Source organism: Leiobunum rupestre, chromosome 9 (genome assembly GCF_980474605.1).
Source record: "Leiobunum rupestre chromosome 9, qqLeiRupe1.1.hap1, whole genome shotgun sequence".
NCBI classification, from domain to species: Eukaryota; Metazoa; Arthropoda; class Arachnida; order Opiliones; family Sclerosomatidae; genus Leiobunum; species Leiobunum rupestre.
In genome coordinates, this window is record NC_143392.1 from 39721129 (window position 1) to 39792264 (window position 71136).

The 71136-nt window shown below is 36.2% G+C and overlaps 5 protein-coding genes and 1 long non-coding RNA gene across 10 annotated transcripts; 1 reads left to right on the forward strand and 5 right to left on the reverse strand.

The window, feature by feature from the left end:
• Positions 1-18799: 18799 nt before the first annotated feature.
• Positions 18800-29424, reverse strand: LOC149927435 (uncharacterized). The gene is made up of 15 exons (XM_090157854.1): positions 29235-29424; positions 28640-28822; positions 28480-28573; positions 28228-28380; positions 27207-27541; positions 26431-26667; positions 25221-25582; positions 22700-22847; positions 22195-22371; positions 21886-22135; positions 20507-20715; positions 20318-20443; positions 20151-20255; positions 19433-19564; positions 18800-19368 (listed from the first exon to the last, which is right to left on the reverse strand). Exons 1-15 carry the CDS (start codon positions 29371-29373, stop codon positions 19022-19024), a joined length of 2997 nt encoding a protein of 998 aa, XP_090013980.1. The 5' UTR covers positions 29374-29424; the 3' UTR covers positions 18800-19021.
• Positions 29425-29540: 116 nt separating this feature from the next.
• LOC149927436 (uncharacterized) lies at positions 29541-32756 on the reverse strand. 2 transcript variants are annotated; one of them, XM_090159558.1, is made up of 4 exons: positions 32552-32756; positions 31981-32136; positions 31848-31918; positions 29541-30612 (listed from the first exon to the last, which is right to left on the reverse strand). In XM_090159558.1, the coding sequence occupies exons 1-4, from the start codon at positions 32598-32600 to the stop codon at positions 30574-30576; spliced, it is 315 nt and encodes a 104-aa protein (XP_090015684.1). In that variant the 5' UTR covers positions 32601-32756; the 3' UTR covers positions 29541-30573. The 2 variants fall into 2 exon arrangements, with proteins under 2 accessions (XP_090015684.1, XP_090015685.1); XM_090159559.1 differs by lacking the exon at positions 31848-31918 and having other exon boundaries at positions 29541-30505.
• Positions 32757-34952: 2196 nt separating this feature from the next.
• LOC149927437 (uncharacterized) lies at positions 34953-36133 on the reverse strand. The gene is made up of 3 exons (XR_016474151.1): positions 35934-36133; positions 35268-35432; positions 34953-35038 (listed from the first exon to the last, which is right to left on the reverse strand). It is a non-coding gene; the product is annotated as an uncharacterized LOC149927437 (long non-coding RNA).
• A 289-nt stretch (positions 36134-36422) lies between these two features.
• LOC149927438 (steroid 17-alpha-hydroxylase/17,20 lyase-like) lies at positions 36423-42106 on the reverse strand. 2 transcript variants are annotated; one of them, XM_090159556.1, is made up of 8 exons: positions 41835-42106; positions 41589-41771; positions 41434-41527; positions 39885-40034; positions 39420-39628; positions 37565-37690; positions 37382-37486; positions 36423-37311 (listed from the first exon to the last, which is right to left on the reverse strand). In XM_090159556.1, exons 1-8 carry the CDS (start codon positions 41968-41970, stop codon positions 36824-36826), a joined length of 1491 nt encoding a protein of 496 aa, XP_090015682.1. In that variant the 5' UTR covers positions 41971-42106; the 3' UTR covers positions 36423-36823. The 2 variants fall into 2 exon arrangements, with proteins under 2 accessions (XP_090015682.1, XP_090015683.1); XM_090159557.1 differs by lacking the exon at positions 41835-42106 and having other exon boundaries at positions 41454-41527; positions 41589-41715.
• A 2428-nt stretch (positions 42107-44534) lies between these two features.
• Positions 44535-45962, reverse strand: LOC149927439 (cytochrome P450 2C23-like). The gene is made up of 7 exons (XM_090157855.1): positions 45842-45962; positions 45599-45772; positions 45432-45525; positions 45217-45343; positions 44909-45146; positions 44725-44841; positions 44535-44659 (listed from the first exon to the last, which is right to left on the reverse strand). Exons 1-7 carry the CDS (start codon positions 45960-45962, stop codon positions 44535-44537), a joined length of 996 nt encoding a protein of 331 aa, XP_090013981.1.
• A 7887-nt stretch (positions 45963-53849) lies between these two features.
• LOC149927440 (uncharacterized) lies at positions 53850-55940 on the forward strand. Of its 3 annotated transcripts, none has more exons than XM_090158750.1 (7): positions 53850-54421; positions 54564-54618; positions 54687-54844; positions 54926-54975; positions 55040-55080; positions 55137-55215; positions 55406-55940. In XM_090158750.1, the coding sequence occupies exons 3-7, from the start codon at positions 54765-54767 to the stop codon at positions 55486-55488; spliced, it is 333 nt and encodes a 110-aa protein (XP_090014876.1). In that variant the 5' UTR covers positions 53850-54421; positions 54564-54618; positions 54687-54764; the 3' UTR covers positions 55489-55940. The 3 variants fall into 3 exon arrangements, with proteins under 3 accessions (XP_090014876.1, XP_090014875.1, XP_090014874.1); XM_090158749.1 differs by having other exon boundaries at positions 54564-54626; positions 55137-55324; positions 55406-55486; XM_090158748.1 differs by having other exon boundaries at positions 55137-55324; positions 55406-55486.
• Positions 55941-71136: the final 15196 nt, after the last annotated feature.

The window sequence follows — 71136 nt, forward strand, 5'->3', positions numbered from 1 at the left end:
CTCAATTCCATTTTGCGCTCTGTTAAAAATAAACTTGAACGCTCAATTCCGCTTAAAATAACAAAATCCCCTCAATCCGCTCAATATATATGAGAGGAGCTCGTAAATCCGTGAAAGGTGATGGAGAATGGCAGGAATCGAAGTCCAGATGAGTTTGGTGGGAACAAGTCCATATCTTAAGCCGCTATCGAACAAACTTGAACATTATTGAAAGTCGTTTAAGAAGCGAGCCAATTTTACCGATAGGCAAGTTTAATCTTTATAACGTATATAAATAGTGTTTTTCCCATTAAAACATCACCTTCTCTCCGGAGCGGAAGCGCTCGCACCTTTATCTCGTTAAACCCCTTTTTATAGGCGGCGCGTCGATCGCTTTCCTTCCCTTTTCGAACGGGACGCGTCGGCGGGCCCGAAGCTGGAAATGTCCCGGATGTCGTAAAAGGCAGCCTTCTCCCGTTTATATCGGGTGTATAATGATCGGCGCACGGAGCCCGATGGCCCAAGGAATAAAGGTATCCGTTTCATTTTATCATCAATTCGGTATCGCGTTTAGCTCGACATCGCCGTTAGTAACGACGCGCCCCCTAGAGGCCCGGCCGACAACTATTCGCGCGGACCGAGTGGAGCCATAATTTAGGCGCGAAATTTAATTAGGCGATTTCTCCCGGCGTTCAACAGCTGGTGCGCGGAATTAGCGAGGCAGGCCCTCTACGTATTCGCCGCTATTTCTAACCCTCGTGTTCGCAGTTTATACAACCGAGTATTTCATTGGAAGGCTGCGGTACCTAACCCCGATCTCTTTCAACCGTGCAAATCCCAATAAGAATTTTGTTGTATAAGATCTTCTACGTGCCTAGTGGGGACAACCCTTCTCAAATACGCGAGCCCTTCTGCCTAATTCGATAAACAAACGCGAGGGGGCGTTACGCGCTCTTTTCTCTTACCGTATTTCCCCCCAGATCTCTCCATGACCGGTTTTTAAAGCGGAAACATTTGCTTCGTTCGTTCCCAATCTCATTGTTAGCAACTTTCAGTTATTGTCTTACAGACAAAATTCTGGATTATGTTTATTAAGTTTAATTATGGACTGACTCTGCAACCGTAACGCAGGGGTAGCCAAATGTCAAATTTAAAAATCACCATTCTTAAGGTTGGGATAACCATTTTCAAGATGATCATCAGTTATTATCTGAAGTAAATGAACCGAAGTTATCGAAATGGCACTCAGAATCGGAGGGCGTTTTCCTTATAAAAATTATGATTAAATCGAGTCAAATAAAAGCTAATTTCCATCCCCGTCTTTTGACGCGATAAGTTGCACTTGGGAATTGTGGATATAGCTATTTCTAAGTATAAAAACTGGTTTCATAAAAAATTAAACCGTTTTTTTTTCGGCCTAGGAGCGCGCAAAATTGTAGCTTCATAAAGAAAACGCCTCCAACTTGGGGAGTATAGCAGTCTGATAACTTCGGTTCATTCACTTTTTATATTATTTATTATAAATTTTAACATACTTTCGTAATAAATCTTTTGAAGGTCGAGATGACCATTTTCAAGGTCAAGAACGACATTTAATAAAGATCATTTATTTTTCCACCCCAGCCGTAGCGTAACTATGATATTGCATACAATGCGGTGCATTAGGGTCCACGTTATTTATAGGGGCCCGCAGCCTTACCCGTTCACCACCATGAGGGTCAAAAGAAAGCACATTTTCTCATTTTGGGCCCCAATTTTTCTATCTAATAATATAGTGATTCATTACTTTCTCAGTTAGTTAGGTCATATTTGACACAGTATGACCAGTGGTGGATAAACTACCACACGAGGCCTCTGGTTTTAGGGCCCCCAATCATGCAATAGCTCCGTCTCGGGCAGTAGCGGCGCTAAGGGTGGGCTGAAGTGGGCTTTAGCCCCCGTGCATTTCTGAGAGGGGCCACATATTTATATTAAAAGGGCCACATATTCATAATTAAGAAGCCTCATATTTTAATTTATGAATTTTCATTATCTCTAGAAATTTGTTTTATTGCGAAGAAACGTTTTTCTGGAAAAAATCTTTCAAAATCAATTTGTTTACTCAAAAAGGTAGTAGACCATAAACATATAGATTCGGGAGGAAGGTAGCGGAAATTGAGAGAAAGTTGAAAAGAAAGGGGCTTATGGGAATTTACGGAAATATCCCAGGCATGCACGTGTCCCCTCCAGGTCAGATACAAGGTCAGCAGGGGGTCCAAAAAACGCGACGAGAGCCGCAACAATAAAACGACCTTGCTCTTCTCGCTTCCTAGAAAATTTTGGGTTTTTTCGATTTCACCACTTTTGCGAAATATGGTCAATCCAAGGTTCCCACTAAGGGCCACAAAATTCTTAGCGGCGGCGGGGCCACAAAATTCTTAGGGGCCACAAAATAATTAGCCCACCTGTGAAAAAACCTTAGCGCCGCTATTGGTCTCGGGCCCATTACCTTTTGGCAAATTCCAGGCCCCTTAAGCAGGGCCACATTAGTTACTAAGCAATATAGGTAATTGCCTCGGGCCCGCACATTCGAAAGGCCCTGATTCTAAAGGTAGGTTTCGTTACAGTTATTTCAGGATAAAAATAAAATGTTACATTGGAGCCCCGCTAGAAACCTTGCCAGTGGCGGCGCTACGGGGTAGGCCATTTAGGCCACTGCCTACCTTAAAATTTTGAGGGGCCCCAAAATCACCCTATAAGGGGCCCCAAATGGATCTAGAAAGGGTCTCAAAATTGTCCCAAGAGATAAAATTATTTATAAATAAAAATGAAACAATTGTCGATAATGTATTTAGAAATTTTTTAGGTATCTCCTAGTAAATAAAACCAGTTCTGTTATATTTTGACTCGTTTTATCGTTGTTAGAGCTTTTTTGTTCGTCATGTACATCACTACCTTATTTTATTGAAGCATTTCGTTGAGAAAAGGGAGGTCCCGGGTCGGGGGCCCATTTATTGGGTTTGCCTACCCTCCCGAAAATTCCACTGAACCTTGCCTAGGCCCCGGAAAACTGATAACGCGACCCTGCGCGTAGGCTTATTAGTTAATCCACCAATGATCGTGACCTGCTTCTAAAAACTACAGTTATAAAATATACAACCAACCAATTCATGTTGATAGGCGTATAAACCCGATTAAAGGCAATTCCAAAAAAGCGTTTAAGCAAATTGATAAATCCGACGATATTGGTTAGGAAAATTTGCATATTTATCGTGGAGCGAACTCAAATTGCTGGTATTAAATAAAGAACCCATAAAACACAGCCTTTCCAGATATTAAAGGTAACGGTAGGGGAGCGGAATAACGGACCAAATTTTTGGAACGAAAATTCAAATCGGGTGGGGGTGTGGGAACCATTCTAGGGTCGCCTGCTGTTTCGATTCTCACACAAAACGCTCCTCGTTTTTAGGAAGGAGAGGCCCATAACGCCAGCTATCAAATTTCATGAACCAATTTAGATCCGGACACCCTAGGGCTACCCACCTCTCTATCTCTCTCGGCCAGGGGAAGGGGAAAGCTCCCAATAAAAATTCAACAGATGGTTGCCTCGTTTTCCGTTCGAAGCAGGTGTGATTGAAACCGAGCATTTATTTTCGCGCCTAGATATCCTTTCTTCGTGTAAAATATACAGACTAGAGCTCACAAAGGACATGTTTGTTTTCGTAATGAAGTTACGGATGACCGAGCTTGGTCACGTTGAAACACGATAAAAAAATAGCCGGGCGTTTGATTATTTTTTTAATAATACAAATAATATTCAAATATTGTAACAACGAATTTATTTATTCAAAAACACAAAAAAGGAAAATTTTTTACTGTTATCAACAATTAACTTTTGAGAAAGGGGGGAAACGTCACCGGCGCGTGCTTCAATCGCGTCGGAAGACGTCAGTTTTAGAAAACCAATGAGATACCGGGTTGTCTTGATTGACATCAGGGGGGGAGGAGCTTACTGTTAGAGCGTGAGGGGATCAGTGGCGTAGCCAGAAATCCTTCAAGGGAGGGGTTCAATCTTTGTAAACTATCTGAGAGGGGTCGAGAAGGGGTGGAATTTTAGTACAGCGAAGCCTACATCGAAGGGGGCGTTTGGACACGGAAACTTTCCCCTTGTCTACGCCACTGAGGGGGATTGGAAGCAACGTCTAAGAAAGGCAAAATATCTAGTACATTTGGCGGAAAGATACTAGCACGACTTTCGGTTAATCGTCGGCGGGAATTTCGAATATTATGTTGAATTCCTAAAGCTTCTTGTTATATTAATCTATTTTAGAAATGTATATTGTGTAAATTTCAAAGTGATCAATAAATATTTAATGTAGATTATTAATTTTAAGCTTCATTATAGCGTATTTTAAGTATTATGCTCCTAAACTATCATCAAATTGCACGTTGTAATCTCGGCATTACCCGTTCTATACCTACCCTGGACTCACGAAACAGTTGTTTAGAAAAAACTAAAAATAAATTATTACAACGGTTTTTAAATCTTATATGTGTTAATTAATTCATTATAACTTTAAAAAATAACGCAATAGACGATATTTTCTAAAATTATATAACTCGCGCAGGTATAATAGCTTTAGAAATTCAACGGTAAACAGGCAAATTCTAAATTCCCGCCGCCGATATACCGAAAATTCGTGCTTGTATCTTTCCTACAAATGTACTAGATATTTGGCCTATCTTAATAGTAATTCTTTCTAAATATAAATAAATTAATTCTGATACCTTGTTTGATGAAGTGTTAATAGATATATTATCTACTTCTGGTACTTCAGACTTCTTAATATGACTAGATGTTTTTATTACGTTTATAATTATGTTCGTAACGTAAACATTAAGGGTTTTTTTTAAATATGTTATTTTAAAAATAAAATTATGGTTGTACCAGATTTATGTAGGGTGAGTGATGGTAAGAATGGACACTTTTTGTAAAATTCCATTTAAAAACACAAATTTAGAGTAGACCATTTTAAAACGATTTGAAATACAAATAATGAATATTCATTTTTAATTTACTGTGGTTTTTTGGCATTTAAATTTGTGAATTTTTCAAACAATAATTATTTTAAGATATGAAGTGAGTAAGTCAAACATTGGACAAAATAGTTTTGAATTGGACTGGGGGGTGCTAACTAAAGACACTAAGGCTTAAAATTAGACACCAATTCGCTAACTTAGGACACTATTAGGAAAACTATGGACAAGAAGGTATATTTTTGGACAATTTCGTCTATCATTGGACATTTTAAAAAAACATATAACTTACAGTTAGTGGAAAATTTTGAAAAAAGATTTTATTAAGATAAAGCCTAATTATACGGTAAATTTGTTTTAAGAAGTAATTTAAGGCAAATAAATAATATGGAAACAAGTATTTTAATAGGGTAGATATTGTAATATTACAATATTAATATATAAAGATATTAATATATTACATATTATACTTCTGGTGAGCAGTTATCGCAGAAATAGTTTACAGTATCTTTGGAAATTTCTCCTTCGGGGTTTTTTGTAAATTTGTAAATTTTTAGGATTTCTTAAATTTCCCGTAGAAATTTATTAATTTTCTCAAGATTTGCTAAAATTTCAATTCAAATTTACAAATTTTTGCAAGATTTCACAAAAAATTTGCGGAAAACCATCAAATTTCATAAGATTTATTAAATTTGAGAAATTTGCCAAAACATTTGAGAAATTTGAAAAGATTTTCTAAAATTTAATAAGTAATTTGAAATTTGGAAAATTTCAAATTACTGGCGTGTACGAAATTTGAAAGAGTGTCGGACCTCTCGACTCTCCTTCACTAACAATGTAAGCGAGGCAGCCTCATAGAGGGAACTAGCTACATGTTTCGTTGATCTCCAACCTCACAGCCGTACGCTTTCCCGGGAAATTTGAATATGAAAACTTGTTTTTAAAGTTTCCTTTCAGGCAAAGACCTTAAACTAAATCCTACCACGTTTAAAATTGAATACAATCGACAAGTGATTGATCACAAGGTAGGCTGTCCAATCTTAAACTTTGCACTAGTTAATTTAAATGCTTATAAAAAAGGCAAAACCTTCATTAAATTATAAATTTCGTGTACTAGAAAAACGCGAAATTGCTTAAAATAATACTTAAACAATTTATTTTTATCTCACCATTTCATGTTTGCATGTTATATCTTATTTTCTAAGCCACAAATCGAAATTTCCAATGAAATTTCAAGACATTTTTTTCGATAATTTTAATTGTTTTATTTCAAGACTTGCTATATAATTTGTCGCGGTGTAAATATTTAGTAATAAATTGCATGTTTTAGGGTATGTTTAAGGCTTCAAAATGAGACCAATTTTGCGCTTTGGCATCAAAGAATATATTTTCAAATAAATATTTTTCAAAAGTGTCCAAACTTCGCCATGTCCATTCTTACCCTCACTCACCATAGCTATAATAACGTTATAATTTCGTTTCATTCCAGTAGTTCATGTTTCCTATTGCTAATTACATAATTAACTGTGCTCAACCAAGTTCATTCTTTGGAGTGGATTTCAAGTGGTTAACTTAAATCCTAAAATCACGGATCAGTGAAGTACTGTTTCTATCAAGCCAGGATTTTTGAGTTTGGCCAAGTATGAGAGGGGCCCCTATTTTTATTTGTTGGACCCTTAGAAGGATTTTTGGGCTCACTCTTTTTCCTACATCTAGCCAAACAAAGTAAATAATAATAAAAACTCAAAATCTACGCTCTTTGTAATAATTTTCTGTATAATTTTTATGCAATTTAAAGGGGAACGGCCAAGCTTTTCCAAATATGGCCTTATTTCCGTATCAAAACATTAACAAGACGTTCAATATACTTACACGTACCTTTTTTGTTTTGTAAAAATAGCTTTTGACCCCAAAAGTTGAAATGAAAAATAACGCCAGGTGTTTGGGTTTGAATTTTCGCCGCCATCTTAGTGGCTGCCGCCAGCGCCCCTAACCCTGTATGCGCGATTTGCGAACTATCCTAACTTTTAAAATCGCGCAATTTAGGCTTAGGTCTCTTATAACTAGAACGCGCCGCGCGTGCAAAACAATTTTATTGCGTCTTTAGCAGCGCGCGCTTTTACGTTGTTTTTCTGTCTCACCGACTTCTCACCAGGTGTCGCGGCGGATGCGCGCTTTTCGATTTCCCGAAATTTCTTTATTTTATTAAAAATTAACCACTCAATATTTTTTGATGCCGTTTTCGCCATAAATTTTAGTTTTTAATTAGCTATAGGGCTATCTAACTGGTTAAAGCTTGACCGTTCCCCTTTAACGACAAAAGCTTACGATTATGTTGAATTCCTTGGGCCCTTTGTTTGGATTTGCGGGCCCGCTTTAAATTTTCAAAGTAGGCCACCGCGTACATTGCCTCCCCCGCCCCCCGGTGCTGCCACTGACCAAGGGGTATTTTTCCTTTTTTTCCGCGTGATTTGCCCCCTGTAAAATGTATTCATTGAACTTTAGTGAGAATTTGAGGTATTTCTGGTTTCGTCCGTTTTTCAGACTGCCGAGTATCATAGTTTTTGATGTGGAAAACTAGTTTCTCATTCGCGAGTTGGACCGAAACGTTTGTCTTCTGTTTAGGTGCTAACGAATTTAAAACCCCCTTTTCATCGGGATATTCTTCGAGAAGAACGCGAGTGGTAGGGTGGCTTATATATCTAATTACCGCAAAGGCACGGGACTTCCTCTATCAGGTGCAAAAGGGTGAAAGTTGGATGCGAGGCTTAATTCGCGTTCCTCTCGCAAATAATTTGCATTCTTCTTGTAATGAATTACCGGAGAGTGAAAGACCCAGTCGATCCATAAAAGGCGAGCGTGGGGATGCCCTGGCAGCCTTTCGGGCCGCCTTTTCGCTGAAGTTACCCGACCCTTCTCTTAAGACCGAGTAAACGGGTAAAGTCGACTGTATAGTTAACGCGTGGTAACTTCTCGGTAGATCGGCCGATAAAGGCCAGCAGAGCCATCTGGACGAGTTATTTGTTAAACAAAAGTTACGAGTCGAAGAAAAGAGAGGGTAGGGGGCGCTACGGGGCTTAATTTGAAAATGAATTTAATTAACAAACGAGCTTAAAGATTTTTGGGAGCCGCGGCAAACACAAACCGAAATTTTGCGGCGGACCTCGGCTCGTATCGAGTTTTTAATTTAATTACGCCCTGAGAGTCGCGGCCCTCGTAACCCTGGCACCTTATACGACCCCTCCAGCATTTAACGCGATTACCGTTAGCCTTTTATTTTGGAAACGTACCCCATTTTCTAATATCGGAGATTTTTGGAAGAAAACAATCGGACGTTTTCGCTTCGAAAAGCAAATATCGAGAAATTAATATATCGAAAAGTTTGCTCGCCACCGATTTGGTTTTCTTGATTTTGCTTTAATTTTGTAAAAGGCGTTTGTCGATGTACCAGAATCTCCGGGGACTTCGCAATCTTTGCTTTAAATAATATCGACGAAATTGCTTTCCGCGGTGGTTATTGTAGATTGAAGACGACGTTGCCTTTCGAACAATCCCCGCCTTCCCTCGTACTGTCAAGTAACAAACGGAAAATATTTCTCCCTTTTCTGATTGGAAAACCATTGTTCCGAGAAATAAATGAGAGAAATATTTAGCTCTTTTTAATTCGGTCGGGAAATGACGCTTTGGCAACTGTAGGAAGTTAGTTTTATTAGATTATCTTTCAGAGGTTGGACGAACCAAATTCATTGTTTGGTTCATAAATGAAAACCAGGCTAGCTACGGGTCCTCTCGCCCACGGATGACCAAATGCGAACCTAGTGTTTTTATTGGAGATTCCGCGCACCTGACAGTAAATCCGCGGTTGGGCTAAAGGGTAAAGTCCGTACGTCTCTCGTATTGGATCGAGATTAGTCATTCGTTTTGCGCATGTCGAGACTGGAGTAAAGCGAAATTCGCAGCTGTTGCTCGCGGGGAACGAGATTTGGCTGAGTTAAAGTACTCTTTCCCGCATTCTAATAATCCAATAAAGGCTGGCTTCCGTCTGGTTGGGCAGCCCGATCCCCACCCCCCTTCCCCTTTACTCTCCCTCGACCGTTCAGCGCGCGAACAATATGGATTTTGATATTTATAAAGTCCACCAAGGAACGCCTAGTACGATCAGGACTGCCGGATTTACTAAGCTCGAAAACTCGGCAGGGGGTTGGGGCAGAGGGTGGCGCGAGTACCGGACTCGTACCTGTTGATGGTTTCGAATCATTGAGGAGCCTATTACGATGACTTATTTCCGTGAAATAATCGGATTAGTTTTGGAGAAGGAAACCATTTCAAACTATAGAATCCTAACAAGTGCGTTTTTTAGTCCTTGTCTCGTGCGAAGTTTGAAAAATTACGATTACGTTGGTGCTTTAAATGGATTATAGTTTTGTTTTGACTGCTGTACGTAACCTAGACTCCCTATTTCGAAGGTTGCGAAGTTGCTCGTCCTTGTGTTTCCCATAACACGGGTTCACGTTTTGAGGTAAACCAGAAGTATACAAAATAATTTTTAAGGAAGAAGTTGGGATGCACATATATGGGTACAGCCATTGAATTGGGAATAATACTGCTAGAATTACAATTACGATTTCGGTTGCCATGGTTTCGCGGGATTTGTTCTGATAAGACTTTACGAAATTCATCTTTATAATTAGGCGGTAGTGCCATCTATATTTTGTAAAGTTACATGGCTAAAAATAAATAATTATTAGCTAACTCACCGTAACTTGAGTTACAAAGGATCGTGTTGACAACTTGACAGAATAAAATTATTTTGAAACAACTTCAAAGGTTTGTTTGTTACGAGAAATCATACATTTCAATTTCGCATCAGATTCGCGAAAAAATTCAATTGCAATATAGTTGCCACCACTAGAGACAGATGCCGCCACGGTAGAACGATAAAGTTGAATAAGTCTCCTTATTGAACGAAATTGGTCCCGCGCCAGCCAGATTTAGTTGTACCTCTATTTATTCCCAACTCAATGGGTACAGCCGATATATCGGCTATTCGTGGCCGATATTAACAAAGTTATCTATCATAACAGTAGTGTATATGATAAAATCATTGTAAAAGACGGTTCAGTGCACTGCCATACCATTTTTTTCTAATTTTTCATGAAAAACCGTATGCAAGAGCGTATCCGAATATGTTTCTTTTCATTTTACTTGATACATATTTTCTATCACAAATCGAATATCGTTATTTTATTTGTTTACACTCGAAACCCCCCTGTCTAAAAAAAGGTATGATCTAGCTTCCGAAGTCTGGCGTACGTGGCGCGGCCAATCAAATAAAATATTATCATTAGTTAGTTAATCTTAATATATTGTTCTAATACCGGTATCGGCCAATATCGGCTTAGGTGAAGCCGATACCGATATTAGAAAAATAGGCCGATATATCGGTGCATCCCTAAGAAGTATCCATTTATGAAACGTAAATTGATGTTCATATTTATCATATGGAAATGAATATATTTTAAAACCCTTTGCTTAAATTTGAGACTTGAAACCGGAAAAGTAAATTTATAAATTATTAAATTGTAAAGGATTGTGTGTCAAATAACAGCATTTAACTTCAATATTTTGGTTGTTATTTTCGTTGTGACTAATAACTAAAACTAATCTATTTAAAACAAAAAAAATCTAATATCCTTCAGTATATGGAGTTTTCAGCTCCAACATTTTTGGTATAAGGGTTAATTTTTAAAATACATTTATGAAGGCAAAAAGGGTTTTGCAATTTAATTTTTTAAGCAATATAAAAAATCCAAAAGTACCAACAAATGCAAACAATTCATTGAAAATCGATTGATGATCACCCATAACCTATCACATAAAGGAATTTAAATCGTTTAAGATAATAAGTCGAAGATACAGATTGCTAGAAAATTACCAAAACCTTCCCATTTAAAAAAACTTTTATTTAATAACACTAATTAATTTGTAACATGTATTTCAAAATGAAATTAAAACACAAATATGAAACAGAATCCATATATAAATTACTTAAACATTCTAGACGTTTAAAATTAGCTTTATAACTTCATATAACTTCACCCATAAGACTATCAAGGGGCCTTGATAGGCTTATGCTTCAACACATACCTAAATTTAAATGTAGCTCTGTTCTGTTATATAATTTATAACGAAAATTCACGTGCATATAACATTTGCAACTCCTTAACCGTTTAATTATACACAATTTTAATTTAATACATAATAAACCCATGATATATATGTTTTTAAAACGCATTAAAAGTTAAATACCTATTACACAAAACTGCTGTAAAGTCTTCAATTGGGTTACGACCATTGAGTTGGGAATATATAACTAGAGATACAATTACGGCTTCAGGAATCGGGGTTTCGCGGGACAAATTCTTAACTGACTGTACACTTTATCATTCGGCGGTGGTGCCTTCTATCTTTTCCAAGAAACTATATTTTTGCAAATATCGTCTGCTTATATACTTTCACGTGTATCTTAGTGGTAATTTGTATTTAGATATTTAAATTAATGGGAAGAAACTCAAAATAACGTTTAATATTCTGATTATAATAAAAAGTAAATATTGTATTATTATAATTTCTAACATAACTCCAAACTGTTAGAATGAAAATAACTTTTGGGCTTTGAACAATATTAATTTAGTATTTTCCTAATGCATTCCCTTTTCACCTTCTCATTAATATTCTTCGCTATTTTACCGAGCCTTAAGTCGGCGTAAAAGTTAATTACTTTAGGGACGGGGAAAATTAAATGATATAGTTTAAACCAACCTCTTGGTCAAACAAATCAACCACCTTCGAACCAGCAACTCAATTTTTAAGGTAAGACGTTTATTTGAGGCCCCTTGATTTTCCAGTTTAATGATTCTTATGCATTTTTCCTTTATTTGTAGAATTTTAACAACACTTTCAGATGCATAAATTAACCCTTCATGATTCCGTAGGATTATTAGGCCTTTCTATGTTAAGCAATAATCATGTTGACGATATTTATCCCTTCATCCTGCACCACCAACAAACATTACCAATGACCAAAGTATATCCTTAAATATAAGCTTAATTTAGAAATTTTCCATCTAAATTTATTTTAAATTTTATAGTGAAAAATGCTTTGCCATTTCGGTCATCAACTAGCAAGTTTCAACACATGGCAAACATTCATATTGAACGTAACATTTATATATACAATTTCTTATCTCAAGTTGTTAATTATTCCATTGCCTCTGGTAATTGGCGCCATAACCTGTATTTCCGATCTCCCAAAATTATAAAGTCAATATTTTTAAATTAAAATTTCAAAAAGGACCAGTCTGTTTAAGGTATACTAAATAATAATTAAAGAATTTAACACCGAACTCTACTAAAATTACCTTAATAAAATTTCAATATCAACTTTTAGTTCCTTTACTTTTTAGAAATTCTTAAAATTCTTCCTCTATTTGACTATTGGCCCGCGCTTAGAATCTCATAAAGTTCAACTCCAAAGAGCCCGCTTAAAATTTCTTAATATTCAGTCTACTGGGACGGGTACTTGTTAATTCCCAAGTTTTGTAATTTGGTTTATATTTTAATAGGCTCTTAAATAGAACATCGTCAAGGAAATCGCCAAGAATTAATATTTCCAAAAAACAGGACCTGAAAGTTACTGTTTGTATAGTGCTTGTTGAAATAATGAAAACCTTTCACCTGTAAACAGAACTCCGTGTTTTTGCTAAGCCTTAATATGTCAAAAAAAGTTACCTGGCTAAAATGAAACACTTGTTGCACGCCGTACAGGCGAAAAAATTCCTTTATTTCAACAAGCATTATTTAAAAAGTGACTTGCAGGTCCTGGCTCTCAAAAATATTACTTCTTGGCAATTTCCTAGAAGATGTTTTATTGAAAAATCTACTTTGCATTTTTTTTTGTAATTTTCATGTCCAATGTATCAACATTTTTTATGTTGTATCTTTTTGGTATGTTTGTACCCAAGCCGGGAATGTCTTAAGATTAAATAAATAAAATTTGTAAGTTGGCACTGTATTTTACCTCTTATTTTCGCGTTTTTACGATAAGCAAACTGATCAAAATGAACCCCGCAAATCTTGTCTTCCTGTTGTGCACCAGGTGTCGCATCAAGTTGCCTTATAGCCTCCAGCCATTTCTTGACTAAAGTCGGTATTTTCCGAGGGGCTGATCACTCCGCGTAATCGGTGTACAGAGCCGTACCTTTGACTGTACTAATGGTATTACGCGTAATCTTTGAAATCCCTGCCTTTGGCAGTGGTAATATAAGCGTAATCCGGTGTACAGATTTTCTAAGAGTGGTTAGCCCCTCGGTATTTTCACTGGGAATCTAAATATTAAATCATTGCTTCCGATAAATCCCTTCTATTCCTTATTTCTATTTCTTATTATACACTTACTTATGCATTGAAAGTTTTTTTTTTCTACCGGTATTAACACAACCTTTAACTAAAACTTTTCGACCCATTATGGTGTTAATTAAACAATTGCAAAAACTTATTAAAAATAATCTTTTTACATTAATTTACTTTGTCTAATTAATCACTTTAACTTCGAGATGCGTTTAGTTTCCTAAGCCTAATTCTCCGTTTAAAATTTTGCGTCAATTGACGGATTTTGAAATGACGTTTTAGCGCGCGACACTACAGGTCTTGGGCACACAGCCTTCTTTGCGTGCTTTTTTGACCATAACATGTAGAGGTATTTTCGTCGCCTGAAAGTAGAATGATAAACGTGGATTTTGTTTTCAGGCTTTAAAGATTCCCACCGCTAGAGATAGATGGCAGCATTGTCCAGTGATAACGTTTCAGATTTTAATCAAATTTTTTGTCCCGCGACTCCCAGATTCAATTGTACCTCTATTGATTCCCAACTCAATGGTTACGACCATAGAAATGAGACTAGAACCACTGCTCTATCCGGTAATCTCAAGGAAAACGGCCAAGCTAGAAGGCTGCCATGAGAGTGGAATCGCTACTATTCCACGCAGGAGTGCGCCATCTATTAAAAAAAAATAAACTTTAAAATTTTCCCAATAGATGGCGTGCTCCCACAAAGAATACTGCCGATTTCACTCTCATGGTAACCTTCTAACTCGTACATCTCACCACAATCTAGTCGTGCTTCTAGTCTCATTTCTATTTCTATGGTTACGGCCGCGTAGCCGACGACGACTTTCCGAATGTAACCAACAATAGGGCAAAATATAAGCTTTCCGTAACAGAAATCCAGCGTCTGTTTATACGCTACCTATCTAGTTTTCGACGACTACAAAAAGTTGTAGTAGCTACAAACTGAGTTTGAAAAGTTTATCCAAAATATGAACCTTGAAAATACTCCTTTACAATTTAATATTTAATATTTTATCAATTTACTATTACCATTTCAAAGCTCAAATTTAAGCAAAGGGTTTTAAAATATATACATTTCCATAATTCTGATAAATATGTACATTAATTTACGAAAAGGTGACGAAAATTTAGTACAATTATTTTCAAAAATTTACGAAATAAACTAAAATATACTTTATTTTTAAAATTATTCCCCAAAAAGATGTCTCTAAATCTATAGGTCCCTCCCTTAAATCTGCCTTTAAACTTCTTTGGTAAAAGCATTTTTATTTTAATCCGCATAGTTACCGAACTTAACCGAAGTAGAAATAGGCGAAACTATAAAGTCCAGGGGGGCTGAAAAGATGGTAGTCACGTTAATTTGTGGAGAAATGCAGCGCCATCTATCCTAAGAAATACGAACTTTTATTAGTTTTATTTTGCTAATGGTGGTTTAAATTTTGATCGATTCGTCTAAATTATCTATTTATTATTATTATTATTTAAAACATTTTTTAATAGAAAAGTGGAAGTTAATTAGCTGCCTGCAGTGGTTTACCCCCATTTCGCCCAAAATAGTTCTCCCAATTCCAGTTTCTCCCAATCCCATTTCTCCCAATCCTATTTGTCCCAATCCCATTTGTCCCAAAATAGTTATACCAAATCCCATTTGTCCCAAAATTACACTTGGTATATATTACATGAAATAAGTCCAAGTAATTCTTTATATTACTACAATTAGGATATGCCTACTAACCTAATCTAACCTAACCTAACCTAACCTAACCTAACCTAACCTAACCTAACCGCGCAATTACCATATATTTGGAAAATAATGATTGGGAGAAAGGGGAATCCATATTTTTGGAAATTACACTTGGTATATATTACATGAAATAAGTCCAAGTAATTCTTTATATTACTACAATTAGGATATGCCTACTAACCTAATCTAACCTAACCTAACCTAACCTAACCGCGCAATTACCATATATTTGGAAAATAATGATTGGGAGAAAGGGGAATCCATATTTTTGGGAATATTGATCGTTGGGAGAAATGGGAATCAATTTTTTTGGGAAACTTGATCGTTGGGAAAAATGGGAATACATATTTTTGGGTTAAATGAACTCCGGTTCGGAGAAATGGAATTGGGACAAATGGGACACCAGGTTTTTGGGAGAACTGATAACTTTGGGAGAAGGTAAAATTGGGTTAAATGGGAACATACCGCCTGCAGTATCTGGAAGGAACAATTTTTTTCTTTAACGTCGCACGGCCAACTATGAACACGAGTTACCGAATCGAAGTTGGCTGTGAAAAGGTAGTCACGTGATTTTGTTTTCCCATTTTAACAAGTTGGTTAAGACCAAATTTACTTTATAGTTTCGCCTATTAGTAATTTTTAAAATTCCCCATTCCATACCCCCCGTTTTGATCGATTTCTAAGTAGCGATGTTCAGTATAGAAATCTCCGTTGTTCAAACTTTAGATTCGATGTTAGCCCACCTGGAAAAATATATCGTGTGTGTTAGGGCTTTAATTCCTACAACAGGTGGGACGGGAGGGGAAGCGTTTCTCCCGCTGTTTACTCTAACGTTGCGAGCAAGAAGGGAGGCAATTTCTGCCCGCTCGCGATTGGGAGTCCGATTTAAACCAAATTTACACTGTCACAACCTTAATGAGGGGACAACAATACTAATTCGATCAACGGAGAGAGACAAACACCATGTTCCAATGCGATTGGTTAGACCCGGTCTAACTCCAATTTTAGACCGAAAGAGTCGCCTGTAGTCCTGGGAGATTAGGATTATTTCTAATCCCGGAACGTGACTCTGCTGAGATCTGCTTAACCCCTTCGCTTCAGTAGATCTTATTATAAATTACCTGTGCTTTATCAGAAGTCTATAATATACCCTACGAGATAAGTATCCGTACGATTATGATTCCAGCTTGTGGCACTGGGTGAAAACTCGGAACCACTCATTCTGCGTATAGGGTTTGCAAGTTCTCTCCTCATTGGTTTCCTCTTTCCATAAAAACTTGTAGAGGTTAACGGTAATAGTGAGTGTAGGGAGCTGTTGGCTCGCGTGGCATGAAGGGCTTGCCACCACCCTCCTACGCGTTGTAACCCGGCCACCTGAATTAATGGCTTTAAAAGTCGCTTGATGACTTGAGCCTAAGGTGGTGGCTTGGGTATTAGCTTAGCTGATGATGATTATTATTGTTATTATTACAGTGCTTAGACTGCTCAAGTTTTAAGCTAAACCAGAAGTACTTATTATACCTTACCATTGGATTACCCAATATTCGTAGCTCACTCGTGGGAGTGGCCTGTGTTCGTTGGCATGGTAACGCGCATAGGTCGTTCATGACATTAATACGCCCAATGTGGTCACGTAATTATTTCGCAGGACCGAGTGGCGATTTGTCTCGTGATCTGTGACGTGAGATTAAGGTCATGGCGGCCATATAAAGGCCGACTACATAAATCTTCGGTTTAGTCGGTTTTTCACTGGAAGTAGACTTACTGCAATACATGTGTGCCATGCAGTCAGCCTACTTCCAGTGAAAGACAGAGTAAACCGAATATTTAGGTAGTCGGCCTTTAAGGCGGGGCTTAGTTATGACGTATGCCTACGACGCTACGAGCAAGCACTTCATAAGGATCTACGTTCTTGACAATCACTAATTTTTCTTCTGAATCGTCTTTTGAAAAATCAACGGAAAGGTTCAAACCAATAACATTAACAATTAGACCTCCAAATAGTGATCTCGACTTTCAAAATGTATATGATAAACAAGATTTAACGGACATTTAATTACACACAATCCCCCCGAACTATATTTTAAATATTAAATTTAAATTTGAATGCATTTCCAATCATCTTGTAGATTAACTTAATAAACTCAAGAGGAATTGTATCTTATCAAAAATGAATTTTTCGAGTTAACGGGTTTTGGAAATAAGGTAGCTAAACGCGAACGAGTTAGATCAGTACTAACTAAAAATATAATATTTAACCAAGTCGCTCTTAATTTAAAAATAAATGTAGATTTTAAGGCGAAAATTGCGAAAAACCACTAAAATGGGATCAAACCTGACTTCTGTTGCTAACCACTCTGCCGCCCCACCTAAAATTTTAGTAAAAAAAATAACAATAATGATATTGACCTCGAAATTATAATTTTTGGGCAGTGTTGTCAAATCAATGAATAAATCCCATATCGTGGGATTTTTAATGGCTATTTGTGATAAAAGGGGATAAAGGGATATTTAAACCTATTCAAAGGGTTTAATGCGATTTTCGAAGGCCATTTCAACTTTTCTAACTTCAAACCACCAAGTCGGCAACTTGGCATTTTGAACTGCATAGCTCGAAAATAATTTTCAATAAAAATTAATTAATCAGGATTTAATCATTCTTAATCTCTGTACAGCCAAAGCTACAGATTTAATTTTAATCTAATCTAATCTAATCATGATTTAATCATAGGAGGGTGTCCTAATAATCATTGGTGTGAGCTCCCCCCTCATTGATTTTGGGCACACCTGGATACTTCTCATAAAGAGAGACATAAAATACTTCTGTCTTTACGCGGGAAATAAGTTTTTTTCGAAACCACGTCTCTATTTTAACGAAGGAGTTTCTGTTTAACGAACTGCGATTGAATTAACAACCTCGAGGTCCAGCTGCTTGGGTCAATATGAATTGGTTAAGGAACGGGCCGCCATTGTAACTAATGAGTGCTCGTTCTGGTGATTACAGTAGTTAACCCCTTTAGCGGCCGCTTCCCCCAACGCGACTTTCTGGAACAGAAGGACTCCCTTTCCCGTACAAAGCAACCACCCAAATTCCCAAAAGCTATTTACTCTAGGCCCTGGCGTCTAATCACTTCCGCCGACGCGTCTATTTTGCATAAATTTTAAGGTGGCCCCTCTCTCTCTCTCTCTCTCTCTCTCTCTCTCTCTCTCTCTCTCTCTCTCTCTCTCTCTCTCTCTCTCTCTCAAAATCAATATTTATTAACGGGATTTGTCGTTTGTTTTATGGGCCCCGGTTGAAGAGAGGGGTTTACTGTATTTGTTTTCCGCTAATGTAATCCCACCCCATTTCGTTACGCTTTCTTGGGAATTAATGCTGAGTGATTAGCGTTACTTGAGCGTTTGTTTGATGTCAAAATTTCACGGACTTGAACCATTAGCCATTAGACCTCGTTCATAAGCGATTAGCTTTGGCTAAAATAAATGGCTTAAGGCGCTGTTTTGAGCTCTGTATCGATATGTATTGAAACTGTTAATTTGTTTTGCATAAATATAGCTAAATATATGGGAAATATGATTTACAAATTCGACGTTCTTCGTGTTTTTATCGCGCGCTGATGTTGTGCCGCCATCTATCGATTAAAATAAATAAAAATTTTACCAATTTAGTTTTATTTAAAAAAATTACAAATATTAAAAATCAAAATACAATCTTGTAGTTTAATTAACTAAATATAGTGTAATCACCTTAAAACCAAGTTGGATGTAATTTTAACAATCTCACAGATGGCGTTGCAATACTGACAATCGATATAGCAATCATTGAAGAGGGAGCTTACGCTTCCTTAGAATATGTCCATCTATATTTGGTGAAGCTTATGCTACACGCTTCTGAACGAAGGCTCTGAACGGTTTCGGTTCGTAGGTTATCACCGTGTCCTTTGGTGATATGTCCACTTGTCCATCGGCCACAAATTTGCACCTTTGCAATAGACGGATGGTAATCAAGAAAATGTTGGCCTTGGCAAGTTTTTCGCCGACACATATTCTTCTGCCCATTCCGAAAGGAACGTAGTCGGGGAAGTATTCCTTAGTGAATTGGCCGTCTTTGGTTAAGAATCTTTCTGGTTTAAAGTCCTCTGGAGCGTCCCAAGCAGCCGGGTTTTTGTTCATGGCATCATAGTGAAACATAACGCCTACTCCTTTGGGTATTTTGTGGCCTCCTGTAAACGAGATATACCGTTAAATTTAACCCTTCTTTGAACCTAACCGAAGAGGACCACGTACCAACTTCGGTGTCAACCAAAGTCTTGTGCGGTAGCCCGAAGGGAGCAGCCATTCTCAGTCGAAGAATTTCGCTCATGACTGCCCAAGTGTAGGGCATTTTCACTCTATCTTCTTGAACGGCTATCCTGTCACCTGCGCGTGTTATTAGAATTAGTAATGTGTACGGTTCAATAAAAGCCTCTATCTCTTAGCCTCTCGTAACCAAAGTCGGATCACTGAATAAAACCAAGTTCGCCATATTTTCCTCCCAGTAAACACAATAATCTCCATTAGGCCTAACATAAGTTTTTGCGTCAATTCAAACCGTTATTTTCCTTTTGAAAAGTAGTCCTTATTTTTGGTACCATTTTAAGCCCTAGCGGCAATGACCATATAACTATTAGCTTGCATTTTCAGGCTGTTCAGTGGCGTCACCACGATTTCAAAACTGGTGGCGCTTAAGCCATAAGCACTGGTCAGGGGCGTCCCATTGAGTGATACGGGGGAGGGGGGGGGGCCTCCAAAAAGCTTTAAGACCGACTAGGAAAAATAAAATTTTGATGACCATTAAGTTTGAAAATTTCTTAATTTTAGGGGGCGCTTTTCGGAAATTTTAAGTGGCGCTTCAGTAATTTTTTCAGGTGGCTCAAGCGCCGCCTAAAACGCCCTAGCGCCGCCACCGTATATGTTTTGTTGAAGAGTCTATTCAATGAATCCTCGAATGTATAATTCAAATCACCTATTTGATCCTGCATTTCCTGATATATTTTCTCTTGCGTTTCTGGGTATTTGATGAGATATAGAATAACCCAAGTGATGGTGGTGGACGTGGTGTCGACGCCAGCTATGGAGATGGACGATATGCTCAAGTACAGCTGGTTAAAAATCACCCATATCTATAGTTACCGCCGAAAAGATCCCCCACAACCGATCTTAAGTTATTGTTGGTCATGTGTATCAAAGATTTGGAATCTTCTTCCTCCGCCTCGTGTCTGGCCGCGATCAAGGCGTCGGTGAAATCTCGAATCTCACCTGTAGAAAATTGACAATAACTGTTACTTTGCTCATCTTAACCAAGTTCTTCGCTAACTTTACCAGCTTTGTATGTTTTGGATCTTTCCATGAACTTGCCCATGATTAATTTAACTTGCATATCAAGTGCATCTTTAATCTTACGTTCGGTTCTGAAGAATAAAGGCCTTACAATTGGTATGAAGTCACCTAGGAAGCCGTTTCCGATTAATTCTTTCGTTATGAGATTAATGCGTTTCAGTTCAACAAATTCTTTATCAGTGCCTTGGTATCTGTTGGGTAAAAACACACTTATTATTATCCCAAAGTTCCCAATGTGTAGAGCCTCTTCCTTAGCTCGATATATTGTGATTAAACAATGTGAAATATCTCGATTCCTAGTGAGTATATAACTATAAATGGTTGAAACTTCAGTAGTACTAACTACATCATTGAACTATCCAACATCTTGTTCCTTAAAGTTCTTAATATCACAATTAGATTTTAACTTAATGTCAGATTTCTAATCCGCTCTTCGCGAAACTCAACCATTTAAAAATCTAATTAAGCTATAGTATACGTTCAAATTGTATTTGAAAAACTATATATTGTTCTACGGAACTACGGTTGTTTGAGGTCGATTCGCTAACAAATTTAAATATTTCCTCGCATAATTAAAACACTCTGTTTAATTAAATACTGTAACTTTCATATTAATAAACTAATCAGCCTGAAATTACGGGGTCTGTAGAATAAATATCGTCTTTCAAGTAAGATTTAAATAAATGCTTTACCTTTATTAGTTTTTTAGTCTATTTCCGTGAAAAACGGGAAACCAAAAATTTACATTATCTTTGGGAAACTATTTTTCGAGGTAGTAAAATTAAGTAACTACTACTGAAGCTACAACCGAGTCTCAGATAACAGTTGAGTTATCTGATTCGAGCTAAAATTTAATGGGTATCATATTATTTGCATTTACGTTCAGATATTATCAGATTAGTTGATATTGATCAAAATGCAAACCGGATATTTTAAACCCTAAACTAATCTGAATTCTGACGTAAACAAAAATCTGAATTCATTGTAAATCGAGACACAGAATGTGGACAGATCTCACGTGAATCACAGTTAATTTTAATTTCGGTTTATAAACTTAATTGTTAGATAACTGTTCAGTTAACTGAATCTGGTCAGAATAACTATCGCTGATCAGTTCAAAACAGTTACTTTAGATAATGAAACGGATACAGTTTGAGATCACATTGACATGTGAGTGGGAAATTTAAAAGATTAAACTACTCTTAAAAACTGGTTATCTTCAAATATCTGAAAATTACGACCTTAAGGACCTGATCAGGTGGGCGTTGGAAACATTATCATATACTTACAAAGATAAAGAGATATTTACAAAAATATAATGCTGTAGGATGTCACTGTGCAGCGCTGTTAATGGTACTTACGATTGTCCAAAGGATGCGGTAGCCGCCAGACTGAAAATCAATAAATAAATATGTTCCTCAACGTTAACTGATCCCTTTTCCTTCAACATATCATCTATGATGGGATCGACAGTTTTGACAAGTACTTCCGTCATCTTCCTACTGCCCACGTATTTCCGTATGGCGGTGAGACCCAACTTCTTAAGTACTTCCCACCCGGGACTTAAGTCCACGAAGGCGATGTCATCACCGGATGCCGTTATCATTTCGGCTAAAACCAACGTGCCATCGTTAGTCTCGCGTGTAGTGAAAGAATTAGCACACTTATACTTATGGCAAATTGAAACCTTCCAGCAAAATCATTCTTCTTGACTATAAGAGCTTCTTTGGTTCTCTCGTAGCCGCAAATAATTACGAATGGTAGACTTCCTAATCGAACGCTAAAGACGTCGCCATATTTTTGCCGCAATTTAACGAAAGTGTCCACTCCACTGCCTCCTCTGAACGCTGTAATATTGATCATAAATACCATAAGTCTATGATATCATTCCATAAGCTTGTCACTTTGGGGAATATTTTACTGAGAGCTAGTAATGGAGTGACGTCATCACGATATGAAAATCTCTCCCAGCGAGGCGCTGTCAAAGGCTACGTGTGACGCGTTAGCCAGCGGACGCAAAACTGCGACGAAGCCCGTAATGCAGTCTGTTTCGTGAATAGCTCTCAGTAAAACTTTTGCATGTGAAGAATAGTAAGTGTCACACTTTTGTAAAAATATTATACACTTATGTAAATACTTACCGCATTCGATAAATAAAGAAATGGGCGTACTTACTTAACAAATTCCCAAGTATTGGTAACGGTAAAGGACCAGGAGGTAATCTCCATATATCAAGTAAATATCGTATAATTAAAAACGTAATTAAACCGATACTTATAGTACCGATGTTGTCCAATATTAAGCCACTTATGCTCAACACCATTTTGAATTAAGTAAAGCTCTTCGCCAACAGAGTAATTTCTAGTTTGAATTTAAATTACAACCTCTAGCAGCTGCTGCCCACGGAAACATTCGTTCGGGAAATATTTCTCAAACAACTAACAACGCCTGTCCTTGAGTTTCGAACTGAAGGATGTGGGAGATTAGAAATAACAGTGAAGCTCACAACGGCTCTCGAATTTGAAACGCTCGACTCGAGGTAAAGAAATTCAACAACCAGACCAAGGTTCCTCCTTTATATACATATACACGCTATATGTTATATAATTTTGCTCGCCTTATACAGGGTGTTAACTAAAAAACTTAAAATGTATTTTAGGTACGAATTTGAAATTATAAGAGTGTATAAAGCGTGTAGGGGGTCATTCGACAATGAAAACTTCAATGACCTTGAACCATGTCTTCAAGGTCATTCAAAATTCATCTCGAGAACCTTTAAAGAAAGAAACTTGGTTCCAATTAGAAAAGTGTACCCCATCGCAATTTATGTTGAAATGGCTTAAAACCGACGTGAGGGGGTAGTCACTTAAGAAATTTGGTGTACAAATAGTGAGAAATCGAAATAATTATTTCTGGAAATCTAGAAAAACAGGAGAAATATTCGAAATATAGAGAAATCCAAAGAAATAATAGAAATCTAGAGAAATCCAAAGAAATAATAGATATCTAGAGAAATCCAAAGAAATATTAGAAATCTAGAGAAATCCAAAGAAATATTAGAAAACTCGAGAAATTCAAAGAAATGTTGGAAATCTAGATTAATAAACGGAAATATTTTCGATATTCCTGGAAATCGGGAAATCCAAAGACATATTAGAAATTTAGAGAAATAAACAAAAAATTAGAAATCTAGAAAATCCAATGAAAAATTAGAAATCTAGAGAAATCCAAAGAAATAGTCGAAATCTAGAGAAGTTCAAAGAAATATTTGAAATCTAGATAAATCCAAAGAAAGATTAGAAATCTAGGGAAATAAACAGAAATATTAGAAATCTAGAGAAATAAACAAATATTTTCGATAGTTCTGGAAATCAAGAAATACATTAGAAATCTAGAAATACATTAGAATTATTAGAAATCTAGATAAATTCAAAGAAATGTTGGAAATCTATAGAAATAAACGGAAATCTTTTCGATATTCCTGGAAATCGGGAAATATTTGGAAATATTTAAGAAATATCGGAAATATTTAAGAAATATCGGAAATATTAAAGAAATATCGGAAATATTAAAGAAATATCGGAAATATTTAAGAAATATCGGAAATATTTAAGAAATATCGGAAATATTTAAGAAATATCGGAAATATTTAAGAAATATCGGAAATGTTAAAGAAATATCGGAAATATTTAAGAAATATCGGAAATATTAAAGAAATATCGGAAATATTAAAGAAATATCAGCAATATTAAAGAAATATCGGAAATATTAAAGAAATATCGGAAATATTTAAGAAATATCGGAAATATTTAAGAAATATCGGAAATATTTAAGAAATATCGGAAATATTAAAGAAATATCGGAAATATTTAAGAAATATTGGAAATATTTAAGAAATATCGGAAATATTTAAGATTTAGTTTTCGATATATTTATTATTAATATTATTTATTATTGTCGTCCCATGATCATTAATTCCTTTACGATCTTCTTGTGTTAGGTATAAAATTTCTCGGGTTCCGATTGGTCACATACTCACATTACGTACGTCGGGCTCAAGCCATTTCAACATATATTGAGATGGGGAACACTTTTTTAATTGGAACCAAGTATCATTCTTTAATGGTTCTCGAGATACATTTTAAATGACCTTGAAGATATGGTTCAAGGTCATTGAAATTTTAATTGTCGAATGGCCCCTACAAGCTTTATACACGGTTACAATTTCCAATTCGTACCTAAAACTCATTTGGAGTTATTAACTCTGAATCGTATTTTAGTTAACACCCTGTATAATTTAGTTATATAAAAAGCACTTTTAAAAAGAGGGGAAGGAAATTATTATCTGGGCTAAATAGCACCATCCCACATTCTAAATTTAGTCAGGACATGCAGAGTCAGAATTTCTGGGTTACTTCGTTATCTTTTAGTATATTTTACGGGCTTATCATTTTCGTATCGTGTAGGGGACTTGTTGAAACAAAGCCATTTCCACTTAGAGCTTACTGATTATTACTGATACAGAAGGCAAACAATTTTATAGATATTTTATTTCCACTCCGATAATACCCTTTATAAAAGTAACTAAATCTTTAAGAATGTTACATAATATTCGTTAGCATCATTAGAGGTATTTTAGGTAGGAATAATTATATAATATTAATAGAACAGATTACTAGTTAAAATAATTATTTTAGTCAATAAGTCTGGTTCTGGGAAACGCTAAAAGACGATATGGAAAAGGTTCGCACGAAACCGCTTTGTTTTGCGGTTTTAAAGTCACATCTCCGTTCTCGGTGTCCAATTTGAACTGGAAGTTTTGAAGTAGTCGAACCACTATTAAGAACATGGTGGCTCTGGCTAGTTTCTCTCCTATGCAGGATCTCCTGCCCAAACCGAATGGTACGAAGTGGGTTAGACGTGTTGAGTTGTATTTGCCATCCTCGTCCAGAAAACGTTCAGGTTTGAACTCTTCCGGGTTCGGCCAAGCGTCCGTAGACTTATTGATGGCTTCTATATTTAACATGATCGCCGTGTTTTTCGGGATCTTGTGACCACCTGGATGGTCGGTTTAAAGTAATAATTAGTTTTAGAGTTTCAGACCTGAGTACTAAATAAAATTTGACTCCCAAACCCGAGTAATAGATAGATTTAGAACAACAGATCAGGCTAAAAGATAGATTTATTCTTATAGAACAGATTACTAGTTAATTTTAGACTTAGACCAGATTACTAGTTAATTTTGGACTTAGATCAGATTACTAGTTAATTTTGGACTTAGATCAGATTACTAGTTAACTTTAGACTTATAGACCAGATTTTTAGTTCATTTTAGACTCAAGAGACAAGATTACTAGTTCATTTTAGACTCAGAGACAAGATTACTAGTTCATTTTAGACTCAGAGACAAGATTACTAGCTCATTTTAGACTGATATACAAGATTACTAGTTCATTTTAGACTTATAGACCAGATTTTTAGTTCATTTTAGACTCAAGAGACAAGATTACTAGTTCATTTTAGACTCAGAGACAAGATTACTAGTTCATTTTAGACTCATAGACCAGATTACTAGCTCATTTTAGACTGATATACAAGATTACTAGTTCATTTTAGACTCATAGACCAGATTACTAGCTCATTTTAGACTGATATACAAGATTACTAGTTCATTTTAGACTCATAGACCAGATTACTAGTTCATTTTAGACTCATAGACAAGAATAATAAGTGTAGGGAACAGCTGGCCAGCGTGGTATGAGCTATAGTCCAGAGTAGTAGATAGTTAGACTTATACATTTTAGATTTTGACATATAGACCAAAGTAATAGGTATCTTTAGACTTAGAGACCAGAATACTTGTTAGATATAGATGAATAGACCAATGTTGGTTTTTGATTTATTACCTAGCTCAGTATTGCACGTGGTCTTATGCGGTAATCCCAGTGGTACTATCGTTCTTAACCTAAGTACTTCCGATATAACAGCCCATATGTAGTGGCAAGACTTGCTGTCATCTTGTACCGCAGTTTGACTCCCTATGTGCTGCAGTATCTCTTGGTACATTTTGCTTTGTACCTCTTGGCTGTGGGAGATGTACAGGAATAACCACGACAACGTCGTTAAAGTTGTATCGAAACCGGCTATAGATTAAAATTTTCACTTATTAGTACTGTAAGTCGGTTCATTGTTAAATTAAGATTATAATTATAGTTCACATAAGCGTGTCAGTTCTGTATCTACCACGTGTTAACCTTTCACTGAGCGTCATTTCCAGTGGTGGACTTTGAACTAACTCATTAGCCCTAATACGCGTTCGTGGCCTCGTTGTCATGGTGAGCATTTACACGGGTAGCTGTGTACAGGCGCGTGATCAATAACCGAGGTTCAATAATCGTACCATAGCTATTATAATGGTACTGGTCACAACATTGGGAAGCCTAAACTGACGACATAGGTCACCGGGGTCCAGATGAGGTATGACCATACTCGTCTACTTTTTCGTCTAACTGCGCATGTGTCAGATAGTATTGAAACTCGCTTATTGTCTAAACATTTTTCATGTACGACGTCACTTCTACCTCAGTCCGTACATTGCTATCAATAATTACTGACACTAACTGTCACACATATGAATATAACACGTAATCAAAGAATTATGGTATTATTTAAGAGCCCTTACCGCTGAAGAAATCATTGACCACCATACCGAGGTTATTATCGGTCAAATAAGGGATAATGGCGGGGTTTTCTAGCCGGGCTTCCTCCCTCAGTTCGATGACTACGTCCGAGAAATCTCTCCTGACCCCGGCCTTATACGTCTCCAGTCTTTGGAAGAATTTCCGTTTGACCATCCCAAGCCAGCAGTTCAGAGATCGCGAGATGGTCGACCTTTGCTTGTAGAGGAAAGGCCTAAGTAATGGAATGAAGTCCGCTGGATAACCATTTTCGCTCAAAATCCTTAGCTCCTCGTTGACGTCTTTTAATTTTAAATATTCTTCCTTGTCTTCTTCGTAACTTTGGAAAAAAATGGTACGTTTTAAAGGATGGTGGTTTGATGGTCGAGCAGGATCTTTTTACGGAGAGGTCAGTGCACTCCCGGCTCTTGGTTCAACACATTTGTCCGATTGAGACGGGGGAAAATGCCACTGGGTGGTTTTACGCTATCGTTATTGGTACCCCACACATAATAACTCATCAGCTATATGCCATAAAAGCATTTTCATTAATGAAACCTTATTCATGGGATATGACTAAATTACGTCACTTCCGACTCAGTGACGAAAAACTCGTCATCAGCTTTACTGATGGGAAACCAGGTTTTATTCAATTTAATTTCTAGGGAAATGTAATCAGAGGCATACTTATGAGTAATTATGTTACGTATAGTACAAATATAATTATTTAGTCATCATAATTATTTCTAATAAATTGTCAATATTTAACCCAAAACGATACAATATAATAAATTGTTAAAGTTCAATATTGAAATAAATTTTAATTTTCGCGCTTAAAATATTAGTTCCACAGTTCCACTATTATTCCATAGATGTCATGACGAAACACAGTGAGATTTTCCCCTTTATATACTCCCTTTCCCCCGTATCAAGAGAAAACTACGCTTGTGACGCACGGTTTGCGTCAGAGATAGGTCAGTGCCCTGACCTCTCCATAAAGAAATCCTGGTTCGAGTGACAACCTACTTGAATCCGAGGGCCGACAAGGCCGTAATAATATACACGATTTGATACAAGTGATCCTTTGGTTTTAAAGAACTATCCGAGGCGATTTTCTTCGATATATCGTCAATAACTTCGACCACTATCGTTGGAAGTTTTTCACTTTTCACGTGTTTTCTGCGAAAGAAACGAGGAAGGGGAAAAGATAATGAGTGAACGAGCCAAACGGGTTTAAAAAGTGAACGAGTAAATTAGTACCCTTTTCCGAAAATCTACCTGACAGCAGAGTGGCCAACCTTTTTCAGTATTTCGTATTCGTGGCTGAAATCACTCATGGCTATGTCCGCGCCATTTTTCAGCAGTACGTCAACTATTAAAACAAAATAATTTGAGATACTGTCTTTAATTTTGGGCGAAGGATAAGAAGGTTCCTTACTGATATACATCCGTATTCTCCCGGCGAAATCGTTTCTCTTAACGAGCAACGCTTCTCGCGCCAATTCCCACGAATTGATGACGACGAACGGGATACTGCCGAACCAGACCGTAAAAACATCCCCGTACTCCCTTCTCAAGTTGGCCATTACTTGGTTCGTCGTCTCAGTTTTCGATCGAAATCCTGGATACGTCAAAAATAATATATCCATCCTTACCCTAAGGCATACGTATTGTTTTACGATACCATAAGTGATAAAAAATAATACTTATGACACTATTTTCGGTTAATGATAGTTTTAGAGGAATGATTACGTAATCGGAAGTTTCTATAGAGGAAACTCGTTTCAATATACTCTTTATTGTCAAAATTACTCCTAGGTTACTGCGAAGGTCAGCGTTTATAAAAAAAAATAATTACTATTTATTTTAAAAAAGGCCACTATTTTCTGGTGGTTTCAAAGACTATTAAACTCCATATAATTAACGGTTTTAACCCGATAATTGGCGAAACGGACTATCGTTTAAAAATTAACGTCATATTTATTTTTTTACCCTACTTACGCTAATATTATAAAAATTTTGAAAATACTTACGTAGCAGATTACCTATAACGGGTAACGGCATTGGTCCGGGTGGTAAACTCTTCCTGGCTATGAGCAGACTGATGACATAGTAAGTTACTAACCCAATTAGAAGGCTCGATAAAGTACCAGTGCTTAGAATGGTCAACATGATGTCTTGCTATAACTAACGTCACTTGAAATTGATTTCTAATCAGTTAAAGCATGGTAACGAAAGTAAAAATGTCCGTAAACTGTCTTCGAAACTTATAAATGGGACACTTTTAAAAAGTTTTTTTTTAATTTAAGTTATTTCTGCTTGAATAACCGCGAAACGTTAGAAGGCGAGGATAAAATATAGAGGTCAAGAACCTTTCAAAACGACGGTCTCGTATGTTGTCCAGACTTTATTTTCCATCCATGTTGCGTCGCGATAAATATATAATAATGAAACGAACTGCGCGAATATTATTATTCCTTAAAATAGTAGCTTTTAAATTGAACGTGATCTTCAATCCGATTTAGAGGCTTCGATACCGGTGAGCCGTCAGTGACTGTCACTAGGTCAGTAGTGTGCGCGATGAGGATATATTTGCCAGTCTCTATTTATTTCGGGAACATTGTGTTGCGAGGGGAGGGAAGGAAATGGGGGGAAATGACGAGACCAAACCTGTTTTATTTTGATTCAATGCTTTATAAATAATATAGATGTACGTGAAATATACATGTATTTGAAATTGAGGGCTTTGGGGGGATGGAGAAAAAATCAACACTATAATAAGTTAAACGGAAAAATTGGAGACGAAACGTTTCGGGCGGTCGGCGTCAAAAACAATTGGGTATAATTTACTTTTGCTAAAAGGCAGTTACGGTATAATACCCTTTTAGTAAATGGAACATTAACCTCGATGAGGACATTAATTAAGAGCGATAATTTTCAATTATTAAAGTTAATTATTTTGTTTTCCTATATACTACCCGTTTCGTCACTATGATTGTATAGTCTTTAGGTTCGCAAATAAGAGTCGCTTCTTTGGGCCGCAAGTCGGCGCTGCCGTCGCCGTTCTGGAGTTCAAGGTGACATCTTCTCAAGAGATTGACTACTATTAAGAAGATGCAATTTCGTGCTAATTGTTCCCCAATCCGAACGGGATGTAGTTTTGGGATTTGTTTGGTTAGGCACTTCCCTTCGTCCATATAGAGTTCGGGTTGGAATTGTTCCGGTTATGGTCAATAGTCGGGGTTTTTGTAAATGGTTTCGGCGTTGAAGAATTAAGTTATTCCTTCTGGTATTTCGTATTTTCCTACGTTAAAAAAAATAGTATTAGATTTTTTTTTAAATTCATACATTAAAATACCTTTTTCTGATTTACTAGCCACATAGCGCTAGCCTTCGTTGTATCGCCGCCAGCTTTATATTTTGATATAAATAAAATAGATTTTAAATCAAGGCATTTTAAATTTAATAAAATTGTCTACTTTGGGGTGCCCAAATGGGCGGATCTTGTCAATTTTAACCTTCAAAATGATTAGCGCGCAAATATACTATATGATAATTAAATGGTGATAAGATCACATTGAAAATAACGACTTCGAAAATTTCTCAGTTAGGCACCCCTAGTCTACGTAATATCAGAAGTATGTTATATTTATCGATGCAGTATTCATCTCAGTAAATCCAGGTTTTGGGGGAAATTTTGCACCCATTGGAATCTGCATGTTTAATTTTTATAACCTAAATCGGGACAGCCAAAATGGGACATTTTTAGTATCGCAAACTTGGACACCCATAGCGCGAGTGGATACTACTCTCTTAAGATCAGTGCCGGGTTAAGGACTAGGCCCATTAGGCACTCGCCTATGGGCCCCACCAACAGAGGGCCACCACCACTGATGAAATCAATAGATTTTTCACTGATTAGGTTAAGAGAAAAACATATCAGGCTTGTTGCTTTATTGAAAAAACATTATTCTTGTGACATAAGCTCAGCTTCAGGACACGCGAGTTTGGCGTTTTATGTATTCCTTACATAGGCCCCCACCAAAATCTGTCTTCAAAATCCGGTACTGCTTTAAATATTTTATATATTTCTAATAATACTCGTACCAGCGAAGAGATCTCCAATGGTCACTGCCTTCTATAATACTAAGCCTAGAAATGGTAGCTACGTCGATTTTTTAAGTGACATTTTCAAACTGACATGATTTTCGCGCTAGATGTCGCTCTCTTGGGTTTTTTTGGTTTAGGGTAAAAAAGGTTAAACGGCTGCGGCCAATCAGCAGTCTCCTGTCACTGGTGGCTTCAAAACAATAAATGTATTTTTTTTAATGGATTAAAAAACCTGTAGAAGATCCAAGCTTATTTTTAAATAATTTTTTTTACTAAATCTGTTTCATTATTTGTTAAGAGAAAATAAAGTCATATAAATTGAATGTTGACATTATTAAAGTGTATTTTCGCTATTAATATTTAAATTTTTCGCGTACGTTTGAATTTCCCGCACTTTCCTTACCCAAAAAAGTGACCTCTATCGGATATTTCAAAATCGTTAGCGCCACCCCCTTTTTTTCTTACTTCTAGGCCTAGTATTATAGAAGGCAGTGTCCAATGGTCATTTTCAAGTTGTCTAATGTCAATTACTCAACTGCGGCTTTGTTCTCTTGCAAAGCTTCCTCTCTCGACGCCAGTAAGGCATCCGTGAAGTCTCTGATTACCCCTTATGTGGCAATAAATTAATACTTGATAAAAAATCAAATTCGAAATAACATTTTATGATACCTGGCTGATACGTTTCCTCATGTTCCTTTAACTTTTCCTTGATATATTCTTGGGAATCCATGGTGACGTCGTGAATCGCTTTTTCTTGGGTCCTAAAAAGGGGTCTAGTGAACGATGCCAAATCGGGGATGAACCCATTGGCTACTTTTATTAAACCTAGAAAAAACGAAAGCAAGAGAAAATAGGGGAGAGTGTAGCTCTTCGCCGAACGCGCGCGTCGCCTTGTTTGAGGGGCAAAAAAAAACCCCTTCTAGAATAGCTGTAACCCCCCCCCCTCCCGCAGAAGCCTCTTCACGTTTAAATGTGCATCTCTTTTTTTGTAACCATGCGCTCAAAATGATTGTTTTATATGATATATTTTACTTATATTTATAATCAAAAGGCGTGTTAAAAGTAAATTTATATTTTCAAATACGAAATTTAGATCAAAGGGATATTTCGTCACCTTTTTGCTAAGATAGAAGAAATCACATATGGACAGTGCCAAGGATGATAAAATACACGAGAAAGTAGATTTAAAGGGATAATATAGCTAAACCCTAAACAAATTTGAAGAAATTAAAAAACTTACTAATAACTCGTACCGATAGGTCTTCAAGCAAACAAAAAACGCGAGTCATAAACTACATAGGCTTAGTTTCTCTTTTAGATATAACAGTCGCCAGCCAGATTTCCCGCACGGTACTGATGAGTTCCAAATAGAACGAAACCGGTCTACCGTTGGAATTTCTGGCTATTTTATTTATTTTTTTATGTAGTTTATTACTCGAAGATCTATTTGATCCGAGATTCGAGTTTTTTGTTTGCTCGAAGACCTATCGGTACGAGTTATTAGTAAGTTTTTTAATTTCTTCAAATTTGTTTAGGGTTTAGCTATATTATCCCTTTTAATTATGGACTAATCTACTTTTTCGCGTATTTTATCACGTGTTTGCTAAGCTTTGTACAAGTCTGCCTGCCGGGAGTTTTACCGTTTTACCGTTGGCCCATCTCCTTACCATAACCAGCTAGGATACTACCCAAGGCACCACCTAATGTCATTTAGCGACTTCTAATAACTAATTAATTGGTTTGAAATGTGGTAATTTTTCAATAATCCGACGCCATCTTGAAAAATGGCGGATATAATTATAAACCGTAAGCGATATGCGCTACAACGTTTCAAAATACGTTCCGCAAGAAACAAAATAATGCAGTTCTAACTTTATAATAGTTATAAAGCTATGAAAACTGTAAATTATGGTGTTTAAATCGGTTTAAATAAGTAAATTAGTTTTATTTATATTTTACATTGTTAGACGAAGTAATGAAGGCGGGACAATATGAGCAGTGTTGCGATGTATACATATCCGCGGCTTGGCGGGAAATTCGTTCCGATTAAAAGAGCATTTCAAAGTTTAATTTTAAAGTAAGTGGCGGCTCCTGTCTAGTTGCATTCGCTCGCACTAGATGCCGTTAGCGTATTAATCAAAATATGTTGAGTAAGCATCAAAATCTAGCCTAAAAGGTGGGGCAAATTGAGAGCTTCTCGCGTTGTTTGGTTTTTCGGAATCACGTGATTATTAACTAATTAAACACGTGGTTTTGGAAAGCCAATAGATGGCAGACAAATCGCCTTTCGCTTTAAGCCCCGGAAGGTGCTGCCACCTAGAAGAGCTTTTAGAAGCATTTTTGTAAACTTTTTTAATTTTTTTTGATAAAGTCGCCAATTGCTTTAATTGGTTCTTATCTCGTAATTTGATAGAGTCGCCAATTGCTTTAATTGGTTCTTATCTCGTAATTAAAAAGATAATTTAAACTTCTGATAGAACGTAACACAGTAAGTAATACATATTTTACGTTATGCCAAATGCTGCCGATGCTAATGTATTATAAACCATTACGAAATTTGTGAAAATTATGTTGTAACTTAAATAATAATAAACAAGTTGGCAAGCCAAAATATACCTCTCCTCGGAAGAGTTTTTAATTTTCTGTGAAGCGTAACTGTATCCGTGGTTCTGCGGTAGAACGCTCACCTATCGTGCAAGAGGGATCGGGTTCGAATCCCGGCCGATTAAAAAATTATACTACACCCTATGACAAAAAGAGGGCGCTTTTGGAAAAACCTTTTCCCTGATTCTAAGAAACTGCGTATGCAGTGATTACCCTTTGCCCCGAAAATACAAATGCGTTCGCAGGCCTGACAGACAGACCCACAGACAGACAGACACGGTGGATGTATAAAGTCCCCTCGGAGAGGGAAAAATTTAACGTAAAATGTTAAAAAAAAATGTAATTATTTGGTTCCATAGTTCTTTCTCGTACCATTTGATTCGCCACGTCTTCGACTTTTTCGAGGGGCTGATCACTCCGCGTAATCGGTGTACAGAGCCGTACCTTTGACTGTACTAATGGGATTACGCGTAATCTTTAAAGTCCCTGTCTTTGGCAGTGGTAATCTAAGCGTAGTCCGGTGTACAGACTTTCTAAGAGTGGTTAGCCCCTCGGACTTTTTCATCAATTAATTTGGATAATTTGTACCCATTGGCGTATTTCCTAAATAATATAAAATATATTAATAGTTTGTTAATTTGTTTATATTATTGCTTGTTGTTTTATTACCCGACGGACGTATGGCCAACTTTGCTGAGACAGTCCCATTTGGGACCATAATCCGACGATATTTTTGTTGGACAGACGCATATGAAAGTAGCATAAACTGTGTCGAAATCGTGAGTCCTGCACGCGAACTTTGCTCTCCCTTTCGCTTTTTGTTGTTTTTGTTTACGAGAGAAACTCTACGCAGTTGCTCGCGAGTTACTAAACGAAGTGTATGGCAATTTAATCTTTTGAGTAATAAACTTAGTTCTTTATTGTTAAAACTTTGGTAATTCTTATTTCGAATATATAACTACACCTGTTACGATCCATTATTAACAATTATATCACTTGACCTCATTGAAATGTCAACTTGATAAAAACACTTTTCACTATATTATTGTATTACGTGAAAGTTCGGCATTGTGTTTATCCAAAAGTTTATGATAGTTCTTACGATAAAAGAATCCATTTACTCCTTAAAAATTTAAATTGTACCTCGTTAGACATTATTAAAATTATTTACCCTAATTGTATTTTAGAAAATTGCTCTTTCATCCCACATTATTAATTTTATGCTTCTCAAACGTATTCAAAAATCAGCGGAACCCTACAAAGTTGCATGTTTCAAGCTAATAAGAAAATGTATACTTTTCTCGTAAACGTTGTATTATGTACTTTTGCGTTTACCTATAATAACAACTTACGTCATTTTAGGGCGCCCGGAAAAATCTTTCCTTTTCTTGATCAAGGCCTCGTACGTAGCTTCGTACCCACTGACAACTACGGCTGGTTTTTCTCCCAGCCAAATCGTGTAAACATCCCCGTATTTTTCGTGGTAATCCAATTCGGGGTTTTCGAAAAAGCGAAGGCTTTGAGGAAATATAAATATAATTTATTATCTTTAAACATTTATATCCGTTTTAAATATTATCATAAGTAAAATAAATAACATAAGTATGACACTTTAAACTAATTTTATTTTACTTTCGGCGATGAACATTTAAATCATTAACTGACTAATGATTTGGACTTTCAGGTTACCATCCCCGATATTTTTTTTTTATAAATCAGTCAATGCCTATTGAAAATCTAAACGCTTTGAAAAGCCAAAATAAAAAACAAATTTTGAAATATAAAATTAATGTAATTAAAGTGGTTTTATTTTATTTTAAATTAAGACTTTATACGTAAGTTTTCGTTTCTCAATATTGTATAATAAAATTAATTATTAAAAAATACGCTTCGTTTTTCTAGTTAGTTATTTTCGAATTTGAGATCTTAACACGTTACAAAATCTAATTAATTTAAATCATCATGCCACACTAATGTTTTGTTACTTATGATATTATGTAGTTTAAATCTGATATTACCCAGTAGATTTCCGACGATGGGTAGCGGTATGGGTCCCGGAGGTAATTGTCTAACCGTTAAAATTATCTTCATTATTTGGTAAGTTATAATTCCTATTATGGCAACGAATAGCAAGGCCAACATGGTTGATTGACTTCAAGACGTCGATGAAGCTTTTCCCGAATTCCTCGTTGCTATTTTTAAACCCTGCATTTATTTGAAGGCCTTTAAACCACGCCACACTGAAGGAAAATAAATATTATGAAAGAAAATTATTTATCTCGAGGCGTTTACAAAGCTTTGTGCAATATCTTGAGCCGTATGATGCAATCTTGCGCAATATCCCACGAGCCACAATTGACCGAATTTGGAACGACACTACAGTTACAATGTCTACATTATTACTTACCTTTTTTAACATTTTATGTAGATTTAGTTTAAAAATTAAAAGTTTTCAACTTGAAAAATACAAATATTATCTTTTATTATCAAACATTTAATTCGCAGCATTGGTAAAATCATATGTAACATAGTCACTATAAGTATGCCAGTAATAATGTTCTTTAACGAAACTTTGATAACGGGATATAACGTAAAATACGTCACTTCCTGCTACGTGACGAAAAACTCGTCATCACTTTTACAGATGAGAAACGGAAGCTTAGTGAAGCTTTTATAGATCACGGGGATATGTTTCCATGATAACCTTTGTAGCATCACTAGGAATATAAGTATTTTCCATTTACAATCCACTAATTCTATGTTTGGTGTGAAACAAGGTATCATTTAATTTGTCTTCTATAGAAATGTTATACAAAGGCATACTTATGAGTGCGTATATAACATATTCTAAGATGCTTTTATCCTTAATAAATGATTTCATTTAAAAAACTACAAATGATAATCTATTTTACAAATGTACCGGTTGAACGGTAATTTCATAGTCTTTAGGTAGACTAAATAACGGGTTATTGTAAGCGTCTAATGATGTAGATTTATCGGTAGAATTATTTTCAATTTTAAGTTTTTGGAGGAGATTGGCTATGGCGAGAAATAAGTCGTTTCTGGCCATTTTCTCCCCGATGCAGTTCCTCTTTCCTTCACCAAACGCCAGGTAACCTTGCAATCTCGAAGTACTGTATTTTCCATCGGCATCCAAGAATCTTTCAGGGTTTAGTTTTTCTGGATTTTGCCAAAGAGTAGGGTCAAAATGGGTGGCATTTATATCGAAGATGACCGTTGTCCCCTTCGGTATTTTGCGTCCTCCTAGTTCGGTGTTGGTGCTGGTAGCGTGGGGAAGCATCATCGGGACAGGGGGTCGTAATCGAAGGATCTCCGAGATGAAGGCCCAAGTAAAAGAACAACTCAATCTATCTTCTTGCTCGGGTACGCGATTTCCTGCGGATCGAACGAAATTTAATATTTATTGTCGATGTAAATTATCAATGTACTAGAAGTATATTTGTACCAATATTTTGTTCAATTTCGTTTCTTAGGCGCTGTTGAATTTTGGGGAATCGTGCTAAAGCCAAAATTACCCATTGCAGGGTTATCGTGGTCGTATCAGTCCCGGCTAAGTAGTAAGTTAAATTTTTATTTTATAATTATAACCGCAGTTACTTAAATACTTCGTTGATGAACGTTTGATTACCGAGAAAGAGGTCACTCAGGATCTTTTTCATGTTATCGTCTGTCAAGTATTCTTTATTGGCGCTGTCTTTTGCGTCCGCCTCGTTTTTGGACCAAATTATTGAGTCGGCAAAGTGTTTCAATTCATCTGCATATTTTAAAACAAGTGGAATACTAATTTAGAAATAGATAGCTCCCCCATTCCAATTGGAATTTCTTTTTGCCTTTAGCTTCCCATTTCCGTTAACATATTTGTACTCCAAATATTCCCTTTCAATTTCCACTCGTCCCCGAAATTCCCATTCCCACCCATTCCCACCCATTCCCGAATATTCCTTAAATACCCATTCCCGAATATTCCTTAAATACCCATTCCCGAATATTCATTTAATACCCATTCCCGAATATTCCTGCAATCTCCATTCCCACCTATCCCGGAAATCCCGATTCCCGAATATTCCTTAAATTCCCATTCCCGAATATTCCTGCAATCCCGATTCCCGACTATTCCTTAAATACCCATTCCCAAATATTCCAGAAATACCCATTCTCGACTATTACCGAAATCTCCATTACCACCATCCCCGAAATCTCGATTTCTGACTATTCCCGAAATCCCCATTCCCACCAAACCCCGAAATCTAGATTCCCGACTATTCCTTAAATACCCATTTCCGACTTTTCCCGAAATCCCAATTACCGGCTATTCCTGAAATACCCAGTCTCGACTTTTCCTGATATACCCATTCCCGACTCTTCCCGAAATCCTGATTACCAACTATTCCTGAAATCCCCATTCCCCCGAGACCCGAAATCCCAACTATTCTTTAAATACCCATTCCAGACTTTTCCTGAAATACTAATTCCCGACGATTCCCAAAATTGCCATTCCCGACTACTCCAGAAATCCCCATTCCCGGATATTTCAGAAACCCCATTCTCACCCATCCCCAAAATCTCGATTCCCAACTATTCTTTAAATAACCATTCCTGACTATTCCCAAAATCCCCATTCCCACACACCCCTGAAATACCGATTCCCGACTATTCCTTAAATACCCATTCCCGACAATTCCCGAAATCCCCATCTTCACCCATTCCCGAAAAACGATTCCCGATTATTCCTGAAATACCCATTCTTGACTATTCCTGAAATCCACATTTCCAACTATTCCTGAAATCCCCATCCCCGAACCCAGAAATCCTGATTTCCGACTATTCCTTAAATACCCATTCCCGACTTTTCCTTAAATACCCATTCCCAACTTTTCCTGAAATACTAATTCCCGACTATTCCCGAAATCCTCATTACCGACTATTCATTAAATACTCATTCCCGACTATTCCTGAAATTACCACTGCCACCCATCCCCGAAATCTCGATTCCCGAATATTCCTGAAATCCCCACTCCCGCCGAACCCCGAAATCCCGATTCTCGACTATTCCTTAAATACTCATTCCCGACTATTCCGGAAATCCCCATTCCCGACTACTCCCGAAATCCACATCCCCACCCATCCCCGAAATAATGATTCCCGACTATTCCTTAAATTTATACTCATTCCCGACTTTTCCTGAAATACTAATTCCCGACTATTCCCGAAATCCCCATTCCAGACTATTTCAGAAATCCCCACTCCCACAGATCCGCGAAATCTCGATTCCCGACTATTCCCGAAATCCCCATTCCCACCCAACCCCGAAATCTAGATTCCCGACTATTCCTTAAATACGCATTTCCGACTATTCCTGAAATCCCCATTATGGACTTCTCCCGAAATATTTCCACCGTTACCGTGGTAAATGATAAATAAAAACCGTTTCCACGCAATAACTCTCTATATTTCTAACTTAATCACTTGTCGAAACATCATACCGGAGTCGTAATTGGTTTTCGCTTCTTGGAATTTCCTATTCAGTAAACCTCCTAGTAGCTGAGCTCCTTTTTCAAATTTCTTATCTAAGTGTCTGAAAAATGGCGCCACAATCGGGATGAAATCGCCCGGATTGATGAGCATTGTTTCGTGGAAAAGATCCGTGTTGATACGGAAAAGTTCGACATCCGGTTCTTCTAATTTCTTCGAGCTGAATTAAAAATTCAATTCGTATTTCGTCGTCAAAACTCTATTTCTGTATTATATATGCCGCGTTCACGCTAGTAACTTTTAAAACCGTTTTCGATCACTTAGAATGGTCAAGCGGGACATTTTCGTATCATTTCTGAATCGGTAGAAATGCTATTCAGAAATGACACGAAGAAGTCCCGCTTGACCATTCTAAATTGGTTGAAAACGGTTTTTAAAGTTGCTAGTGTGAGGGCAGCTTTATTAATAACGCTTACCCGAAAGCCGTTTCAGCGATGATATCGAACATGGCATCTTGGATGATAATTTTCGGATTAAAAGGTCCTTTATTCGCCAACATCTTTGTTGCAGTAGCATTCATAGTATGGTGTACTATATTGGCTAGTGTTTTTGAATCGGAGAATTTTCTGCAAAGAAAATGTTTGAGATTTAATGACGCGACGAATAAATTAATATTACCAGAAGTTTATAATAAATCGGTTACGCGAGAAGTACCCTTCTAAATCGTTTAAATTAAACATGCATTTTCGCAAGGTTGAGGCCATAATTAATAGTCACGAATTTATCGTGAAATTTGGAAGCATAATCCGCATCAATGACTGAAAGTTGTCCGCGTTTATTATTCCGATTTAAAAATTGTTTAATCTACATTGTACACCAAATCGTGGATGTGTATTAACAATAATAATAATCAGCTAGGTTAATACCAAAGTTACCACCTGAGGCCCAAGTCATCGAGCGACTTTTAATGCCATTAACTTTATGCCCCGCGAGCCAACAGCTCCCTACACTTACTTTTAAATCATTGCTGAAAAATTAACCTTACAACGGTTAAAAAATATGTACTTATTTATAAATGATATTGTTTTAGAAAGTTAACATATGCTAACATTAACAGTGTTGGGAAATAGATACTTGTCCCGTTAGAGATAGGTAATCAAGAATAAATTCAGCTACCTAAGGATTGGAACTGCAGAGATTCAAAATTCCACATTCTCATACCTTTTAGCAAAAGTACGATTTTCGCGATAGAATAGGTGAAAATTATTCAGTTCTCCGGGCATTTAGAGTATAAAGATTTTCCAAGTTGAAGTCAGAGTGAAACCTAATTGGTTTGAAGAATAACTCGTGTACATGTTAAATCCAATTTGGTACAGCAGAAGAATTTAAATAGCAGACCACAATTCAGACCGATCAGACGTTTTGCAATACTTTACGGTGTAGTGTAGTTAGCACTTTCAATTTTACTTAACGGTATTTGGAATCTAAACGGGATGTGATAAATTATACACCAATTTTGAGATTTAACAGTACGATTTTCGTTTTGATTTCGGTATTTTCAAGTATAGATTTCTAAAATAATTTTTATTTAATAGTTCTTTTAATAAAATAACCTTGGCCATCTTGTTGAAATGTTGCTGTGGATCCGTTTTCTCTCCCACTAAGTAGTTTATGAACTCATTCTTAGGCATTGGCTGAACTATTCCAGGGCAACATTTCAACAAGCTGGGCAAGCGTAAAGACATTTTATAAAATCAACAATTGGTGTATACGGTATTTTTTTAAATAAAAAAAAAATAATCAGCTAGGCTAATACCCAATGCACCACCTTTGGCCTAAGTCATCGAGCCGGGTAGCAATGCGTATTAGGGTGGTGGCAAGCCCTTCATGCCACGCGAGCCAACAGCTCCCTACACTAACTATTACTGTTAACCTTAACACGTTTTTATGGAAGGGGAAACCAAATGTAGTGTAAAATTCGAAGCTAATAATTTTTGTTATTAAAAGCAGACGAACTTTCGCTACGAAGTGTGCGAGTAGCCGACCTTTCTACAAACTTCCCAGTGTTTGGTGTTCCCATGGAACACGATAGCGTCCGTGTGTTTCAACGAATGTCGAACTGCAAAAGGAAAACAATTTTAAAGAGATTCGGGTTATGAGCTTACGCGTATTAATGTTACATGAATTGAAAACGGGTCTCGATATAACGTCATTTCTTTTGGTCACCAATCCTTCCTTAGTGAGTTCCCAGTTTGCGACAAAAACCAAAGGGACTGAGCCGACCCAAATTGTGTAGATGCCGCCGTATTTCTTGGATAATTCATTGAACACTTCGGATAGATTATCTTTGCGTTTCCAAAAGACTGTACCCAAAAATGACTAAGTAAAGTAACGTAATTTAAAATCTAAACGTTAAATTTTATTACCTAACAAGCTTCCAATGATGGGTACGGCAAAAGGACCGGGTGGATATCTTTTAACGTTGAAATAGAATTGAGCGACGTAGAATGTAATAATTCCAATCAGGAGAGCAAACAGCCACGATGTGTCAATGCTGAACATTTTGCCTCTATCTTCAATTTTATTTTCGCGACTAGTCCTTATCAGCCTTTGGCGTTTCAAGGTTTAAAAATCTTCGTGTTTGATAATAATACACTTCTATCGGTTCCAGCTATGGGCGTTTCTTCAATGGGAGTTATCTAACTTGACAGTGTTGTCACAGCTTTCGGAACCGGTTCTTTTAGGAAAATCTACTTGAAACAATCATTACAGACACGTACTTCAAATTCTACTACTACTACTATTACTTTTTCACTGCATTCTCTATCTTAAACATTTAGAAGGAAACAATTAAAGGTTTAGTTTAAATGTTAAGTTAAAAGGAACCACCTATGGACTGCATTGTAAAGGATTATATAATTAGCGAATAAGTAGAATAGTCCATTATGAAAAGGGATAATAAAGCTAAACTATAAACAAATTTGAAGAAATTTAAAAACTTACTAATAGCTCGTACCGATAGGTCTTCGAGCAGATAAAAACGCGAAACTCGGACCAAATAGATCTTCGAGTGAATAATTAAATAAAATAAAATAAAATAAAATAGCCAGAAAATCCAATGGTAGACCGGTTTCGTCCTATTTGGGACTCGTCAGTACCGTGCGGGAAATCTGGCTTGCGACTATAACACCGAATAGAGAATCTAAGCCTAAATGCTCTCAGGTATACTATATTTCGCTAGATTAAAACCTTTGCCAACTTCCAGCTCTATTTTAGGCGATATTTTATAGTAAAAACTATAAACAAAACTCAGGAACATTTCCGAGTAGAAAATAACACTAATTTATAAATTCAACGTTTCAGACTCTTAGCGCCATCTGAGAAGACCTGGGGTATTTAAAAAATGTTCTATAGTGGAGTTACCCCTACGAATAGATTTCTACCCATCAGAATAGATTTATAAATAACAAAAACAATTACAAGCATCCTTTTCGAATCTTATATATAAATAAATATATTTTTTGCATATAAATTTAAAAATTATATACAGTTTTGTGATTCTTTTTTTGTTGAAAAATATATTTTCTACATTTAGCACAAAAATCTAATTTGCAAGCGAACTTTTTCTAAATTTTATTAATAAATGTATTACGAAAAACGCCATGAACAAATAAAAAGTATAACATTTTTGATATTACTTATTAGTTGAATAATAATACTTAAGAATTATCCTTGGCTCAAATCTTTTAACCAGCCCGGTTACGTTATTAGTATTATGGTGTAAGAGTATATATATTATTTTATGAAAGACGCTTTCGTAATATTTAGGAGTGCTTAACCTTGAGAACAGTATGATTGAGATGAAGATTTAGAGTGTCTTGTTAAATATTTTGTTTCCGAACTATTTGGAACTTGAGAAATGTTTTCAGTAACATTACGGCTTTGATGTTATGCAGAGATTTTATTGATACACCCTATGTTATGCGAATTATTAACCATATAATATTAAATATTTGGTCAGTGCCGGATTAAGGACTAGGCCTACAGGGCACAGGCCTATAGGCCCCCACCAACGGCTAAATCTTTTTTGTGTACATGAATAAAAAAAACAGAATCATAAATATCTTATTATCTGCCCTGTTTTATTTTTAGCAGATGTCTTTTAGTTTTTGAAAAACAGTTTTAGTTTAGTGAATATTCAGTCTAGTCACTGAAAAATTCCATAGCCTCCCACAAAAATCTGCCTACTTACAAGGAGAGTACCCGAGGTGTTTTTGGCCGATTTTGTTCAAAGTCGGGCGTAATGTAGACATATATGAGATATGAAATTTCTCGATAGGTTACGTTGTACTACCCATTCGATTTGCCATGGCAACCGGAAATGTTTTTGATCACTTAAAACCAAAAATCTCCATTTAAAAAAGTATGGGATTTTCTCGGTTTCACGAAAATTTTAAAATTTTTTGAAAATTACGAAATATGTAATTTGTACCAAATTTAGGTAAATTTCATCATGTTTGGGTAAATTTGAACATTTTTGGGGTAAATTTGTAACAAATTTGGGTAAAATAAGGAAAAAATCTTATTTTGGTTGTAAGTGGTCAAAAACATTTTCGGTTGCAATGGCAAATCGAATGGGTAGTGCAACGTCTCCTTTTGGGAAATTTGATATCTCATATTACGGCTGACTTTGAATAAAATCGGCAATAAACACCTCGGGTACTCTCCTTGTTAGTGCTAGGGCCCCACCTTCAGTAAATCCGGTACTGTATTTGGTATATATTTTTAATTTGCGGTAGATCAGATTCTGGGGATGAACTTAATTTGGTACGGTTTTGGCTCGCACGTCAGAGCTATGAGTTTGCGATCTAAGATATTGTCTACGTTCGATTCCAGAACTATGTTGCATTTTTGCAGTAATGTCGCCCGTGCCAAGAACAATTCGAATTTTGCAAATTTCTCTCCTGGGCAAGATCTGTTTCCCAGACCGAATGTAAAGAAGGGATTTGGACGGCTGTTGGTCAGTTTTCCATATTTGTCCCAGTATCTTTCAGGGTCGAGTTCGCTCTCAGCCTTCACAAATCCAACATGAAAGCCATCGTGTAGTCGCAACGTCTCATGTCTTCTCACTCAGGGATCCTATCCCCGATTTGAGCGGAAAGTTCGGCTTGGATTTTATCTTGGTGTTTAGGGTATTTGGCCAAAAACAGCATGGCCCAAGCTAAGGATATCATGGACGAATCGGTTCCACCTAGTTTAAAAACATAGTAACTGCTTATTTAGGAAGGGCGTGTTCACAGTTTGAAGGCATTTTACCGAAAAAAAGGTCTAAAAGAAGGTAAGACATGTTGTCATCGTGCAAGTATATTTTCTCGGCTTCGCTGGCTTCATCTCTGGCTTTTAATATGGCCCCAACCAAGTCTCTAACATCACCTAAAATTACGGATTGAATCGTACTATTCAAGAATGTAGCAGTTTTTACATAATTTATGCAAAATACCGAATTGATAATCAACTTGATACTCCAAGCACTTTTGTTTTAAGAACATCGAGCAGTCAGACACCGCTTTTGCGATAGCCATTTCTTTGCGTCGGAAGAATGGTCTGAGCAGTGGCAAATAGTCGCTCAGGCAACCATTGCCCGCCAAATCGTTGAATAGCTCGAGAGTTTTCTCAAATACAGCCTGCGCTTCTTTCGACTCCGTCTCATTGCTAGAGTTCAAACGTTTCGAGAATGTCTTAAAAACAATCCTCAACATTTCAAACAGGAGTGTTTTACTTAGGTGCGAACGTAACTTCGGAAATAACAGAAAAGATGGCGGACTTGGCGAAGTGTTGACCGTCGAAAGCTACTCCAGCCTTTAACTTAATCTCCATTTTCTCAATTAAGGTTTTATTACTGACATTTTCCATCATTTTGCCATTCAAAAAAATTCTACGATTATTTAGATTATACAATTTAATTTAAAAAATCTTAACATTGTAGCGGTTATCCCACAAAGCTGCTCGAAAAGATTTCTCACCTAAGACACGCAGAAAGAGTTTTCCTCAATACGATAAATTCCGGAGAAGGACTTGATATGAAGACATCCGAACCACGAGGTATAAAAAGTTTACCTGTTTTAGTGACATTTGTTAAAAGGTTTTGCAAATATCTAGCGAACTAAAATTAATTAAGTTATATTCCTACTTAACACCGTCGGAGGTCGATGCTGGAAATCATTTCTCTGTAATACTTCTTTGATGAGGTCCCAATTCGAGACGATAACGTGAGGTTTGTTCCCAAACCATAGGGTGCAGACTGCACCGTATTTCTTAGTACACATTCTGATGACTTTAACGATGTCTTTGTCAGCCGCGAACACTTTGTATAAAATACATTTTTGGCTCTTGGAAAATCCAGTATTTTATTTTGATTCTAATTTTTACTTACGCAATAGATTTCCTATAATTGGTAACGGTATTGGTCCTGGTGGGTACCATTTCCTGGTTCTGAAAACGCTAATCATGACTAATACAATAGCAACACAGATAGGCACAAGAAAGAACCACATCTTTCCACCAAGTTCAACAAGCAATTCCCAATATCCTAACCATTAATAATTTTTTCCTTCCCACAATGTATTTGGAGTTTTTACCTCTCCGAGGGGACAAAGTCCCCTAGGAGGGGTTATACAACGACCGTGTCTGTCTGTGGGTCTGTGGGTGGGTCTGTCTGTGGGTCTGTGGGTCTGTCAGGCCTGCGAACGCGTTCGCATTTTCGGTGCAAAGTGTAATCACTGCGTACGCAGTTTCTCGAGATCTCTGCGTTCGCAGTTGCTAGTAATTAGGGAACAAAGTCGAAAAACCGTGTTTGCAAAACCACCGTGGGACGGTGAGCGTTAACGGATTAATTTGCAGTCGGGGTTGGTTTGGTGGTTTTGTTTTCGTCAACGCTCGCCGTCACGACAGGTTTAATTCAGTAGTTTGGATATTTCGCTATTGTAATGTTTATGTGTAGGGTGGTAATGTTGTGTTATTGTTATGACGTTTGTGGGTGTTGAGTTTGTGGTGTGTATGTACGGGTGGTAACTCTCCAACTCTTTCTTATTGACTTTTGGGACGGACCGAGTGCTGAGTGTAATGCTACCTCTCAACATCCAATGGCAGGGTTTCCACCAATTGTTCACGGTATTCGTCTTAGTATCAATTTGCGATCGCATCGGGCGGGTTTCGAACCCGAGACCGCCTGTTTGACAGGCGGACGTTCTACCACAGAACCAACGATAACTTCAAGCTATACTGCAAATAAGACACTCATTGTAAGCATAATAGTTAACAAAGTCTTGAATATTTTTACGAATGAAATTGTGAAGGCCTAATGTGGTTTTTTTACGAAAAAATTATAAAGACTTAATCTTGTTTAATATAATAAGTTGCTTTATTTCAATTTGGTACTTTTGTTTAGGGTTTTTTTAATGAATGGAGTTAAAGATTTTTTTCTTCTATTATTTGACGTTTTATTTTTGCGGTTGTATATTTGTTTTATCTTTTATTCTTTTAAAATTATTTACTTCTTCCGCAAAATGGTTCATTTTTTGGAGGAACCTTTTTACTTATTTTTTGTGTATTAATGTTTTGAGAACCTTTACGTTTGGGAAAGGATAATTTTTGACGGAACCTTCAAAGTGTATACGTCGCATTTTCAAAAAATTTAATGGTCAAATCTTGTTTTAGCGCAGTCAGCAGATAAGATAAAGGGTAGAACCCGTTAGTTTTTTGTAATTTGTTTAGTTTTTTCAGTCGTATATTCTTATCTATTAGGTTTAGCGTATTGGTTTTCAAGCTTAATAATTCATTTATTAACAACATATCGAGTTGGTCTGGTTTTCAGCTCGGTCGTAATTTATTTTAAACGTTTTCTCGGCTGATTAAGATGTTTAATGCAGTTCATCAATTGGGTTCGTTTGTGTTTATTTATAAAGAACCCTAACTATTCCCTCTACGGTCATTTATTGATATACGTTTAGTCAAGTGGCTTTCTGTGCTTTGTGAATGGTAAGTTTTTCGCTTCTTGTTAATAAGTTTTTTGTTGGTGTGGATATTTGGATATCTACGATTCCTAATGCAGTCATTGATATCCTGGGTGTGCGAGTCATTATATGATATTGGAAATTGGATGGTTTTGGTCTTTTTCATGCGGTATGTGTCACAACGTCAACAGGTTCCGATAGTCTACGAGTCGTCCACTACCAGATATCTACGGTATCTTGATCGGGCGAACGTTGAAATAAAATGAGCGTTAACTATGCGGCAAGTATTTCGTAAGCGACAAAAATACAAATACCCTCTGTAGATATTTCTTTCATTAAAATTGGCTTCGTATTATATTTAACTGCTACACTTGTACCGTAAATAGGGTTAAAGTCAATTGTGCATTGTTTTAGTACGTCTAACTCACTGTTGTAACTACTTAATTTATAATATTCTGAATAAATTAATCTCGGTTGTTTCGTCTCAATTATTTTAATTCAAATTAAAATTTTATACCGGGCGGGATTGAACGGGGATTACGTTATTAGTAAATAACTTTGAATTGGGGAGATATAACTTAAAGGGTCATCTCGAGAAATTAATACCACTAGGGACAATGCTTCCGAGGAGAGGTATATTTTGGCTTGCCAACTTGTTCTTATCACGAACAGCGTAAAATTACGTCACAAGTACATTAGTATCTTAAAATCCGGTTTTAGGAAATGAAAGAATATATATTTTTTATAAGGTGAATATAGTTTTTTTTGGTTGCCCGGAGGGAGACGATAAAATGGGAGTACTGGCTTATCACAGCCATTCAAGACTAATTGATTTGTGAATGGCTTCTAGCACATAAAAAAAAGTTGTGTATTTGTCAGCTTTTAAAAATTTGGTAATTTTGTTTGTTAGAAAGTGATCAGAAATCGTTTGGACATGTAAAATTTTATAAAATAAAAAAGTTGAAAACGACGTTTTTTGGAATTCTTGATGTCTAATAAAATGGATTTTCCCTCCACTAGCGTCAGGGGAAGCGAAGCATATCATATTGTATGGTTCCAGATTAGCATAAGCGGGACTTGAAATCTATCATTCTTTACTAAATTATAAACTAACGATACACAAAAATAATACTTATATTAACTGTATTTATTGTAATGAAAACTGTATAGAACTTGAAAGAGTGGATAAGATTAAGCATCTGGAAATTATTATAGATTGTAATTTAAAATTGGGAAGGACGATATATCGCACCTCTCTCAAAGGATACGCCTCTGTCTTCGTTAATTTTACAAAATACGTAAATTTCTTCAATTGGCCTGGTTAAAAACTGTGTATTACCCTTAATTCAACCAGTTATATCATATGGTATAATTGGTTGGGGCGGAACATTTGATAATATCAATAGCCCTCTAGAAGTATTTCAAAGACGGATACTTAGATTATGTTTAAGAAAAAGTTATGGTTATCCAAGCAATTTATTATATAAGGATTTCAAAGTCTTCGCTATAACTCAATTATATTTAAAAAATATTAATATATACTTATAAAAATAAACAATCATTAATCCCAAATAACCAATATAATACACGGCATATTGGGGATTGTAACCAATAGATCTTAAAAGAAATTGATTTGAAAAATTCAACGGTTATATTGTGTAAATTGGCGCGTGCTTGCTCGGAAGGGATAATCTTATTGGCTAAGACAAATGCGGATAAATATTGCTAAGCCCACGTGATTCTATTTTATTATCAGAATAAATAATTACACGTGCGACGAAAAAATGGGCGATATCATCGAGATTCACGCGTTTTTAATTTAAAAACCCTTCCTTTTGACGGTTTTTATTTTGGAGCGAATAATTTCTTTTAGCGTCTGTTAGGAAAAAGGATTTATAAAACTATCGGTAAAAACAGGCAATATATTTGGGACCAATAATATTTAACTTATTGAAAAGTGACATAACAAAATGTTATAACTTGATTATTTAAAAAAAATAATTGTAACGTGGCTAATAGGTGTTTCTATAAAATACGGGAGTTCACGTGTAAATGTTTTTTCTACGTCACTAGCCATATAGTTATTGAAGATAGAGAGGGTGCGCTCGAGTCGATAAAGGTTTTGAAATTTCAAATCCACGTGCGAAACGCGCGTGCCAATAAAGCACTAAAAAACTTAAGCTCGTGACGCAGAGAAAAACATTTTATACATTTAATTTTTTATTGATTTATTTTATAGAAACTAGGAATATGAATGACCCGTATCCTGGAATGGAAAATTGTATTCCCCCAATAGATCTTAAAAGAAATTGATTTGAAAATCTTCATCGGTTCATTGTGTAAATTGGCGCGTGCTTGCTCGGAAGGGATAATCTTATTGGCTAAGACAAATGCAGATAAATATTGCTAAGCCCACGTGATTCTATTTTATTATCAGAATAAATAATTACACGTGCGACGAAAAAATGGGCGATATCATCGAGATTCACGCGTTTTTAATTTAAAAACCCTTCCTTTTGACGGTTTTTATTTTGGAGCGAATAATTTCTTTTAGCGTCTATACGGGCTCCCCGTCACACCTACGGTAACGTAGCTCGAGATAAAACTTTAACCTAAGTCTGTAGCGCCATCTAACGACAGGCAGTGTTACTAGATTAACATATATGCGTGTTCATAATTTCGTCTGCTTGACATTTTAAATACCAAGTAGTAAAGGGTTTTTCTTTTGTTTAGTAGTAGAAAATGATTTTAATTAGTGGAGAAAGCTGAATGTTTGGTTTAAGGTAGAAAAATTTAGTCATGGGAAAATATTGTTGCTTTGACAATTGTCGCAGTGATGCTAGGTTCCATAGTAACATTATTTTTTATCCAATTCCTAAACCTGGAAGGAATGGGAAAAATTTCAAAGCATGTCAAAAATGGATAGAAGCAATTAACCGTGAAACTATCACTGTGACAACTGTAAAACAACATCATTACGTTTGTAATTTGCATTTCGTTGATGGTAAAGGACCAACTAAAGAAAACCCTTTCCCTTCACAACTCACAAAAGAAGTGCGTGACCCATTATTTTCCATAAACGTGAACAAGACTGGAAACAATAGCTATTCAAAACAGAAATCAGAAATTGAAAGTGCCTTCTCACCCAAACTAGAAACTCGCACCAATAATAGCAATAATCTAAATATTATGGAATTTGACCAATTAGTGTTGCCAAATAAACATTCTATTACGGGTAGTGTAGAACTGGAAGATAACCAAGAAACATCACTACCAAACCAAGAAACATCACTAACAGTAAGCATTTCCACCTTTTTTTAATTGAAGTAATGATACTTAAGTATTCCATTTAATTTATTAGGAAGTAAAAGAATCAGAATTACAAATAATGATGGATGTAAACCCTACTAGAATTGAAAGACTACCTGGAGATTCACAACAAGCTTTGTTTTTGGATCAAGCTATAGATAATGAACCAGTGCGTGAAGCGCTTTCCCTTGATGAGCTTCGAAAGGAAATTGTTCTACACCAAGAGGAAAATAAGGACATTTTTTTGTGGACTATTTTATTGGAGCCAAAACTCCTCATTTTGTCTAAACGAAAAGGCAGTAGTTTAACAGTTAGGTTTGAAGTTCACCAATCATTGAATGTTGACATGTTTATCTTAGAAAAGAGTATTGACAAAACTCATAACATATTTTCAAAAGGCTATAAGATTAATTCTTCCCAGGAATTACTTGATATGACATCACATTTTGATAATAATTTGAGCGTCTGCTGGGGTGTATCTGAGACTCTATTTGACACCTTTTTAAATCACTCCCATAAGTCTGCTCAATTTTATCCAGAAACAAACAGCCTTAGGTCTCTTAAATGCCAATACATCAAGAAAAAATCTAGTGGTTGGTGTATAAATTGTAGGCTACTACGGAACAATTTATTGAAAAGACTTAAACGGAAGAAAAAATGTGCTATTTTTCCGAAGCAAACTACTCTTGGAAATTTAGATTTACAGCAAATACGAACGCGAATGACTGCTATAAAATTAAAAAACCTGGCTCTCAACAGAAGAAATAAGGCTCTTAAGAAGCGGATTGAAAATCTAATTGCCACTGATGGTGTTCAACTTACTACTGAAGAAAACGCTGAAGTGTATAAAATATTGCAGGACAATCCTTTTGAAACAGCAACCAAATTTCAACGGTTTCTGTTACATCAACAACTACAAATTAGGCATACACCCTATTTTACAAAATAAATCCAATTACCAATATTGTAATACCTAATTAAACAATATATATTTACCATTATTTGTTTCTTTTTTACTTTTGGAAAAAACAGTATAGTTGTGCTCTTGGAAAATTAAATAGATCGCTTTTCCTGGTTTCATTCTGATTCTAAATACTCTAAAAACACGTGGCGTGCCAACATCTAGCAGACGAAAATATTTTCTTCAGTTCAAACTATTTCCGTTAGATGTCTATACGGTATTGAGTTCAATGTTTTAACGCTGCCAAGCCTACCTACCCAGTCCTGCCCTTCATTTCCTCTCCATAATTTCCATCCTCCTAGATAGAAACACCTATAGAGAAAGGATACAGTAATGCGCAAAATATGTGAAACCTTTGATTTTAACTGTTTTTTGATATAATAATATTCTAAATCTAATCTAACTTTGTATAATCTCTTTTTTATTAATTTATGTAACTAAAATAACAAATTAATAAATAATAAATAAATTATAATACACTAAGACGTAACCCGCAAGTTTAAGAAATCAAGACAATCGAAAAGCTTCCGGCACAAACAATTGTAAGAAACAACTGAACTTTCAATAAAAACTCTTTGTATGCTTAAAAAACTATTAATTCGCCCAAAAACACAGTTACGGTGACCCAAAAAAAAATTAAAACGACCAAATTTAAAAAAGTTTATATTTATTCAATTTTAGCATAGTATTAAATTTATTGAATTAAAAGAGCCTTCGTAGCATTTGCTGGTCTACCCCATTTACGTTTTTGACCAAGTGGAATAGACTTCGGAATATTCGGATATTCTGGAATTTCTATGTCGTCGGACCATTTCTTTTTCAAAAGACGACTCGCCAGTTGTAGCGCGCATATGTCCTTTCTCCCTTTTCCACGCGTTTCTTCCGATTTGATGATAAATAATTTCTTATCGACATTCCGTATTACACGAGCCCAACAAAGTACCCGTAGAACCTTTTCGCCATATACGCGATTCGAAGCATTTGAAATTGCTGAAGCACAGTCGTTTATCGTTTTGGAGATACGAAGAATCTAAAATAGTGTTTGGCTCCTACGTCATCTATGAACACGTCAAAATTAACCACGAGGGGTTGATCCATATTTTCCGGTACAACTGAGTTTTACTTACAAACGCGGGTAAGATCTCCCATAGAAAGTATGTTTCGGTCTGGAACAGATTATAAATATATTAAAAGATAATAAAGATTTAGAAGTTCCGTGAGTTTTTTTATAATAATCATCTTTAACTCCGTCGTCCATTGTATACTCGACTCTGAAGCGCCATTGAATTTCACTTTTTATTAGAGAAACTGCGTTAAATTTGCAACCGAATTTATTCTACTCTTTCCAGATTAAATCAGGACCCCTTTAGAACGGGATTGTTATTTTCATTATCATCTCAGTCACTGTCACTTGGCTGGTCAGAAACATACCGTAAAATTTGGGTCATTTCAAGTTTGTCACTGCTTGAAAGCTATACGTGAAATAAAAATAAATTTTATCTGAAAAAAACTAGTAAAAATGAATGTTATCTAAATATTGTTTATCTTCATTTGGTCGTTTTAATTTCTTTTCCTAGGTCACCCTTACTGGTTTTTTGGGCAGTTTTAAAGGACATCGCACTTCTTCTATGGGATTTGGCTTTCGACAGATTTTTTTTTCAAATTGAAACATGTTGTTGGGCTTGATCAAAGGAGCAAAATTGTCCATTGCCATTTTTTCCTAGCTCCTATAGTTTGGCCAGTAGCAGCGGTTAAAAGTGGACGAAACTTAGTGTAGTCTATTTGTTAAAAGAAGTCTCGGCCCTTCGCTTAGCGCTCTATGTTTGCGCGTCGCTAGTCCGGGCTCACTATCAATAGAGGTTTCTTGCCGAAATTCCGGGTGCTTCCCAAAACCGAGCGTCGTATTTGGTTTCATTCTGTTCGTACGACGTTCTGATCGCACGATGAACGAACTCACTTATCAGTAGATAAATATTTAAGTATTGAGTCTTAACTGTCGTGTGACCGTGACTTTAACCGAGTATGTGCTGTATCGATAAATAAAGTGGTTGATCTGTTGTTGAGTGACTGTTTCTTATCTATGAGCGAGTGTTGAATGTGGGATTCAACGAAACGGTTAATCATATATATTCTGATTTCTTTAGTATCTCTTTTATTTTATTATTGCTCATAAAATATTGAATATTAAATAATTCCACGTACGAAAATTCATCGAATAATAAGTTGCGAGAAAAGAAATAATGAAGTAGAGGTCTAAAAATCTTGGCCAGAAAACTCTATTGATAGTGAGCCCGGACTAGCGACGCGCAAACATAGAGCGCTAAGCCATGGCCAACGTCGCGCGCTCACTACGCTCGCACCAGGCGGCCTACCCAAAAGATCAAAAATAGCAAAATTCGTTCTTTGCCTCTACGGAGGCGCTGGAGCCACCTCCGGACCTAACTATTAGCATAGAATCGAATGGAACGATTATGGTTTTTCGTTACTTTAAGGAATTTATTGAAAACTATTCGATATATTCGTCGATGTCAGAGGTATAATAAACCTTTTTCCATGATTTACAACCCTTTTCAAAATTTTCTAATTCCTTTTTCCCGCCGAGATCGACTATTTCCAAAAGTGCCACCGCTCAGGCGCCAGTGAAAATCACGTGTTTAGAATGGAATGTAAACAAACCGACATGTGGAATTTTTCATCAAACGTTTTGGTTTGGATTTTAAACTATTTGATGGCAAGTAGATAAACAATTAAACTGATATTTAAAGTGATGCAACTAAAATTTTAGTGTAATGAGCATAAAAAATACTTTTATTTTTATGAAATAATTTGTTTGACGTAAAAATTAATAATTGAATTTTTTCATTAAATTTTAGAGACATATATAGTTGGAATAATAGTGATAATGAACGAAAACATGAATGAACATTGGTAAAAAAGTATGAATACTGGTAGATATGAATGAACACTGGTAAATATGATTATATGAATACTCGTAGATATGAATGAATACTGGTAGAAATGAATGAACACTGTTAAATATGAATACTGGTAGATATGAATGAAAACTGGTAATTATGAATGGTAGATATGAAAGAATCCTGGAAAACAATGAAGATGTAAGACCTTTACATTTTCAGAAGTTTTCTCGATTGAGGTTTGTAAACTAGTTCCTTTACTTTCTCAAATCAAAATGTCCTAGTTATGTTATCAATTACGGGTGGTATTATTTTGTCAGATATCGAGGCATGAGGGACATTAAAATTGCAATGCAAAATTGGATACCTGGTAAGTTTCGGCAACACGGGAGCTTCAATATTTTCGCTAATTCTTGCTGATTCTCGTAAATAAGGAAGTGCTGCCTCAATGAACCATTACAAAATCCTTATTTGGGTAACTTATACCTCCTCTGTCGGATGTTATAATAAAGTCTAAAAGTGGTGAATTAGAGAAGGGTCCGGAAATGCACTCGAGACACAAGCTACAAAATTCAGCTTGCTCCATTTTCTGTACCACAAAACCAGCTACGTAAGCCAAACTTGCCAATTTTAAAGTGGTTCGTTGCGTATCAGGCTCTGTACTCAACGCATTTAGTATCATATAAGTTGGATACTGTATAGCCACTCTACTCTAGAAGGTTGGGTAACGTGCCTTCGGAGGCCTTAGAGCGAACTATACTATAACTATCCTATTATAATAAGATACTAATATTTCTTAGATATTCCCACCAAGGGAAGAGAATGCAACCTGGCAGCCACTGGGGGAAAACTACAACTGACTAGCAGGCTAGCTGGGAGTTAACCACTCCCATACTAGTTTCTGACTGCTACTAACCACTGACTCTACAGCTCTGCCTCTATGCTCTTAAAAGCCCTATATCTCTCTCTGCTACCTCCTTTTATACCAACTCCCACACTGGTGCCACCACCTGCGCCCTTGGGAGTTAGGCCTAATAACATAAGGGTTTGCCTGTTTGGCCTACTAGCAATATGACTGCCACTGTGGGAATACCGTAATTTAAGACCTTTACGGTAATCTGTTTCACAAAAATATGAACTACATACAACGCTCAATTCTGATCTGTCATTTATTTGAAAATTATCCCGAGAGATATTTTCTAGCCACATGCCTCTCAACGCCCCATCAGAAGGAAACTCTTGGAAAGAAATTCCAGGTGTTTTGCCTTTTACAGATGGGTCATAGGGAACACAACTCGAAGGCATATTTGGGTAATTTATACAAAAATTATTGATATGTAACAACTTTAAATAATAATTGAAAAATGAAATAAATATCTTTTTACATAAATCTGATATCACTCGGTATTAAGTAATTATCAAGTGTTCGAATTTCCCGCCGCGAAAATTGTTTTAAAAGACAACAAATCTAAAATCCAACAAGGCTTAACTATTCATACAAACTATTTAAAAATTACCTAAGTAATTAAGTATTTGAGGGGTTATTTATGGAAATTGAACTTTTAAGTTATAACCTAAGTATAAAATAAATAAAATTTTCTGATATTTAAATAATTTCCAGTACTATGTACTCATTATGGTCAAGTTTCGCGCCATAGAAAACCATGTTATTTATATCGTAAAAAGAGCCGACTTTAAGGTCTGGAAGTAGCGCTCCCGACGGCCGTCGAAAACACTAAAAACCAAACTTTTATTTCGCGCCAATACATGGATTTGAAATTCTTTGGGTAGGCCGCCTGGTGCGAGCGTAGTGAGCGCGCGAAGTTGGCCATGGCTAAGCGATGGGCCAAGACTTCTTTTAACAAATAGACTACACTAAGTTTCGTCCACTTTTGACCGCTGCTACTGGCCAAACTATAGGAGCTAGGGAAAAATGGCAAGAGACAATTTTGCTCCTTTGATCAAGCTTAGCAATATGTTTCATTTTGAAAAAAATCTGTCGAAAGCCAAATCCCATAGACGAAGTGCGATGTCATTTATTGCTTTTCTTTGGGTTTTTTAATTATTTTTTTAGGCAGAATAATGATAATCGAAGTTTATTATTGTGCTTGGGTCTGCTTCAAGGGTTTATATGTACCCATCTTTCTGCCCTACCCTTACCAAAATGTGAGTCTTACTTTAGTCGCTAATTAGTCTCAATGAAGGATCAAGGATTTTTAAGTATTATGTAAGCATAAAAAACTGAGACCCGAATTTTGGGTCCTAAATAAAATCTATTTTAGTCTCACTAAAAGAGTTTTATTAATATATATTTAGATGAAACTCATTATAGTCTCATTTTGCAGGGCCGGCTCAATAAATTTTATACACCCGGGCAAGGGGGATTTTTGGCGCCCCTTTTATTTTGAGACTAAATTAAACTACCCCCCTCCCCGGTAAAAAACATAACCATGTCCATGTTATAAATTTACCGTTTTCATAACAATAAATAATCCCTTTAATCACTTTCTCAATACTTTGTGTAAATAAGCAAAATACTAGTCTCAAATCCATGGGTTTAAAAAGAAACTTAGATCATGAAAATATTCTTAACCCCAAACGTACTTCAATACCTAGGGTCCCTCCTACAGGCTACCACTCCTAAAAGCATATACAACATAATTACTCATAAGTATGCCACTAGCATTATTTCTTCACTAACGGTTTGTTTCACAGATATTGCGTCATACATACCCTTCGTAATATTTGATATCATATTTTATGTCATATTTGACGTCATCGAATCTCAAATGCCGATAATACCGTCGCCCAAATAGCTTGGGTGGGGTGCATTTGGCCGACTCCTCATTTGACCGACTTTTCATTTGGCCGACTGCTCATATGTCCGAATGCCCATTTGGCCGACAGCTCATTTGGTCGACTTTTCGGTCGGCCAAATGAGCAGACCATATGGCCGACTACTCATTAGGCCGACTACTCATTTGGCCGAGTACTCTTTTAGCTGAAATTCTGGTCGGCCAAATGAGCAGCCCGTTTGACCGACTACTCATTTGACCGACTGCTCGTTTGGCCAACTGCTCGTTTGGCCGACTGCTCATTTGGCCGACTGCTCATTTGGCCGACTGCTCATTTGGCCGACTGCTCATTTGAACGACTGCTCATTTGGCCGACTGCTCATTTGGCCGACTGCTCATTTGAACGACTGCTCATTTGAACGACTGCTCATTTGAACGACTGCTCATTTGAACGACTGCTCATTTGAACGACTGCTCATTTGAACGACTGCTCATTTGAACGACTGCTCATTTGAACGACTGCTCATTTGGACGACTGCTCATTTGGACGACTGCTCATTTCACTGACTCTTATACTATAGCCTGTCCTTATCTATGTCTTTAGTGTTAGGTTGACTTATAGAACGGGCAATGTATTCTAAGTATTGGCGCCTGACGCTCGAGCGCTGGGGGGCCGGACCGGCACCCCCCAGCCCCGTTCTTTATAACCAAGCTGGGCCTTCTAAAGCGCGACCTAGAGGACAGTACCTAGCCAAACGCACCTAGTATCGTCTAAATGACATATGAGTAGTCGGCCAAACGAGTAGTCGGCCAAACGAGTAGTCGGCCAAACGAGTAGTCGGCCAAACGAGTAGTCGGGCAAACGAGTAGTCGGCCAAACGAGTAGTCGGCCAAATGAGCAGTCGGCCAAACGAGCAGTCGGCTAAATGAGTAGTCGGCTAAATGAGTAGTCGGAAAAATGAGCAGTCGGTCTAATGCACTGTCCATTTGGCCGACTGCCCATTTGGCCGAATTCTCAGTCGGACAAATGTTCAGTCGGTCAAATGAGCAGTCCATTTGGCCGACTGTCCATATGACCGACTTCTCAGTCGGACAAATGTGCAGTCGGACAAATGTGCAGTCGGCCAAATGGACAGTCGGCGTAACGTGTATTTTGTGGTCGGCCAAATGAGAAGTCGGCCAAACGAAACTCTCCCAATAGCTTTACGTCTGATAAACCGACGGCCATTATTTTAGTAAACAAACCGGTTTGAACAACCAAGGCTTGGGAGCTAAAATATAATGTCAAGTTCTGCTAATGTTATTATTTTGCCAATTAATTAAGTTCTCGGAGACTCACGTTCTAAAATAAATTTGCATTGTCAAATAAAAGAAGCAGGTTTATTGGAAAAAATAAGGTTGGAGTCTTTGCAGATTCTTTTGAGCCTAGGCCTAACTCTTCTAGGCTTGGTATGGGATTTAATAACGCTGGTGGAATATCCCACTTCGACTACTTATTTCATTTTCGGAAAGTGATCTCTGAACCGAACCGTATTGGTCATTTTCCTTCTATTTTTCTAAACTACTCAGTATTTAACTTCATCCGCACAAACCGAGCGAGTTTATAAATTTCAATAAAGCTACATTGGGCTGACTAAAATTCCGACGCAAAAAATTCCTTCTCAATTTAGAGGTTTTCCATTGGCTTAAATAAATATGTTAGTAGCCAATAGTGTGATTCCCAAAATTACTAGGATGAATAAAAAGGTTAAAATCTAACGTAGTCCACCTTTTTACTGGTTCGTGGTGAAACAAACCGTTAGTGAAGATTTTTGAATGGAATAAAGGTACAGTGGCATACTACTGAGCAATTATGTTACATATGCTTAAAGGTACGTCTCTAAAATATTCATATAAAGACAGGATATAAGCCAAATTCTCTTAAACCAAAGAATAACAAACTTTGTTAGTCCTGATGAACTAGCTCTATAGTCTGTATGAAACGTTTGGCCGGTTTTGGGCCTATTTGATAGAACGCTTTATTGCTTTAACAACTTAATTAAAACAGTATTTGGCGGGATTTTTTAAGGCCTACACTTAAGAACTTTTTTTAAGCTGTCGCTTTCTTTTCTGCTTCAACGGCTTCTCTTAATTTCCTTTTTTTATAATCTTAATTCAATTCAACGTGTCTCTAATTAATATCTATCTAACTAAAACTATTTAACTGAAACTAATAAATGGCTTTCTGCGCGTGCGCTTAAAATAGAAGTGACTAACGCTAACCACGGACACACGACAGATTAAGGGGGAAGAATACAGTAAAAGCCTCTTTTTCGTTCAACGTTTAACAATTACATAATTGAATTATATTTTTATTATTAGGCTGAACCTTCCTCTAGTGCTTAAAATAATTTTGATAATTCTGTTCCTGTTTCTCGGCCTTTTGGAGTCGCACCGGGATCTCCGGTGCCAGCTGTGCCCGTTTTATGTGGACCGCTGTGTTCCCGTCGTTCCCCTTTAGGAGCTCTCTCCAAAGGGTATGACTCTTTACCTACGTAGGTAGGGTGTCGGCTGGAGTTGCTATAGCATCCACTCTTAATCCCACGGCTGTGTGCGAAGTGAGGATTGGTCCACCCATTGCTGCACCTTCTGCTGGGTTGAGTGGTTTGCGTCAAAGGTGCAACCATCAGTAGTAGGGTACTACTACCCGAGGGGCTAACCACTTCCCGTAATCGGTGTTCACCCTAACTGTAATCTTCGGTAATATTTTGAACTCATTTGTAATCCCGTAATCATTTGTAATTTTCGTACTCATCTGTAATCACGCGTATTCATTGGAATTACCCCGTACTTAATTACTCATCTGTAACAATTTTAAAGATTTGGGTTGCCTGTTTACTCATCGTAATCATTATGTTCTCATCCTAATCATTCTGTACTCATCGTAATCGGTCTGTACTCATCGTAATCATGTGTACTCATCTGTACTCATTATTGATTACGTAATTGGTGTACAGGCAAATTCTTACTGGCTAGCCCCTCGCTGGATTTGTCACCTGTCCGGGCTTGGGGACACTGGCGTAGGGCACTATGATGATAGGCTTCCGGTGGTATGGCCCCTCTTGCTAGGTACACCGGGCTAAAAATTCTGACACCCTTCTATTCTTGTACTATCGCCCAACCACTTTTTCTTCTTCATATTATATACCCTGGTTTATAATGAAAATACCAGGAAAATGCTTTATCCGTCAAAACTAGGCACCGTAATTTTATGGTTTATTTACTATTGTAAAAAAATAGTCGCAAAAAACGTTCATCGACGATGTTGGACATTTTGGTTGGTAAAACAGTTTGTATTTCCAATTAGCTAAAGATTTTTCAAATTATGTTATGCTTTCATTAAAATTTTTATAAACAAATCCGATTCTTGGTAAACCAAAAAGGCTCACAACTCAATTTCGGCGCCCCTCTCAAACCGGCGCCCCGGGCAGTTGCCCGGGTTGCCCGGCCCTTGAGCCGCCCCTGTCATTTTGGAAGACCCAATTCTGGAGACTTGAGAGAAGCTTAATTGAGAGTTGATTGTGGGTTACAATATTAGATTAGAATAAGAGTTATTTAAGACTTCATTTTAGTCTCATATGGGGAGACCCATTTTTAAAGACTTGAAAGAGACTTAATTGAGAGTTGCTTAGAGGTTACAATATTAGATTAGAATAAGGGTTATTTAAGATTACACTTTAGTCTCATATGGGGAGATTCATTTCTGGGGACTTGAAAAAGGCTTAAATGAGAGTTGATTATAGGTTACAATATTGGATTAGAATAAGGGTTATTTAAACTTCACTTTAGTCTCATATTGGGATACTCAATTTTGAGGACTTGAAAAAAGGCTTAAATGAGAGTTGATTATGGATTACAATTTTAGATTAAAATAAGAGTCATTTAAGACTTCACTTTAGTCTCATATGGGGAGATTCATTTCTGGGGACTTGAAAGTGGCTTAGAGGTTACAATTTGAAGTTAAAATAAAAGTAATCGTAAATATAATGGCCACTTAAGTTTGATATTAAACAGGTTATTAAAAGCTTATTGTTCAACTGCCATGATGGATTGCAACTTGAATCTTGGTTACAAAATGGTCATAAGGGATGGGCTGGCTAATTTTGGTTAAGCTCAACTCACTTGAAACCCTAAATTTTTTGTAATAAACTAACCGTTTAAAATGTTTAAGTATACTAAATAATATAATTATATATAAATTTTTAAACTAGGATATTTCCTTTCAAGTAAAATTTATTCCGTATGAGTGTGTAAATAAACTGAGCTGAGTTAAAAGTAGCCAGCATCTAGAGCCAGCCATGAAGTCTGGAGATTTTAGAACTTGCAATCCAGCATGGCAGCTGAACATAGTAGTCATTTTTGATTCAGTGTTTAATAATTATTTTAACGTTGGATTTGAACGGACGCCCGACCGTGAAAGTGGTCTGCTGTATAGCGACCGCCATGCAATAACTGGTGAAGAATTTAACTATATTATAGGACACCCTGGTTGTACTCATATCGGCAGATTTACCAGTATATCCAGAGTTTAGATCGAGTCTCCTAAAAATCGCATTAAAAAGTCTTAGTAGAGTCTCCTACAAATAGTAAAACGCAGGTATAAATAGAGTCTCCTACAAATAGTAAAACGCAGGTATAAATAGAGTCTCCTACAAATAGTAAAACGCAGGTATAAATAGAGTCTCCTACAAATAGTAAAACGCAGGTATAAATAGAGTCTCCTACAAATAGTAAAACGCAGGTATAAATAGAGTCTCCTACAAATAGTAAAACGCAGGTATAAATAGAGTCTCCTACAAATAGTAAAACGCAGGTATAAATAGAGTCTCCTACAAATAGTAAAATACAGGTCTTAATTGAGGCTCCTACAGAAAGCGAATTTTAATGCAGTGTCTTTCAAATCGCAAAAATCATGTCTAAATTGAGTTTCCTAAAAAGTAAAAAATATGGGTTTAAACCGAATCTCCTAGAAATCACGGAAATATTGTTTAAGTCAAGTCTCAAACAAATCGCAAAAAACAAATCTAAATTAGGTCTCATAGCAAGATCTTAAATAGAGCTAAAAACGAGTCTTCTTTAAGGCTAGCTTAAAGAAACGTAAATAAAACTTGATTGTATCTAGATTTAAGTATATTTTTAGTCTGAGTTTTGGACTGTGGGAGACTTATTCTAGTAGAGGCACATTGAGAGTCCTGGAACACGGGGTGGAAGTGGAGTGAGGTGGAGTGAGGTGGAGTGAGGTGGAATTGAGGTGGAATTGAGGTGGAATTGAGGTGGAGTGAGGTGGGATTGGGGTGTATGTTAAAACCCGTAGAAAAGCAACATATGTTATTTTGCCGTAGTTTTTTCGATAGATAAGATAAGATATTGATAAGGTTCGGCTTGTTTCTCTTTATCTCGAGATTTAAATATAGTATGGAATAAGTTGAAAATGTATTGAAATGATGTAAGTTGTAAAGAGTGATATGTTCTTGTTAACCTAGGTGAGAGATGAGGACCGAGTAAATCCGCATACACGTAATACAATGCAGTTTAAAATGCGGGTACTTAGAATGGAAAGTTTTTTAAGACCAATTTTAATCAATAAGATAGAATCCTTAAGTGCTTTGCGGGTATAGTCATTTTGATGGTCAAATAGCCCAGTATGGAGCTGCCAGATGATAAACTCAGACGTTGAGACGTGGGTGGCGCCCGTGCCATGCGCCCCGCTTCACATTTCAGACGTCGAACTGGGCGCGGGGCACGGGCGCCACCCACGTCTCAACGTCTGAGGTTATCATCTGGCAGCTCCATACTGGGCTATTTGACCATCAAAATGACTAAATACACGTATATTTGAACATTTTGTTTAAAGGTCCATCTACTTGGTTACACAATTTGTTAAATACTCGGGTTTAAGGCCATCTAAATTAAAGTTAGAAGCGTAGCAATTTGAAAATGCGTTATTCGGTTGAGAAAAATAGTGCTGCTGAAATTATACTCCTTGCATAGTTGCAACTTACGAAACACGTTTTTATCAAGGCTTAGTGTGTTATTTAATATTTTTATTCCGACACCGCATTGTATAATCTTCCCCAACGCGACCATAATTAACGTTTTTTCTATTAAAAATAAAGAATTTAACATTAATTATATTAAATCAAAATAGCTCATAATTAAAAATAGAAATAAAGTAAGTGAAACTATCAAACGATTTTGCATCAGCTTACGTGTTAAGGAAATGCGTGGTAAGTTTAACTACCCTTTCACTTGAAATTAATTTAAACAATATCTAATACACTATTTTACTGTTAAAAATAAACTAAAATAACCGGAAAGAGTTTGTTCAGAAATTGATATTAGTGTTTAACTAAAAGAAATAGCGTTTAACAAAAAATTGTCTTATATATGTTAAAAATAATAGCATGTTTCTTAAATCTGCAATTTTAGAAATTAATAAATATTGTTTTAAAAGTATTTTGTAAACAGCGTAATAAAATTATATTTCACTTTATTGAATACGTCTGTGTTATTTACTTTATTAATCAAGCCGACTCTGAACAAATGTTTTACTGTTTATTCTAATATAATTTCAAATTCAGGTATTGTTTAAAGTACAAATACATAATTTAAATACTTTTATTTAATTAATTTGTGTATCTGAAATGTATTTATTGAAAAATAAGTGGGTTTTACTATTTTTCACGGTTATTTTTATTTATTAAAATGGCTCGGAAAATTTATTATCAATGATAAATAAATGATAATAGAAATTTTGTTGTTAATGCAGAACTATAAATCAAACAATCATTTCTAAACTTTGGAGGACTCCTTTTTGAAGATTGATTATCTACAATTATCTTTTATTCAAACTGTTTCTTAACTATCGAGGACGTATAGCGTTTATGTATAAATACCCCTGAAATGAAAAAAAGGATAATTCATAATACGATTCTTAACAACAAGTATCGCCAATTTTTGGGACGCTCCAGATGAGCTGGACTTTATAAATAAAATAATTGATTTTTCGTATTTATTTTTTTCTCTTAAAATCCTACTACATATTTTATAAGACCCATAATCTGTTGAAAACTGATGAATATCAAATTGAATGATACGAATGTCTTATTGTGTTATTGACGATAACGCACTTATAAATTTTATAAATTAACTTGAAATATCGTAAAGCCGATAAAAATAATATAAATTTATTCAAATCACCCATTTTAGGGATAAAAATGAAACGATTCAAAATATCTACAAAACTCAATTTTCATAAATAGACAATAGTTTTAAAATTAAGTTGGCTTATGGTAAATATTAGAATAATTTAAGAAATTCTGTTAAAAATTAGTAATTTTAATATTTTTATATTTTAATTTTTATATTTTTTATTTTATTTTATATTTTATTTTATATTTGTATAATATTTTCCATTGATGGCTTTAGATGTCAGCAAAACATCTATTAAAATAGATTTATGGCTAGTTAAAATAAAGTATTTTTTATCAATGAACGTTATCTAGTTATATTATCTCATTATATGCCATTTCTTATCTTGATAAGTTTACGATTCACGGATATTTACAATATCCACATGTCAAAACCAGTATAATATTTTTTGGCACGTAGAATTTCTAAGTGCTAATAATTATCGATAGGGGTAGCCATTATCACGTTACAACGTTGTTATGGTTCCAATGACAATAAGATATAAACTTGGCTTATCTTTGATAAAAAAAACGTCTCTTATTCACAAGAATGTACTAGCGCTATTAGATATTTTGAACGAAAGGCACTCTAAACTCCATCAAACATTCACCACACTTTATGAATTAAAATATATTAACCAATTTTGAAAATTAATATATCTACTTTCATCGCGCACACACTACCTACCACCCTGGAATCAACTATTTAGTGTTCATAAATTACATTTAAAATCGTAAATGTCGTTAGATAATATTCAACTATTTATTTTTAACAAATTACATTAAAATAATTTTATTTGTCTATAATACCTTTTGCTTCGTCTTACAAACAATTTTACTTACAATAAGTTCGCAGAATTTATTTTCCAGAAACGTTTTACCAGAATACATCATATTGATTTCTGAATAATTTAAGTTACTAACAGCATCTAAAAAGTGCAAATCGACTCTTTGATACCACTCCATCATTAAACAGTCATGTTGTAATTGGGACTCGTGCGATATTTCACACCCGTAACACTTGTTTCGAATAAATTTACGTAGTTGATTTTCGATATTATCACTAATAAGATTGTGAACTCGTTTAACCTCATTAAAATATACTAAAAGTTCATCATAAAGTTCGGTAAATTTCATCCACGACAAATAAGTGATCGCAAAGCCCTCTCTGGTGGGGAATAGCGTTTCTTCAAGCGGTTCAGTCCCGTGACACATTTTTCGTATGTTGGGAATTTTCACGTTTTGAAAAATACACAGATCTATTTGTCTGGTCGTTGATCCCTCGAAAAACGACGTAGAGCATTGGGAGGACTCAGTCTGAAAGAACGACGAAATTTCTTCCCGTTTCATCCATAATTGATGTAATTCTTCTTCCGTTAGCTTAATCCCCTTTTTCCCATCTATTGCTCCGAAAAAGATTTCACAATCCGGTGTAACAGTGATACCTTTAACTTGGGATATGGGAAACACTTTCAGTCCATTCCTAAATAATGGAACAGGTTTACAGTTAAAATCAAATAAAAAATTAACCAAATAAATATACATATATGTTAAGAGACAAATCATTTTATTATGAACAGATTTTATACTTACATTTTTTAAGGTTTTCTAGGGATTGCTTCTATTTCAGTGAAACACTCTTCAAATGTGGTTTAAACATTGAATAGCCCCCTCTTTTTATACCCGCAAAGCACTTAAGGATTCTATCTTATTGATTAAAATTGGTCTTAAAAAACTTTCCATTCTAAGTACCCGCATTTTAAACTGCATTGTATTACGTGTATGCGGATTTACTCGGTCCTCATCTCTCACCTAGGTTAACAAGAACATATCACTCTTTACAACTTACATCATTTCAATACATTTTCAACTTATTCCATACTATATTTAAATCTCGAGATAAAGAGAAACAAGCCGAACCTTATCAATATCTTATCTTATCTATCGAAAAAACTACGGCAAAATAACATATGTTGCTTTTCTACGGGTTTTAACATACACCCCAATCCCACCTCACTCCACCTCAATTCCACCTCAATTCCACCTCACTCCACCTCACTCCACTTCCACCCCGTTTTCCAGGACTCTCAATGTGCCTCTACTTGAATAAGTCTCCCACAGTCCAAAACTAAGACTAAAAATATACTTAAATCTAGATACAATCAAGTTTTATTTACGTTTCTTTAAGCTAGCCTTAAAGAAGACTCGTTTTTAGCTCTATTTAAGATCTTGCTATGAGACCTAATTTAGATTTGTTTTTTGCGATTTGTTTGAGACTTGATTTAAACCCCTTTTTCCGTGATTTCTGGGAGATTTGATTTAAACCCAGATTTTTTATTTGTAGGGACCCAATTTAGTCCCGCGTTTTACTATTTGTGGGAGACTTAATTTAAACTTTTTTTTGCGATTTGTTTGAGACTTGACTTAAACACTATTTCCGTGATTTCTAGGAGATTCGGTTTAAACCCATATTTTTTATTTTTTAGGAAACTCAATTAAGACATGATTTTTGCGATTTGAAAGACACTGCATTAAAATTCGCTTTCTGTAGGAGCCTCAATTAAGACCTGCATTTTACTATTTGTAGGAGACTCTATTTATACCTGCGTTTTACTATTTGTAGGAGACTCTATTTATACCTGCGTTTTACTATTTGTAGGAGACTCTATTTATACCTGCGTTTTACTATTTGTAGGAGACTCTATTTATACCTGCGTTTTACTATTTGTAGGAGACTCTATTTATACCTGCGTTTTACTATTTGTAGGAGACTCTATTTATACCTGCGTTTTACTATTTGTAGGAGACTCTACTAAGACTTTTTAATGCGATTTTTAGGAGACTCGATCTAAACTCTGGATATACTGGTAAATCTGCCGATATGAGTACAACCAGGGTGCCCTATATGTGAGCAGTACACTGTGATTTATAGTTAAATTCTTCACCAGTTATTGCATGGCGGTCGCTATACAGCAGACCACTTTCACGGTCGGGCGTCCGTTCAAATCCAACGTTAAAATAATTATTAAACACTGAATCAAAAATGACTACTATGTTCAGCTGCCATGCTGGATTGCAAGTTCTAAAATCTCCAGACTTCATGGCTGGCTCTAGATGCTGGCTACTTTTAACTCAGCTCAGTTTATTTACACACTCATACGGAATAAATTTTACTTGAAAGGAAATATCCTAGTTTAAAAATTTATATATAATTATATTATTTAGTATACTTAAACATTTTAAACGGTTAGTTTATTACAAAAAATTTAGGGTTTCAAGTGAGTTGAGCTTAACCAAAATTAGCCAGCCCATCCCTTATGACCATTTTGTAACCAAGATTCAAGTTGCAATCCATCATGGCAGTTGAACAATAAGCTTTTAATAACCTGTTTAATATCAAACTTAAGTGGCCATTATATTTACGATTACTTTTATTTTAACTTCAAATTGTAACCTCTAAGCCACTTTCAAGTCCCCAGAAATGAATCTCCCCATATGAGACTAAAGTGAAGTCTTAAATGACTCTTATTTTAATCTAAAATTGTAACCCATAATCAACTCTCATTTAAGCCTTTTTTCAAGTCCTCAAAATTGAGTATCCCAATATGAGACTAAAGTGAAGTTTAAATAACCCTTATTCTAATCCAATATTGTAACCTATAATCAACTCTCATTTAAGCCTTTTTCAAGTCCCCAGAAATGAATTTCCCCATATGAGACTAAAGTGTAATCTTAAATAACCCTTATTCTAATCTAATATTGTAACCTCTAAGCAACTCTCAATTAAGTCTCTTTCAAGTCCTTAAAAATGGGTCTCCCCATATGAGACTAAAATGAAGTCTTAAATAACTCTTATTCTAATCTAATATTGTAACCCACAATCAACTCTCAATTAAGCTTCTCTCAAGTCTCCAGAATTGGGTCTTCCAAAATGAGACTATAATGAGTTTCATCTAAATATATATTAATAAAACTCTTTTAGTGAGACTAAAATAGATTTTATTTAGGACCCAAAATTCGGGTCTCAGTTTTTTATGCTTACATAATACTTAAAAATCCTTGATCCTTCATTGAGACTAATTAGCGACTAAAGTAAGACTCACATTTTGGTAAGGGTAGGGCAGAAAGATGGGTACATATAAACCCTTGAAGCAGACCCAAGCACAATAATAAACTTCGATTATCATAATTCTGCCTAAAAAAATAATTAAAAAACCCAAAGAAAAGCAATAAAGGACATCGCACTTCGTCTATGGGATTTGGCTTTCGACAGATTTTTTTCAAAATGAAACATATTGCTAAGCTTGATCAAAGGAGCAAAATTGTCTCTTGCCATTTTTTCCTAGCTCCTATAGTTTGGCCAGTAGCAGCGGTCAAAAGTGGACGAAACTTCGCGCGCTCACTACGCTCGCACCAGGCGGCCTACCCAAAGAATTTCAAATCCATGTATTGGCGCGAAATAAAAGTTTGGTTTTTAGTGTTTTCGACGGCCGTCGGGAGCGCTACTTCCGGACCTTAAAGTCGGCTCTTTTTACGATATAAATAACATGGTTTTCTATGGCGCGAAACTTGACCATAATGAGTACATAGTACTGGAAATTATTTAAATATCAGAAAATTTTATTTATTTTATACTTAGGTTATAACTTAAAAGTTCAATTTCCATAAATAACCCCTCAAATACTTAATTACTTAGGTAATTTTTAAATAGTTTGTATGAATAGTTAAGCCTTGTTGGATTTTAGATTTGTTGTCTTTTAAAACAATTTTCGCGGCGGGAAATTCGAACACTTGATAATTACTTAATACCGAGTGATATCAGATTTATGTAAAAAGATATTTATTTCATTTTTCAATTATTATTTAAAGTTGTTACATATCAATAATTTTTGTATAAATTACCCAAATATGCCTTCGAGTTGTGTTCCCTATGACCCATCTGTAAAAGGCAAAACACCTGGAGTTTCTTTCCAAGAGTTTCCTTCTGATGGGGCGTTGAGAGGCATGTGGCTAGAAAATATCTCTCGGGATAATTTTCAAATAAATGACAGATCAGAATTGAGCGTTGTATGTAGTTCATATTTTTGTGAAACAGATTACCGTAAAGGTCTTAAATTACGGTATTCCCACAGTGGCAGTCATATTGCTAGTAGGCCAAACAGGCAAACCCTTATGTTATTAGGCCTAACTCCCAAGGGCGCAGGTGGTGGCACCAGTGTGGGAGTTGGTATAAAAGGAGGTAGCAGAGAGAGATATAGGGTTTTTAAGAGCATAGAGGCTGAGCTGTAGAGTCAGTGGTTAGTAGCAGTCAGAAACTAGTATGGGAGTGGTTAACTCCCAGCTAGCCTGCTAGTCAGTTGTAGTTTTCCCCCAGTGGCTGCCAGGTTGCATTCTCTTCCCTTGGTGGGAATATCTAAGAAATATTAGTATCTTATTATAATAGGATAGTTGCTTTTCTACGGGTTTTAACATACACCCCAATCCCACCTCACTCCACCTCAATTCCACCTCCACCATGGGAGAAAACACCTAACATATTGTGGATTTACTCGGTCCTCATCTCTCACCGAGGTTAACAAGAACATATCACTCTTTACAACTTACATCATTTCAATACATTTTCAACTTATTCCATACTATATTTAAATCGCGAGATAAAGAGAAACAAGCCGAACCTTATCAATATCTTATCTTATCTATCGAACAAACTACGGCAAAATAACATATGTTGCTTTTCTACGGGTTTTAACATACACCCCAATCCCACCTCACTCCACCTCAATTCCACCTCACTCCAACTCCACCCCGTGTTCCAGGACTCTCAATGTGCCTCTACTTATTCATGATTTATTATGGGCTTTGAATAAGTCTTTTTTAAGGTTTTATTTTCGAAACATAATTTTGGTAAGGGTAGTCACTTCATCAAACATCAGTGTTTGTTCAACTAGATCAGAATTTTTTTTAGTCGATTGTGACGTGTGGGACAATTCAGTCCTCTCGTCCATTTGATTAATCAGGGCGAGATATGTGTAACGGCCACGCCAACGGGGGGATACGTGGGGACAGGGGTGGGGACACCCTTGGCGGAAGTATTCTGACCACCCTTTGGGGGATTGGTGGTCTTCCTCAGACGGCCATCTACAAACTCTGCCTCCCAGACGCTTGGGATTACAGTAGTACGCCACTACTCCTGGCAAGATCAGAATTTCAGAAACTTACAAAACAATTAGGCTTTGCATTTTTCCAATTAGTTTTAACATTTCTATTGCCATATCCAGTGCCAAGGCCTAAAATAATGGGCAGTTCTGACAGTTTTTGGCAATTTTAAAACTCGGATTTGCAGTTCTAAAATCGGTTTTGGGCAGTACTAGTTATGGGGAATTTATCGCAAAAAAGTTTCAAAATTTAAAATACCTGCAGCTATTGTTGTTAATTTAATAAATTGTTCAAAAATAAAACAAATTCCAAGGTTCCAACTGCTTTAGAGAACGGCGGAGCAGATAAATT

What these genes read in the sequence shown, in the direction of transcription:
- LOC149927440 (XM_090158749.1), top strand. Translation starts at nt 54,765, where the DNA reads ATGAATGGTAGATATGAAAGAATCCTGGAAAACAATGAAGATGTAAGA. An exon ending in CAGAAGTTTTCTCGATTGAG is followed by an intron (nt 54,845 to 54,925) that starts GTTTGTAAACTA and finishes TTATTTTGTCAG; the next exon opens with ATATCGAGGCATGAGGGACA. An exon ending in ATTACAAAATCCTTATTTGG is followed by an intron (nt 55,081 to 55,136) that starts GTAACTTATACC and finishes GTGGTGAATTAG; the next exon opens with AGAAGGGTCCGGAAATGCAC.
- LOC149927435 (XM_090157854.1), bottom strand. Translation starts at nt 29,373, where the DNA reads ATGTTGACCATTCTAAGCACTGGTACTTTATCGAGCCTTCTAATTGGG. An exon ending in CCAGAACCAGACTTATTGAC is followed by an intron (nt 22,848 to 25,220) that starts TAAAATAATTAT and finishes ACTTAATTCAAA; the next exon opens with ATGGTGTTGAGCATAAGTGG. An exon ending in TTTGGTTGACACCGAAGTTG is followed by an intron (nt 19,369 to 19,432) that starts GTACGTGGTCCT and finishes TCTCGTTTACAG; the next exon opens with GAGGCCACAAAATACCCAAA.
- LOC149927438 (XM_090159556.1), bottom strand. Translation starts at nt 41,970, where the DNA reads ATGTTCAGCATTGACACATCGTGGCTGTTTGCTCTCCTGATTGGAATT. An exon ending in ATCGCTGAAACGGCTTTCGG is followed by an intron (nt 39,629 to 39,884) that starts GTAAGCGTTATT and finishes TTTTTAATTCAG; the next exon opens with CTCGAAGAAATTAGAAGAAC. An exon ending in CCTGAGTGACCTCTTTCTCG is followed by an intron (nt 37,487 to 37,564) that starts GTAATCAAACGT and finishes CTTACTACTTAG; the next exon opens with CCGGGACTGATACGACCACG.
- LOC149927436 (XM_090159558.1), bottom strand. Translation starts at nt 32,600, where the DNA reads ATGACTCGCGTTTTTTGTTTGCTTGAAGACCTATCGGTACGAGTTATT. An exon ending in CCTATCGGTACGAGTTATTA is followed by an intron (nt 32,137 to 32,551) that starts GTAAGTTTTTTA and finishes CGTTTTTTCTAG; the next exon opens with GTTTAATAAAAGTAGCCAAT. An exon ending in TGCAAGAGAACAAAGCCGCA is followed by an intron (nt 30,613 to 31,847) that starts GTTGAGTAATTG and finishes CAAAATATAAAG; the next exon opens with CTGGCGGCGATACAACGAAG.
- LOC149927439 (XM_090157855.1), bottom strand. Translation starts at nt 45,962, where the DNA reads ATGTGGTTCTTTCTTGTGCCTATCTGTGTTGCTATTGTATTAGTCATG. An exon ending in AATTATAGGAAATCTATTGC is followed by an intron (nt 45,773 to 45,841) that starts GTAAGTAAAAAT and finishes TTTTATACAAAG; the next exon opens with TGTTCGCGGCTGACAAAGAC. An exon ending in TCTTTTAGACCTTTTTTTCG is followed by an intron (nt 44,660 to 44,724) that starts GTAAAATGCCTT and finishes TTTTTAAACTAG; the next exon opens with GTGGAACCGATTCGTCCATG.